Consider the following 54,607-nt stretch of genomic DNA (forward strand, 5'->3'; position numbering starts at 1 on the left):
GTATAAGGAAGGAAAGTCTCTCTTATCCTTATAAGTAAAGGAAGTCTCTAATATGTAAATGGGAAAAAAAGTCTCTCTAGCCTGTATAAGGAAGGAAAGTCTCTCTTATCCTTATAAGTAAAGGAAGTCTCTAATATGTAAATGGGAAGAAAGTCTCTCCAACCTGTATAAGGAAGGAAAGTCTCTCTTATCCTTATAAGTAAAGGAAGTCTCTAATATGTAAATGGGAAGAAAGTCTCTCTAGCCTGTATAAGGAAGGAAAGTCTCTCTTATCCTTATAAGTAAAGGAAGTCTCTAATATGTAAATGGGAAGAAAGTCTCTCCAACCTGTATAAGGAAGGAAAGTCTCTCTTATCCTTATAAGTAAAGGAAGTCTCTAATATGTAAATGGGAAGAAAGTCTCTCTAGCCTGTATAAGGAAGGAAAGTCTCTCTTATCATTATAAGTAAAGGAAGTCTCTAATATGTAAATGGGAAGAAAGTCTCTCTAGCCTGTATAAGGAAGGAAAGTCTCTCTTATCCTTATAAGTAAAGGAAGTCTCTAATATGTAAATGGGAAGAAAGTCTCTCCAACCTGTATAAGGAAGGAAAGTCTCTCTTATCCTTATAAGTAAAGGAAGTCTCTAATATGTAAATGGGAAGAAAGTCTCTCTAGCCTGTATAAGGAAGGAAAGTCTCTCTTATCATTATAAGTAAAGGAAGTCTCTAATATGTAAATGGGAAGAAAGTCTCTCCAACCTGTATAAGGAAGGAAAGTCTCTCTTATCCTTATAAGTAAAGGAAGTCTCTAATATGTAAATGGGAAGAAAGTCTCTCCAACCTGTATAAGGAAGGAAAGTCTCTCTTATCCTTATAAGTAAAGGAAGTCTCTAATATGTAAATGGGAAGAAAGTCTCTCCAACCTGTATAAGGAAGGAAAGTCTCTCTTATCCTTATATGTAAAGGAAGTCTCTGATATGTAAATGGGAAGAAAGTCTCTCCAACCTGTATAAGGAAGGAAAGTCTCTCTTATCCTTATAAGTAAAGGAAGTCTCTAATATGTAAATGGGAAGAAAGTCTCTCTAGCCTGTATAAGGAAGGAAAGTCTCTCTTATTCTTATAAGTAAAGGAAGTCTCTAATATGTAAATGGGAAGAAAGTCTCTCCAACCTGTATAAGGAAGGAAAGTCTCTCTTATCCTTATAAGTAAAGGATGTCTGTAATATATAAAAGGGAAAAAAGTCTCTCTAATTTGTATAAGGAAAGAAGTCTCTCTTATCTGTATAAGGAGCGGAAGTCTCTTATCTGTATAAGTAAAGGAAGTCCCTCTTATCTGTATAAGGAAAGAGAGTCTCTCTAATCTGTAAGAGGAAAGGAAGTTTCTCTTATCTGTATGAGGGAAGGAAGTCTCTTATCTGTATAAGGGAAAAAAGTCTCACTTATCTGTATAAGGAACAGAAGTCTCTTATCTGTATAAGTAAAGGAGGTCCCTCTTATCTGTATAAGGGAAAATAGTTTCTCTAATCTATATAAGGAAAGAAAGTCTTTTTATCTGTATCAGGAAAGGAAGACTCTCTTATCTGTATAAGGAAAGAAAGTCCCGCTTATCTGTACAAGGAAAGGAAGTATCTTTTATCTGTATAAGAAAAGAAAGTCTCACTTATCTGTATAAGGAAATGAAGTCTCTCTTATCTGTATAAGGAAGGAAAGTCTCTCTTATCTGTATATGGAAGGAAAGTCTCTCTTATCCTTATAAGTAAAGGAAGTCTCTAATATGTAAAAGGGAAGAAAGTCTCTCTAATATGTATAAGGAAAGGAAGTCTCTCTAATATAGGAAAGGAAGTCTCTCGATCTGTATATGTAAAGAAAGTCTCACTTATCTGTATATGTAAAGGAAGTCTCACTTATATGTATATGGAAAGGAAGTCTCACTTATATGTATAAGGAAAGGTAGTCTCACTTATCTGTATAAGAAAAGAAAACTTCTCTAATCTCTCAAGGGAAAGGAAGTGTCTCTTATCTGTATAAGGCAAGGAAGTCTCTCTAATCTGTAAAAGGAAAGAAAGTCTCTAATCTATGAAAGGAAAGAAAGTCTCTCTAATATTTAAAAGGAAAGGAGGTCTTCTTAATCTGTACATTAAAAAAAAGAATCTCTTATATTAAAAATCATAAGAAATGTCTCTAATTAACAATGAAAAGTCTCTTATATTGAAAATCATAACAAATGCCTCTTATTAACAATGAAAAGTCTCTAATACTTAAAATCATAAGAAATTTCTTTAATTAACAATGAAAAGTCTCTTAATATTTAAAAGGAAATTAACTGTTATCATATAAAGGGCAAGCAACTCTGTCCAATCTTTAAAAATAAATGGCAGTGTCTATAATCTTTGAAAGTAAAAGAAGTCTCACTAATCTGTTAAGGAAAAGTATTTCTGGTTTTTAATCAGTATCCTCTTTTCCTCTATAAAATATTATAGACAAAAAAGGAAAGCATTATAAGAAAAAAAACTGCTCCTAGTTTGTGTGAAACTTCTTTCCATTTTTAAAATCAAACTTGATCTTGGTATTAGGTTATTTAATGATACAAGTAAATTAAAAAGTTAAATAGTTTAAAGTACCTTATAAAAAAATGTATTCCAAATTTTATTTACACAATTCACAGCTATGTATCAAGAAAAACTAATATTTGCTCTGTGTGCAATTGTTAAATTCCATTCAAGAAATAAAGGCCAGTGATGATGACCCACTCAAAGATCTCCACAGCATTTGCAGAAATAGGACAATAGTTGACTTAATTAGAAGAACACACTGTTTATGGCCTAATTTGCTTAACCACCAGCCAATTCTTAAGAGATTTCAAGTTGTTTATGTTTGCATTCTTTTTTACAGTCAGTGAAGTTTTAGAATTTTAATGTCCTTAAAATTTTGTTGTGAATTGGCACTATGAAGGTGATTGTGAATATGTACTTGAAGGCGTTTCAGTATACATAAGTTTATTGTGAATGGGCAATCTGAAGGTGGTTATGAATATGTATTGTAAATCCATGTGTCATGTTTATAACTATTAACCATGAATAATTTCACCTGCCTGACTTTTGCTGTCATTGTGACTTTAGGGTCATGGTCAAGCACTACCACCATTAGTGTATTGTCAAGTCCATTATTCTATCTTTAAGTCAACTATGGTATTGTAAATTTCATTATAAGTCAACTATGGTATTGTAAATTTCATTATAAGTCAACTATGCTATTGTATATTTTGTAATTGTATTGTCAAGTCCATTATTGTATTGTTAAGTTGTATTGTAAATTCATTTATTGTATTCTCAGGTCAACTATTGTATTGTAAAGGGCACCATTGTATTGTAAAGTCCATTAGTGTGTTATAAAGGCCACTTTTGTATTGTAAAGGCCACCATTGTGTTGTAAAGTCCATTAGTGTGTTATAAAGGCCACTTTTGTATTGTAAAGGCCACCATTGTATTGTAAAGTCCATTAGTGTGTTATAAAGGCCACTTTTGTATTGTAAAGGCCACCATTGTGTTGTAAAGTCCATAAGTGTGTTATAAAGGCCACTTTTGTATTGTAAAGGCCACCATTGTATTGTAAAGTCCATTAGTGTGTTATAAAGGCCACTATTGTATTGTCAAGTCCATTAATGTGTTATAAAGGCCACTATTGTATTGTCAAGTCCATTAATGTGTTATAAAGGCCACTATTGTATTGTCAAGTCCATTAATGTGTTATAAAGTCCCCTATTGTATTGTAAAGTCCATTAATGTGTTATAAAGGCCACCATTGTATTGTAAAGTCCATTAGTGTGTTATAAAGGCCACTTTTGTATTGTAAAGGCCACCATTGTGTTGTAAAGTCCATTAGTGTGTCATAAAGGCCACTTTTGTATTGTAAAGGCCACCATTGTATTGTAAAGTCCATAAGTGTGTTATAAAGGCCACTTTTGTATTGTAAAGGCCACCATTGTATTGTAAAGTCCATTAGTGTGTTATAAAGGCCACTTTTGTATTGTAAAGGCCACCATTGTATTGTAAAGTCCATAAGTGTGTTATAAAGGCCACTTTTGTATTGTAAAGGCCACCATTGTATTGTAAAGTCCATAAATGTATTGTAAAGGCCACCATTGTATTGTAAAGTCCATAAGTGTGTTATAAAGGCCACTTTTGTATTGTAAAGGCCACCATTGTATTGTAAAGTCCATAAGTGTGTTATAAAGGCCACCATTGTATTGTAAAGGCCACCATTGTATTGTAAAGTCCATAAGTGTGTTATAAAGGCCACTTTTGTATTGTAAAGGCCACCATTGTGTTGTAAAGTCCATAAATGTGTTATAAAGGCCACCATTGTATTGTAAAGTCCATTAGTGTGTTATAAAGGCCACTTTTGTATTGTAAAGGCCACCATTGTATTGTAAAGTCCATTAGTGTGTTATAAAGGCCACTTTTGTATTGTTAAGGCCACCATTGTATTGTAAAGTCCATTAGTGTGTTATAAAGGCCACTTTTGTATTGTAAAGGCCACTATTGTGTTATAAAGTCCATAAATGTGTTATAAAGGCCACTATTGTATTGTCAAGTCCATTAATGTGTTATAAAGGCCACTATTGTATTGTCAAGTCCATTAATGTGTTATAAAGGCCACTATTGTATTTTCAAGTCCATTAATGTGTTATAAAGGCCACTATTGTATTGTCAAGTCCATTAATGTGTTATAAAGGCCACTATTGTATTGTTAAGTCCATTAATGTGTTATAAAGGCCACTATTGTATTGTCAAGTCCATTAATGTGTTATAAAGGCCACTTTTGTATTGTAAAATCGATTAATGTGTCATAATGGCAACTATTGCATTGTTTTGTTAAGTGTTATGTTGTCAAGTTTATTATTGTATTTTAAATACAACTATTGTATAATGAAGTTCAATGTTGTATTTTTAAGGCAACTGTTGTATTTTTAGTCAATTGCAAAGCCAATTATTGAATTCCCTGTTAATAAATGGCTTTTTTTCTTTTCTTCTTAAGTATCAAACTGATATAATGTACAATGTTAGATATTGAAAGTGTTTCAAAACTATGTTTCAGAAAAAGACCACTGGAAGGTTTCAAAATCTGTATCAGGAAGTTATCATAGAAGAAGGGGAAATTTGATTGTCAGAGAGAGTTCAGGGAGAAGCGAATATCTTTGACAGTATGTTTATTTCTTGATCAACTGTTTAGATTATTATCAAATAAACAGCTAAAGGAATGGTAAATGCTCAGACTATGAAATAATACCCATTTCCTGGTCAGCGATGAAAAGAGAAATTTCATTCACATAGAATTAGGTTAGATAACGTGAATTAATTGCTGTGTCATCAAAATTTGTGGAACAAATTTCATTATAATATGTGTGCTAAATATAGAACTGAGGAAATGTTTCTGTAATGTATACCAGTCTGAAGAAATGTGATAGCAGATTCCTAATGATGAAGTCATTTCCACTGATAATAGCTGTTGTTGTGGTTATTGCCAGTGTGATAATATGATATTGTCTGTAATACAGGGGCAGTTGATACAAGAGGGGGGTAAGCTGTAGGGCTCACTCGCAGCACCTTGAAGCGTGCCCCCACTTAATTAGGAAACCCCCCCTAAAAGGGTCTAAACATGGCAAAGGGAATTTGGGGGTCCTCCCCTAATGAACCAATCGGCTAATGATCGACAAAAAATGGTCAATTTTGGTGTAATTTATGCATACTTTTCTTGATCATATTTAGGTAGGATGGGGGGCTTGTGAAGGACTGTCTTGAGGGGAGTGCTCTTGATCGCAGCTCTAGTTTAGTATCATATGATATCATAGTATGATAATTGTATAATGAAATTTAAGTATATCTGTTATTATAGATCATTATATTGGGGTGAGTGTGGGCAGAAACTACTTTATATTATAGATGTGCAACATTAAGTGTGAGACAGGACAAAATTCCGATGACAAAACTGATAGTTATGGCGTTTGCTGCAGGAATTTTGCAGGTCATGTCGCCCTAACATGCATGATTCCAAGTTTATTTTCGTTAAGAGTGTACATTTCTTGTATAAACAAAAACATTCTTGCTAAATGCATCATTGTTGCTCTTTGCGCTGTAAAATCTTCAAATCCATGAGAACATTTGCAGATATTTCATCAGGTCTATTTTGTGGAGGGAGAAAATCATGAGAAATAGATTAGAAAACAATTTCTGTGGTGACATTGTTTGCCGATTCACAATGGGTGGCAATGGTTGTAGTTAACCTACCCCGGGAGGGGGTGGGGGCTTTGTCATACATATCATTTTTCTGGAAGGCTTCCAAAAGGATTTTGCTTGGAAAACCGGGGAATATCTCTTTGACTAAGGGGATTTTCAGTGGTTGTCATTTGTCATTAATCACTCTGTAGCGGTGCGGGACTTTTTTGCAATGTTGTACTTTTAAACACATTATTTAAACTAGCATTTCTTTTTCACCAAAAAACACTGTGCGTATGTATTGAGTATATACCTTTGTGTACGAAAACCTACTGCACAAAGTAATCTACTAAAAGTCTACATTTTATTTTATTTTTATTTTTGGGGGATATTGACACCTCCTGCCAGAGGACCAAGGATGGGGCGCTAGGGGATATGGCAAGTATGGGGGGGGGGGGGGGGGGGGAACACTTAAAACTTCATTTTGTATTTCTGTTTTTGCTGTGGAGCAGTTTTGAAAATGTGAGCTCAATTTACATCATTTCTTGGTAAAACAATGCAATAAATTCAAAATCAGGGATGAAGATTGGTTCAAGGATGGGATAACATTAAATTTATGCACTAAACAACGTATGTTTCACTTGCCAACATCCTGCATTCCCTTGCAGCACATGGAATGTATAAGGATGCTTCGTTGCATGAACACATAATGAGTTGAAAGTTCAAATTGTCTGACAGTATGGAGATAATAGCATGATTATCTGTAAGTACAGGATTTAATGAAAATAATATTTTATCATGCATGTTGGAAATCTAATTTTGACGTTATTACTGTTCACGAGGCGTTTTATGATATGTTAATCACTTTTAACGCAATTAATGTTCACATGTAAGTTTATCATGAATAATGAATATTTAAAGGCATCAAAATTAAGGCAGACTTGAAGTCAAGGTGAAAGCCGATTTCCAAGGATTTCCAGGGAAACGCCACCCTGGGGTTGTCATGGTTACCAAAGCATCATCCCAGCTGGTTTCTCAAGGTTTTTTTCCAGGATTTTAAAACATACTGTCATTGTTTATGCACATCTTTACACTACGTCTGTTCCTCGTTTTATCAAAACCGTGGGAAAACTTTGAGGCGAAAGTAATTTAGCATGTTGCGTAATTATCAACAGCATTTCTGGTGCATTGTTCTAGCCAGTTTTTACTTGTTCCACTGTTAATTACGAAGAATGATGATTAAGGAGAAAAGCAGGGTGAGCAAAGCAAATTAGTCAAGTTTCCTTCAGTTCCGAGTTTTCAACAAAATGTATTAAAAAGATTGAAACAGTTGGGGCTTGACATATTTTTACCAGTGCAAAATGCATTTGATGAAGACATTACTTTTGTAATATATAACCAAAAAATATTTCTGGAATGTGAAATCATATTTAGAATTTTTGTTTTTATTTCCAAAAAAACCCATATTTTTATATCCAGTCATAAATTTTGTTAAGATGCTTTACTTCTACCAAATGTTATGTTATATTTTAACACACACAAATGCCTGTAACAGTGAATTTTCTTGTAAATATTCAGTAATTGTTTTCTAAGCATTATAAAACTTGATTAATTTGAGTTCATTTGAAATTTCAGATATTTAAAATATATGGCATTACATGTTATGGGATCAAAGCAATATGATCTATCTTCTTCTACATTTAAAGTTACATAAAGCCTTATAGCTTTCAATCTGCGTATGTATTTGTAGCAACAGATTATGGCAAAAAAAGAATACCTAAAGTTTAAATGGGCCATAAAAAATACAAAGTATTCATTCCTCAAAAATAATTATCATTCAATGCACAGGTTCATTATACAAATTAGCTGTAAATAAAAAAAATACATTACCTTGAGTGAAAACTATAATGCTCTTGAAAAATCGGAAGAAAAAAAATATTGGCACGTTCAGACACTTCTTTAATTAGCTAAATTTTCATTTAATGTTTTACAAAGTGCTTTTCTCCAAAGTATAATTTGGAAACATGTGTTTTTAGTGGGGAGGTATGTGATCATTAACTTGGCCATTGATGAAGATTGTTCGTAGGTGAAATTTATGTATACATGTTAGTTTTTTTTATAGTGCGCGAATTGCAGAAAAACAGTTGATTCATATGTTAGGGAAATTTCATCAGAGGCTGCAAAAAATTAAGAAAAAAATTATGAATATTGTTAGAAGGTGAGATTTATGTATACTCAGTACATGATGTTTTTAAGCGCACAAAATGCAGAAAAAAGTTGCTTCGTATTTTTGGGAAATTTCATCTGAGGCTGGAAAGAATTAAGAAAAAAATAATGATTATCGTTCGAAGGTGAAATTTATGTATACATGCTGTTTTTAAGTGGGCAAATTGCAGAAAAATTGCTTCATATTTTAGAGAAATTTCATCCGAGGCTGCAAAAAATAAGGAAAAAATTGATGAATATCGTTCATAGATGAAATATATGTATACATGCTGGGTTTTTTAAGAGCACAAATTGGGGGAAATTGCTTCATATTCTAGAAAATTTCAACTAAGGCTGCAAAAAATAAAAATAACTTTCATATAACTAGATGATTTGAAGTAAAACAGCTACATGGCATTTAGATTGGTAAAGATTTGTGACAAAACACTTTTAATAAATTGTGTTTGATTTAAATTGAAAATGTTTTCTCAATCATTTGTTTCCATGTTTTGTATAAATTGTTTCTTAAATGGTCTTAAACTCACGAAATTTAGAAGTAAACTATAGTTTCTACATTGTTGCATTATCTGTTAAAACTTGCGGCTTAATGTCACTTACAGGCTAAGTTTGAAACCAAAATATTCTCATTATTTTCCAATTTTATTTGCAAAGTTAGATTTCATATCTCTTAATCAAGTCTGAATGTATAAATGTTTATTTGTAGTTATGGCAATAGTACCACAAACATTTAAATGTATACATGTCGATAATTTCATGTAAACCCATAGTTTCATTTAAGTGTCATTAAGGAATTAGTTCTGAAATTCATTTTTCATTCGAACAGTGGAATTTGGTTTCCATTTTTCCTGCTCTCTTTCTTCAAGGAATTGTGGAGGTAAATTTGAAAGCAGTAGTGTCCTCTGTTGGGACTCATGCAAACAAACCCTTGGCTGTTGCTAAAAAAAAAAAACAATTCTAAAAATTTAACAAAAAATGCACTTGCTACTTATGTTATTATGTGTTTCAAGATCAATAATAATAATAATTAAGTGCATATGTCACTTCACTATCAAATATGTTGTCCATATGTTCAATAGCTGGTTATCAAATACAAATAAAAAAAGATGGGCATTGCAATCTCATTTGCGGTGCACTTGTTCTGAAGGTGAGATTGGGAAACTTATGCATTTAATCAAACAAGGGTTCTAAGTTCTAACAGCTGATTATTGTCAATCCTGAAAAAATAGCCAGCATGTCTGTTTGAGTATAAGGAATCATGCCAAAAGAGGGTAAAGGGGCTTGAAGCTGCACCCTCACTGACACAGATTGACAGTTTTGACATATTTTAAAACTTCTGTTTCAGAGTCAGCTTATTTTGGCATCAATGCTTTCAATTCAGTCAAAGACAAAAGTACAAAACAATTGTTAAAATGGTCAATCTGTGAGAATGCAGCTTTATACCCCTTTAATACAATAGTCTAAAGTTATACGGTAAGTCCAATTTCATAACCTATCAGCTGTTTTATACGTCTTTATAGGCTTAAAAAACAGAAGAGCATTGGTCTCTTGTTATTTCATAATTATATATATACATCTATTTATTGTCATGGTTGTTTTTGACCATGTAAAGGGAGACAATCCATTCATTCTATCACCAGACTTATTCTTGTTGTTACATGCTTACCTTCCTTAGATCAGTTGATCACATGACATTTGCAGATGTTCAAAATAATTGAACGAGCATGAAATAAGGTTTACAAGTGTCAAATACGAGAAAAATATTGAATGAACTTGTCAGAGGGTCAAGCTGATTGCATCAAATAGGGATCATCGCTTTTAGTTATTCAAATTCCAACAATTTAGGGGGCACAACCGAAATGAGTCTTGTCAAAATAAACTAGGCTAAGTAATCCTCGGATCAGACTGATTTTCGATTGAGAAAATTTATCAGGTGTTGGAGAAATTTATCTCTAAAAGGATATTTTATTGACATAAGAGTGATAGAGATTTGAATGGAATTGCAATTTTGTAATAACAAAACACATTTTTTGCTCTAGAGCAGATTTTCAATCATTTATCACCAAGTTTTTATTTTATCATTGTCTATTTGCTACACAAATTGTTGTTAATAACTCCCAAACAGTTCAAGATGGCTGAAGACAGAATTCTAAATTTATTTTCAATTTCTAACTACATGCACAATGGTTACATTTAAAAGTCAATATTATTTTTTTAATAAATACCTGTTTGGTGGATTTCCCTGCGTATTATTCCATTTTATGTTCACGGAGAATTGAATGAAAATGATTCCATTCCAAATATGTCTGAGAACATTGTACCGCAAGAATTGTGGTGAAGTGCTTTACTTTGATTTCAATGTTTCCACTTTTAGATATGGATCTTTTTCACAATGAAATACCAATTAAGGACTGAATCACATACTGGGTGGTATGGCTTTATTTGTACGATTAACATCAGTACTTATTAAAGTTTGTAGTGCCATAGCTATATGGCGACTTCTTTCTAAAATGGGATGTGAGAATGAAAAGGGGCCTTTCAAGCGGGCTCTACTTTTCCTTAATGTTTTTTTCGCCTCCAATTTGTGCCTAGTTATTCTTGGAAAAGACCTACTATCCTTTCTTGTCAAAATACTTATGTAGAGTTCTAAAATAACCTCAGAATAATCCTCTCCCTACCCCCCAAGATGGCCATGAATAGGGGCTTTAAGGCAGGGCTCATTTTTTCCATATTTTTTTTTGTTAGCCTACTACTTGTCGACCCATTATCCTTTCTTGTAAAATAGTTTGGGAAATAAAAGCATTCTAGAATAATCTCTGTAAACATCGACCACCCAATTGGCCAGTTATTTTTAGAATTGGGCCAGTTCAACAAAATCGTATGAATTTCAACATACATTTCTTGAACTAGCTAGAAATCAACACTAGGCTGCTTTCAAGTGACCAATAACGTTAAAGGGACTGTACTACGTATGATGAAATAGCGAAAAAAATAAAAAAATGTTGAAAACTGACAAACTTGGTATCGATGTGTACAACGCATTGAAACTTACTAACTGAAGTACCACATAGTTTACAATCAATCTATTTTTCACAGTTTTTTTCATATTTTTCCATTAAAAAAGATTACTAGGAATGTCTACCTAGTAGAATTCATTCCTTATGTGTGATTGGCTAGTCAATGTTATCACGTGATATTACCAAGTTAGAAATATAGATTAAATATTCCAAACATTTAGAGTAAGCCTTCGTAGCACAGTGGATACAACACTGGACTGGAATTTTGGCTACACCGGTTTGAACATGGCCTTCGACTCGATTTTTTTTTTGTAAATGACAAATTGGACAAAATGTGCAAAAACTGCACAAGATGCATGTAAGCGATATGTTACATTGGTCAGTAAGATTTGATGTGTAATGCACCATAACAATTTTTTTGACAAATTTTTTTTTTTCTTGCAATTGTATCATCTGGTGTCTAGTCCCTTTAAATGGCAACTCATGAAGGGTCCTACATATCTTTTAGATAACTGAGTAAGTAGGTAATCCATGGAAGTTTATTTCAAGTATGTATTACATGTACATAGTACAATAATTATAATCAGAGGCAAAGGTACATGTATGAATAGCTACAGACATTATTCAAACAAAAAAGATTCTTTTTACATTTAATGACTGTCATAACTAGAGTAATTCTAATATAGGAAAAATAAAGTCCATAAAAAAGGTTTCAGTTAAAAATTTATGTGCATTTTAATTGTTATTTAATTGTTCAAATATATTTTGATACAAAACAACACAGGTTTATCTAATTGTTACACAATAAGAATTAGAAAACAAATCATTAACTTGAAGCATGATTAAAAAATCTGCAATAAGAATACTACAGAGTGGACAGAAAAGCTTGTCTACTTTTATTTACGAGTGAATGGGGAGTGGCTTATTGAAAATTCCCCCAGCTATGTACCTGTCTGTTAAGCAAGGGGTATAAAATGACAGCTATTAAATCAAGAGTTGTTGGTGCCTTACTTTATGTGTGCATATCTGGCATCAATTGAAAAACCAGTATATGCATTAAATCAGTATATGCATTTTGGAGCAAATGTTTTTTTGTTTTTTTTTAACTTTCTTGAATATGCTTATTTTCACACTATTTACGAGGAAACACCCTTTCAGATAGCCCATCAGTAAACAAAAAAAATCGCCAGGTGATAAAAGGATCTACATTAATCTACAGGCTTAGTGCAAGATGATTTTACTTCTGTATAAAATTGGTAAAAGAACATCAGTTTTGCACTAACCCTCTACATTGTGCAAAACAGTGCAGGTTCAGGATTTTAATTTTTTGGCTCTCCTGAAAACACCATTTCTGCATTAACTGGTTTTCCATTCGGTGCCCTCGATATTTTCTCTTGCAATGTGTGTACCAAGTTTCATTTGAATATGTTGTAAAGTTTTTTTAGTTATGGCCAAGATTACAGCATGCTGCTTGGAATGACACCGAGCCTTAGACAATACCTGTACATTCTTATTTATAAAACTAAACAAATTAGCTCACAACATAATTTTAACAAACACCATTTCAAATTGATCTTAGTGGTCTACACTATATCTTGACCAAAGAGAAGGCAGTATTTCTCAAGTTTCCATTATATTTATTTCAGTTTATTAGCAGAGATTTTAATCAGGTGAAGCACAAAATATATACAGTGGCTGGCCGAGTTAGTGGGTAGTTCACACAATATAATGTAGACCACTATTTTTTGTAAGTATGTACTTGAACCATTCATTAATGTAATGATAATATCTGTGCATGATAAAAAGTGTTAGCAAGCAGGAAAGATACATTTCATGATCACAGAACCACGACTTGCTAGTCAAAAACATGTTTTTAAATGAATCAATAATTGTTAGTAAAGTGGTTTACAGTCAATCACACTAATTGATTTTTTTGTTTTTAGGACTAGTTTGTGCAAACTTGTCACTAAAATAACTACTGAAAAACTAAAAATATTATAAGTTTCATTTCAGAATTGACAGAAAGCTTTTTCACGAAAGAATTTTATCACACATAAACAACCGCAACAGTAGTCAACCATGAAAACGGTTTCACTGAATTCTTTAGATGACATTCAAGTCTTTAAAGGAACACTCTCTGAGCTTCGTAACATGAAGGACCTTCATATCATCAACTAGTGGCCACAACTGTATAGAGCATTCCAGAATTCTAGAATTTGAACTTTGACGCAAATGAACTAGTGAAGTTTTTCTTTCCACGCTCGAAAGCCGCAAGCTTCTGTCTGTCTTGTTCTTCCTGAAATCAAACAGTCATAAAATAGTCTGGGATATCTTCCATTGAAACAGTTATTACACCTTCAATGTGTGACCTTGACCAGGACAGTAGTACGGTTCTTGATGGACACATTCAAGGCAAAAAATACAGTAACAGCGTTTAGATTTCAGGGGATCTAACAGCTGATAATTGTCAACCCTGAAGAATAATCGGGAACTGTTTGAGCATGATGGATTCATGTTAAAAAACTGAGAGTAGCTTACATATCTGGCCCCCGGATAGGCATTTTTCCATTGCCATTAAAGTGATATAAACTTACTAACCAGGTCAAAATATCCTTCTAAGACACCAAATACTTAAAATATCTGCCATTTGTTTTTGTTTTGTTTGACAATCAAATTATCAGCAGAGCTAAGGGCCTCACCATACATGTGCACATTGTGGGCCTCACCATACATGTGCACATCGTGGGCCTCGCCATACATGTGCACATTGTGGGTCTCACCATACATGTGCACGTGCACATCGTGGGCCTCACCATACATGTGCACATCGTGGGCCTCACCATACATGTGCACATTGTGGGCCTCACCATACATGTGCACATTGTGGGCCTCGCCATACATGTGCACATTGTGGGCCTCACCATACATGTGCACATTGTGGGCCTCACCATACATGTGCACATTGTGGGCCTCGCCATACATGTGCACATTGTGGGCCTCACCATACATGTGCACATGTTGGGCCTCACCATACATGTGCACATTGTGGGCCTCACCGTACATGTGCACATTGAGGCCCATACACGTGCACATTGTGGGCCTCGCCATACATGTGCACATTGTGGGCCTCGCCATACATGTGCACATTGTGGGCCTCGCCATACATGTGCACATTGTGGGCCTCGCCATACATGTGTACATTGTGGGCCTCGCCATACACGTGCACATTGTGGGCCTCGCCATACATGTGCACATTGTGGGCCTCGCCATAGACGTGCACATTGTGGGCCTCACCATACATGTGCACATTGTGGGCCTCGCCATACATGTGCACATTGTGGGCCTCACCATACATGTGCACATTGTGGGCCTCACCATACATGTGCACATTGTGGGCCTCACCGTACATGTGCACATTGTGGGCCTCACCATACATGTGCACATTGTGGGCCTAACCATACATGTGCACATTGTGGGCCTCACCATACATGTTCACATTGTGGGCCTCACCATACATGTGCACATTGTGGGCCTCACCATACATGTGCACATTGTGGGCCTCACCATACATGTGCACATGTGCACATTGTGGGCCTCACCATACATGTGCACATTGTGGGCCTCGCCATACATGTGCACATTGTGGGCCTCACCATACATGTGCACATGTTGGGCCTCGCCATACATGTGCACATTGTGGGCCTCACCGTACATGTGCACATTGTGGGCCTCGCCATACATGTGCACATTGTGGGCCTCACCGTACATGTGCACATTGTGGGCCTCACCGTACATGTGCACATTGTGGGCCTCACCGTACACGTGCACATTGTGGGCCTCACCGTACATGTGCACATTGTGGGCCTAACCGTACATGTGCACATTGTGGGCCTCACCGTACATGTGCACATTGTGGGCCTCACCGTACATGTGCACATTGTGGGCCTCACCATACACGTGCACATTGTGGGCCTCACCGTACATCTGCACATTGTGGGCCTCACCATACATGTGCACATTGTGGGCCTCACCATACATGTGCACATTGCCTCTTAGCAACATGTGTACCAAGTTTGCTTAAAATATCATGAAAAGTTTTCAAGTTGGGACCAAGGTTTAAGTTTTTTCAAAATAATGTCAATGACCCAACAAAGGCTTTGACAATAAGTTGACTTTTTTCTTTCTTTAAACAAGAGGGCCAAATGGCCCTGAATCGCTCACCTGTCATATATTGCACATTCTTCCATTATATACAAATATTGAAAACCTAAGCCTATGAACACGGGGCGTGGCCAATTTTGACCCCAGGGCTAAAGTTTGAACAATCTTAATAGTGGTCCGATAAACAATGCTTCATACCAAATATCTAAGGCCTTCGCCTTTTGGTTTCGGAGAAGAAGATTTTTTAAGTTTTCATCATATACATATATAAGGAAACCCATGACCGCCCGGGTGGGGCCATTTTTTGACCCCAGGGCCAAAGATTGAACAATATTGGTACAAGTCAACTAGATGATATATCACGCCAAATATCTAAGCTCTTGTCACTACTTGATTTTACGTGTGTATCTATATATGGCAGATTTCACAAAATAGGCAATTATGTGGCCCATTTTCTTTCATTTATTGTTATTGCATGTCAACGTCATTTATATAGCAATTGCCTTTCCCAACCCAATAAGAACACCTTATAGAAGTGATTTGTATTAACATATTGAAAATATTGTGTTAAATAAGGTAAAAAAATGTAAAAATATGCCGATAATTAGGACAAAAAAGACAGAAAATCTTCCCGGTACCAATATACCACTTTTTTGAGGATGCTTTTCAGTAACATCTGGTAAGTATTTTTTCTTGTCTGTTGAATAATGTTTGCAAGAAATGTTAATTAAAACAATAATATATCTAAAATGATTGCATTTCGTTCGTAATATACCTAAATTTTCGGTAATTGCGCATGGTGATAACGTTACGGTAATCTGTCCTCCAATTGTTGTGTAACATTAGCAGACATGATCCACTGCTTACTGTTTTAAGCCTAAACACACCTTTATTAAATCACTGAAAACAAAGACTACGTGTCGGATAAAAACAGTATTGCATATAACAAGAAATTGGTCATTCCCGATCATAAAGTTTTTTAGGTCTAAAAATGTGTTAATGTTACGCAAAATCGATTCTGTCCCATTTTAGCATGACGATAGCACCTTTTCTATTCGTGAATAATTTACACCGACTGAGGGTTAACATCCGGGTAGCGATTACTTTTATATTGGACTGGTTAACAGTTGACATTGAAATGATAAAAATAGTGGTGAATACCGTTGATAAAAACTTAATCCAAGTTTGGCTCATTCTGTCCTTCGATGTAACGTTAACATTATGTCACGCTAGCATTAAGACAAGCGCTTAATAAAGCGAGAAAATCGTTTTAATTTGATGACTTTCCCAGAGTCAATTATTCGAACATAACAATGTCGTCTGTAAACTATCGTTTGTAAGTATTCATTCATTAGGTACGTAGTTTATATTGAATTCATACCGCTTTTTTGTTTGATATCATTATTTATTGGACAGAATTAAGAATGTAAACGTTATAAAATGGACAGAAATATAGATGATAACGTGACAAATGGACATAACTGCAAATGTGACATTGGACAGAAACCTTCTTTTTTTTATAAAACACATATTTATGTTTTGTTTTTTGTGATCCATTGTATACTTTTGATACAAGCTTAACTGTTTAATACTTAATCTGAATTTGATTAAGTAAACTGAATGTTTATGTTATAATTGGGACTGAAATATGTTTGCTAATGTGACAAAAGGACTCTTCCCCTAATGTTACATAGGACAGAAGCAGAGTTTGACATCAACAAGAGAGAATGCTTGAGATGAAAGTCAATATTTGTATGCTCATTTTGTGATTCATTGTGTTTCTTATTTGACAAATCTTATTTTTGACACAAACTTGTGTTATATATTGTATCTTTACCTTATTTTAGTCACCTGAATGCTAGTGTTACATTTTGGACAGAACAATGTGTGCTATTGCATGACAATAGGACATCTCCCTTGGTGTTACTTTTGGAATCCTGTTTGAAACCCCCCCCCCCCCCCTTAGAGTATATAAAAGTTGAAGAACATTGTTTCTGTGCTTCTAAAACTGTTCAACCTAGTGATTGTTTTTTATTCAATTTCAAACTGTCCCAAATTAAATTAACTGAATGCCTATATATATATATACAATAACAAATTTAGTTAAAGGCCTAGTTTAGGTCCATTTTCATAATAAAACATTGAAAACTGCACAGCAGGTCTGATAAGATTGGAGATCTGATGAGACTATTTTCCCTGAACCCCACTCCTGGAGATCTGATAAGACCTGTTCTATTTTCCCTGAACCCCACCCCTGGACCTAGGGTGTGTTGTTACAATTGACTGGTGCATTATGACCAGTGGTATTGTGGCGCAAGTTGACGAACTAAATGTTGTTCTATGTGGAAGGAGTCTGATGAATAGATTTACAGATAATAAATTGACGTTGTATTCTTGTAGTATTTCAAACAAAACGGTTTTTTGAATGTAGCGAAACAATAAGAAGTGTTAGTAAAAGTAGTATCTAAAACGATCTGTTGCTAAAAATTTAAACCAAACCCACAACTTCTTGTGTTAGAGGCAGACATATATAACTTAGAACACTCTCATATCTCAACAGAAAGTATGTAATAATTTAATTTCTTTTTCAGAACCATACCCTTGAAGACAAGAAGATGATGTGTAAATCGTCTGAATTGTTTGACAGTTGCAATTTACTTACATTAAACATTATTTTATAAGAATTGTCTTTCGCTGTGTCGGGTTGGATTATATGCAAGGTTACTGCAGGTGGGGTGGTTATTGTTACAGGTTTTAAAGTTCTGGATGTTTGTTTGCTTTTTTATGATAAGATCTTTTGTTCAGTGTCCATGTCACTCTGTAGGCATATACAGTTCCGGGCAAAGATTTCTGATCAATCTCCTCTTATGACACTGTGTATTTGTACACAACCTCTGTAAATTGATCTTAATCTAATGCACCAGTCAATTGTAAACACCCCCCCCCCCCGGTCCAGGATATAGCGGGAGCTTTGACTTTTAGTCCAGCAAACCCCAGGTAAAATCTCCGCCCTGCGGTGACGAACTGTTGGTAAAACCCCGGCCAAATGCCCCCCGCACCCCAGAGACTCTATATAAGACAATATCTCCGCTAAATTTGACACTAAGACAAAACCACCGCACTCACACGGCCATGCAGGGCCACCTGGAAAGTAAAAACACAGCCCTTTTCCCCGGCTATCCCCAGTATACCCCCGGACCTGGGGGGCCGTGGTTACAATTGATTGTTGCATAATTGCCTAATTGTCTTATCAGATCTCAGATCTGAGTATCCTGCTGCGCAGTATGGGATATTTTAAGATAGAAATGGACCCTTAATGGCCCTGAGCCGATAAACCTACCGGTAAACACAAGAAATTGGCCCCTACTGTCAAGAATGTGATTAGAAGGAGATGCACAGCAGGGGATTATCATGCCAAATATTCCTTAAATCAGGCCTTAAAAGGGGGAGGGTCACTTTTAAAAGGCTTAAACTAGGCCTTTAAGACACACAACAGTCTGATCTTTAGTTCTATTGTTGGTTTTTCGTATTGGAAGTTATTCTATCCAGATTGGTATATTTTTTTTACGAGATTGTTTAATCAAACTGCTGCGGGAACAGTGTTTCCAGGCTTCGTCATTCAGTCTGACACCATATAAACTTAGGTCAACAGTGTATTTATAAATCAACATGAACAAAACTAGTAGGAACTATATGAGAAGAAATAGAATTATATTGTAACAACAGGTTATTAAAATCTCAAATGAGTAAAACATTATAACAATATATAAACTAAATGAAGAGTCAAAGAAACTATTTTCAACTGTAGAAGCTCATAAAATGTGTACGTCTGTCACACTGCATCTTCGTCAATCTTGTATGATTATTATGATTTTTATGTGATTATCAATTGACTGTGTTTATCAATCATTTATATAGTTTGTTTTATACTGTATCAAGCTCAAAGAGTCTGTGGTAGGTCTGTATTTTATTTTGTTGTGAAACATTCTGTCCAACTGCTAATGTGACATACTGCTAATGTTACTCATTCTGTCTTGTGGTAACACTAGCACATACTCGCAATTAGCAATTTATAATATATATGTTTAATATCAAAGGTAATGATAATTGCACCATACTAGAGACATTTATATCACCACAACAAAACATTTATGTTTATAGCTTATCTGATCTGATATAAAAAGAAAACCTATGTTTGCAGAAAATATTTTCTGTCTTGTTGTCCAATTTGGGTTTGGTTCAATGAATTTATTTGAGAAAAACAAAACAATCTTTAATTTTTGTCTGTACAATCTGTTTTATAAATAAATGAATCATTTAGTGCAAGACAAAATACTTCTTTGGATCAAAATATTTATAAAAAACAAGTTTTTACCGGCAATATTGTAACACTAGCACAAATGGTATGGTGATACAAAATTCTTTTTTTTATAAAAATGCATGAATAAATCATTGCAAATGTTCTAAAATATGATAGATAAGGAATTGCTGTAAAAGATTATGTTAAAATCACAAACCTGCAATAAATTTTAAAAATCAATATTCGCCGGGAACTTTTTGGTCACCAAAACGTGAAATCTGCCATATGTATATTTGTTATTAATTGTTGTATGTGGCCCATATTGAAAATTGGTATGTGTGCTAAATATGTTATCCAGTTGAAATTAAGACGTTACTTGTCTTTGTGAGTTCGGAGAAGATTTTTTAAGTTTTCACTATAACACATAGAGAAAACCCATCAGCCCTGGGGGGTGGCCAATTTTGACCCCAGGGCCATAATTTGAACAAACTTTGTAGAGTTCCACTAGACGATGAATCATGCCAAATATCTAAGCTCTAGGCAACGTAAGTTCAGAGGAGATGATTTTTGAAGTTTTCACTATAAACATATAGAGAAAACCCATGACCCCCCAAGGGGTGGGGCCAATTTTGACCCCAAGGCCATAATTTGAACAATCTTTGTAGAGGTCCACTAGACCATGAATCATGCCAAATATCTAAGCTCTAGTCCAAGTAAGTTCAAAGGAGAAGATTTTTGAAGTTTTCACTATAAACATATAGAGAAAACCCATGACCCCCCGGGGCGGGGCCAATTTTGACCCCAAGGCGATAATTTGAACAATCTTTGTAAAGGTCCACTAGACGATGAATCATGCCAAATATCTAAGCTCTAGTCCAAGTAAGTTCAGAGGAGAAGATTTTTGAAGTTTTAACTATAAACATATAGAGAATACCCATGACCCCCCGGGGCGGGGCCAATTTCGACCCCAGGGCCATAATTTGAACAAACTTTGTAGAGGTCCACTAGACGATGAATCATGCCAAATATCTAAGCTCTAGTCCAAGTAAGTTCAGAGGAGAGGATTTTTGAAGTTTTAACTATAAACATATAGAAAATACCCATGACCCCCCGGGGCGGGGCCAATTTTGACCCCAGGGCCATAATTTGAACAAACTTTGTAGAGGTCCACCAGACGATGAATCATGACAAATATCTAAGCTCTAGGCCAAGTAAGTTCAGAGGAGAAGATTTTTTAAGTTTTCACTATAAACATATAGAGAAAACCCATGACCCCACGAGGCGGGGCCAATTTTGACCCAAGGGCCATAATTTGAACAATCTTGGTAGAGGACCATTTGGTGATCCTACCTACCCTATATCAACGGCCTAAGCCTTGTGGTTTGGGAGAAAAAGATTTTTTAAGTTTTTCCTTTTGGTTGCTATGGCAACCAGAGTTCTGCATGGAATTGAATTCTTTGAACAACTTTGATAGAAGAACACCCAAGGAACATCCCTATGAGGTTTTATTAATATTGGCCCAGCGGTTAAGGAGGAGATGTCTTTTTAAGTAAATTGTTGACGGACGACGCACGCCGCACGACGGACGCCAGACAAAAGGCGATCACAAAAGCTCACCTTGTCACAAAGTGACAGGTGAGCTAAAAAACAGACTCATGATGAAAGAAAACAAGCATTTTATACTGAATTTTGAAAAATACCGAATAGCAGACACTTATCAGAGAGCTATACCCACCCTAAGTTTTGCCTGGTTTTTATGGAACTGGTCGATGGGGTCATCAAACTGTCTGTAGTACTGCAGCACTGGTCTCACATCTTCCACATTGCTCCCTGCCAATGCTAAAACACAGACAAACATGTGTATTTGGGTCATTATCTTAATGCATATATATTTATATATTAAAGATGGCAACAAGTACCCGAGTACTCGATCCTTCGGCTGATTACCCGAGCACTAATTCACTATTGGAGTACTCAAAAGTGTTTAATATTCACCAAATTCACGATGTACTGGCGCATTGCCAACAAAACAATGTACAGACCTATATTCCCTGCTATGTTCACAATAGACCCTAACAATTTAAATAACCGTTGATGACATGGAAGAACGTACAAAGTATATTATATTATAAATACAGGGATTTGATTAGGTAGATCTAATGGCTCCAGGGATAAAACAAATCAAATAAATTGGAGTTTAAGTTAATTGGTTGCTTTTGGTTGATACTTTATTTCTTGCTCGTATTGACACTCCAGTCTGCTTCAAATTTGAAGTCAAGAGAGACCTAAAAAGCCAGTTCTGCTTTTGTAGCAGGGTAATTCAACCCATTTGACTCCCATTTGGGGCTTAAAGTGGCCCTCAGAACCCAGCGCCAAAATGGTTTCAGTCCTTCAACTACGACGTCAGTCACATCCGTGATATAACAGTTGTGTTATTTTAAAGGAAAATAAAATGGCAATTGATAGGTGCGTACAACAGAGTAAATAAAACAGAGACTGCCTGCTTGACTTTTTCACTGCTTTAAACCAGAAGAACTAAGTAAACAAGAGGCACATCAGTGCCTGTGCTCCACTGGCCAAAAGGTTCAAGCAAAGACCACCTAACGAACATTTTCGTCAAGTTTCATAGAAATACAATCATCAATTTTGAGGAGAAGTTATTTAATTTATTTTTTTACTTTAATAGCTCTGGCTGCCATGTTGTGCAGTGGACCGAAATGATTTGGGCAATTTGAGTAAAGGAGCACCAAACAAACATTTCTGTCAAGTTTTATCGAAAAAAGGTCATCGGTTTCAACGACAAGTCGTATAAAGTTTTTTTTATTTTTTAGCTCTGGCAGCCATGGTGTGCAGTGGACTGGACCCATTTAACAAATTTTGGTTAATGACCACCCAAGGAACATTTATGTAAAGTTTCATCAAAATCTGATCATCGGTTTCTGAGAAGATGTAGTTTAACGTTTTTTTCTATTCTTAGCTCTGGCTGCCATGTTGTGCAGTGGACCAGAACTGTTTGGGCTATTTTGGTTAAGGACTACCCAAGTAACATTTCTGTCAAGTTTCATTGCAATACGATCATCGGTTTCTGAGGAGAAGTTGTTTAAAGGTTTTTCTATTTTTACCTCTGGGGGCCATCTTGTGCAGTGGACCGAAACCATTGAAGCAAATTTGATAAAGGACCATCCAAGGAACATTTCTGTTAAGTTTCATCAAAATCTGATCATCGGTTTCTGAGAAGATGTTCTTTAAAGGTTTTTCTATTTTTTTGCCCTGGCAGCCATGTTGTGCAGCGGACCGGAACCATTTGAGCAATTTTGGTTAAGGACCACCCAAGGAACAATTCTGTCAAGTTTCATCAAAATCTGCCTATCCGTTTCAGAGGAGATGTCGTTTAAAGATTTTGCTATTTTTAGCTGTGGCGGCCATATTGTGCAATGGACCAGAACCATTTGAGCAATTTTAATAAAGGACCACCCAAGGAACATTACTGTCAAGTTTCATCAAAATCTGCCGAACCGTTTCAAAGGAGATGTCGTTTAAAGATTTTGCTATTTTTAGCTCTGGCGGCCATATTGTGCAATGGACCGGAACCATTTGAGCAATTTTGGTAAAGGACCTACAAAGGAACATTCCTGTGAAGTTTTGTCAAAATCCGCTTATCAGTTTCAGAGGAGATGTCGTTTAAAGTAAAAGTTTACGCACGCACGCACGCACTCACGACGGACAATCTGTGACGACATAAGCTCCATGGCCTTCGGCCAGTGGAGCTAAAAAGTAAAAAAAAAGGGCCATCATTTGTATTACATGCATAACAATGATCTAACAACATAACTTAAGTTGGAAGGATGGTTGGGAACCCTTTTATCAAGTTTCAATGCAATACTTCAAGAAGTTAATGAAATATTGACTCATGTGTGCTAACATCCAAAGCCTTAACCAGAATTTCTATGAGGATTAATAAAGGCCCATAATTTGCAGTATATTCAAGATAGAGTTATGTCACTTGATTAATGAAGTTCGTCGGAGGGTTAGGAACACTTGTCTTCAGTTCCAATGCAATACTTGTAGTATTTGCTGAGATATTGACATACATGTGCTAACCTTAACCCTGACGCCTACGCTAGAGTGAGTAGTATAGCTCTCCTTATTCTTTGAATAGTCAAGCTATTGAGAATAGTCTGTCTGAGCACAACAATATCACAGTTACTTAATAAATTGACTGTCAGAATGAAAATGGTACATAGAAAAATTCTAAAGGGTTCAGCAGTAATCTTGTGTGCAGATTTTTGAGGATTTATGATGGAACTAAACATGATATTTATGTTACTGTACCTGGTTTGAAATAACTTTCATTTACACATTTCCTCCCATGTTGGAACGGTTTCAAGAAAAATGGGCAAAACTGTTCTATAACTACAGTGGGTATAAACTACAATTGTTATTTATTGAATACTGTCCTTGAAAACAAAAAAAAACGAAACAGTTACGCTACCGTTATTATAACTTCTTCAGAATTAAACTAATATAAAAGTGATATCATAAGTTTATCTTTGACTCCTACAACAAACCTCTCAGAAATTCAGCCAATTCTCCGAGAACAACGTCATCGTCTTCTCCCTTCCATGGTTTCACACAGAACATGTTATCAGAGTTGTACTTGACCGCGTTGGAATCCCAGTCAATGATTATGACCTTGGAAAGGTCACGGTTCAGGCAATTCAGATCCTGGTAAAATAAAAGTTCATATACATCATCAATGATATCACTGATCAGTTGTCTAGTGTTAAAGCTGCACTCTCACAGATTGTCAGTTTTGACACTTTTAAAAACATTTGTCCCAGAATCAGCTGATTTTGGCATCAGTCATATCAGATAACTCGCAATAGAACAGACCTCAATTGTTTTGTAAACTGCAGAAAAATTCATTTTTTCATGAAAGATCAATTCTTGTACGTTAATATGAGACTTAGATCTGACCTTTTTTCAGCAGTCTTATATTACAGGTTTCCAGACATTTATGCAAAAATTTGCTTACACAAAGACAAAAATTTAAAAAGGCGTCAAAATGATAAATCTGAGTGCAGCTTTTAAGTTAATTGACTCTAAACTCAGAGATTTCAAGTTTGATTCTCTGCCTCACTAAAAATCCTAACAGCCTTCTGGTAGGGACATTAAACAGGTCTCCCCTGAAAGTGCTGTACAGTGGCGCATGATAAAGAGCCATGCTTCAGTAAACATGTTTGCGGCGAACATTTGCTGTTTGGTTCCCCGCTTGCAGTATATATGAAGCATTGCAACAGGGATACATAACAAAACAGTTTGCTTACATTAGGCAAACGCTCGCCTTTCTGAACAAACTGCAGGGTAGCTCTAATCAGGATGATCTTCTGTCTGTGCACTATGCCCGTAACATTCACTGATACGCTCGACCCATGCAGTGATCGAAATTAGACTTTTGGATGGGCAAGACTGAACTCTGAGCTTGCAAGCTCGTGCTTATTTCAACCACTGCCCGTGGATAGGCAAGTGGCGTTGTATAATAAAGTACGCCCCTATATCAACTGACAATCTGCTTGAGATAATGGAGAAACTACAATGAAAACTGAATAACCACAGAAATCCAAGATTTTAGGTCAAATATACCTTTGGCTTCTACTCTTTCAAACCTGCTCTTCCTTTTGATAACACTCCTAAATATTGATGTCAACCACGCCAATATGGTGGATAATATTGATGTCAACCATGCCAATAAGGTGGATAATATTGATGTCAACCACGCCAATAAGGTGGATAATATTGATGTCAACCACGCCAATATGGTGGATAATATTGATGTCAACCACGCCAATATGGTGGATAATATTGATGTCAACCACGCCAATATGGTGGATAATATTGATGTCAACCACGCCAATATGGTGGATAATATTGATGTCAACCACGCCAATATGGTGGATAATATTGATGTCAACCACGCCAATATGGTGGATAATATTGATGTCAACCACGCCAATAAGGTGGATAATATTGATGTCAACCACGCCAATATGGTGGATAATATTGATGTCAACCACGCCAATATGGTGGATAATATTGATGTCAACCACGCCAATATGGTGGATAATATTGATGTCAACCACCCCCATATGGTGGATAATATTGATGTCAACCACGCCAATATGGTGGATAATATTGATGTCAACCACGCCCATATGGTGGATAATATTGATGTCAACCACGCCAATATGGTGGATAATATTGATGTCAACCACGCCCATATGGTGGATAATATTGATGTCAACCACGCCAATACGGTGGATAACAGAAGTAAATTTCACCATATCTTGAAACCAACATGTATTACTAGCAAAACTCTAGTTTTGGACTTTGAATATTGGCCTTGTTCTTGCTCTTTGTATTTAAAGTTGCACTCTCACACATGGCCAGTTTTCACATTAATTTTATTTTTTGCTCAGAATCAGCTGATTTTGCACCAATGCTTTCTATTCAGACATATAACATAACACACAATACAACAGATCTCATTTTTTTGGGAAAAATGCTGAAAACATGTTTAAGTAACCCTTTTAGCCATAAAACATTAATTTTCGAATCTAAATATGAAAAATTGTGATCTGATATTTTGTCAGCAGTCTTACCACACTTGTTTTAAGACAATTATGCAAAAAATTGGCTCATTCCAAGACAAAACATAAAATAGTTGTCAAAACAGTCAGTCTATGAGAGTGGAGCTTTAAGGAACTTGATTATTTCTTACAAAGGTCTGCAGCACAGATTCAGCCTGATATAACATGGTACTACAAGCAGAAACAAATGCTTGACCACTTCTCATCCATCAAGGAACAATACATCAATATATCAGAGTTATAGTTAACATTTGAACAAAGTGTTTTGTTAAATCTTTAAATAATGCTTTTTCAAATCATGGCCTTCTAGGGCAAAATTAGAATTTTCCACAACAAAAAGATGTCAATTAAACCATGCAAGGCTATGAAAATAATCCAGACATTTATTTCTTCTAAAAGGACAAACTTAAATGTCAACCTCATTGTAAATTTTGATACTGAGCTCACTTCAGCTAATATGTCTGGCGAGTGCCAATTAAATTAGCTATTGTTCTTAATTAAGCCATTTCTTGTACTATATTGGAAAGAATTTTCATTCATTAATTCTCATAATATCAGAACCGTAATCGCTAGGTAGAACTTTTATCACGCAGTAACTAGCACAGGAATAAATTGCTATTCAATTATACGCATGTTACTTATTGAATGCTTTACTTGAATAGGCTTAAAAAAAATTATGTCTGTTTCGGGTAACCCGACCCTACCTATAAAAATGCGCCGACCCTAACTATTTTTTTCCGTTTCAAAGCAAAAAAAATATTCGTTAGCGAATAGAGAGTTACGAAGGGCAGATAAATGCAGATTTTAATCAGAATTATTGTTTATATGATAAAACAAAGTCAGGCAATGACAGTAATGAAGGAAAGACTGCCATGTGCAAGAAAACACTCTGAACTTACGACAGATTTTGAAAAAAAAAAAAAAAAAAAAAAAACCCAACCTACCCTACCTAGAAATTTTGGGAAGGTTACCCTAAACAAACAAATTGTTTTTGGCCCCTTTAAGGTTTAGAACAATTATTACATCCACTATCCTCATGATTAATACAGGGAAGTGATAGACCTGGCGGCTGAAGTCCTGAAACCATTTCGGCAATGGGTTTGAGACCCCAATAGGGGTCAATGAGGGTGAAGCACCCCACCCTGCTGGAGAAGCAAAACTGGCTTTTAAGAATCCCTTGCCAGGGTTCTCCTGACCTCAAATTTGAAGCAAACTTGAGTTTCAATACTAACAACAAATAAAGTAGCAACCAAAAGCAACAAGTGACCTTTTTTAATCAGTTCTTATTCCTGGAGTCATTAGATCCACAGATATTCGCAAATCCGAAGACAAATCACATCCCTGTTAAAATCGTACAAGTTGTGCTTTGAGCTCAAGATTAATTTTAGTAACTCAAGTAGTGGATGCAGTAACTGTTATATATTAATAAAGATCTCTCCATATTTAACCAACCTTAATGTGTTTGCCATCTTCATAACGTGTCGCATCCTTGTAGAGTCTATACATGATGTAGTTTTCTGGATCTACCTTGGTGATTAATGGGTCTGCGGTCTGAAATAATGATATGTGTTGTTACACATACTGAAAAAAATAAGGCTTATATGAAAATGTTTATGAAAGAACATGTTTATGAAAGAACAGTCATGATTTTTTCTTAATTTGTTAAGTGTCTCAACTTCACCATTAAGTGAACAGTTGAAGCAAGGTTTTACAAATTTCCAAAGTAATACATACATAACAAATAGTGATTTTTGTACTCTGAACAGAATACTTCATTAACCGTTTGATGACTTAAGGATGCAAAACTTTTAAAATTTGATTTTTTTTTCAATCAACAAATTATATATTTTAAAGGGACTGTACTCCGTATGATGAAATAGCGAAAAAAAGAAAGAAAATTGTCAAAAACTGAGATAATCTTGGTAGCTATTGTAATGTTGTGAGCATAGAAGCTCCGCCTCTATATGCAAATTAGTAACCGCCCTGCTAAGGCACCAAGGTGGAACCCCTAGAAGTATCAGAGAGGCAGTATGATTCAGACTATTGATGTACTCACATGTTATAAACTTGTAGAATAAATGTAGTAAATATTTAAGTGTCTTTATTACATACCTACATTAAAACACAACAATGGCGACGAGGATAAAAGTGTAAAACACATGAAAAGCGGATTTACTGTAAAAAAAACTGTGCTGTGTAATTAATTAGTAGGACTGATTATTTACCAAAAAATGGCTCAAGGATTACCAGTATTCCCATCATTCAATGTCACTGAAACAGCAGTGGACAGTCGCTGGAAAAAGTGGTTAGGTCGACTAGAAATCATGCTAGTTGGTATGGATGTCAAAGACGCTAAACGCAAAAGAGCGTTACTTTTGCACTAGGCTGGTGAAGATGTTTATGACATTTTTACAACACTTCCAGACGTCGAGGAAACTTTGACGCTGCCAAGCAAGCACTAACCCAGTATTTTGCACCCAAGAAAAGTATTGAGTTCGAAGTGTACAAGTTTCGACAGGCAAAGCAAGAACCTCACGAAAACTTGGACAGTTTCCACACACGACTCAGAAAGCTTGGAGAACACTGCGAGTTTGCAAATACAGACAAGGAAATTAAGTCACAAATAATACAAGGCTGTACGTCAACAAGACTAAGCACAAAGCGCTCAGATCAGAAATGTCTTTAGACGAAATAATCAAAGAAGCGCGATCTCTAGAACTATCTGACAACAACGCAAGCGAGATAGAACAATCAGCCAACCACAACAACAGTTACAACACCTGTGTAATCAGGCAAAAGCGAAAACCAAATCATCGTCAACAACGACAGTCTACCAACACTTACCGTCAGTCACAACAGAAAACACGAAACTGCAGAAACTGTGGTATGGAGTATCCGCACATGAATGGCCAATGTCCCGCTGCCGGCAAAATATGTAATTTTGCAAGAAAATGAATCATTTTGTGATTGTTTGTCGTTCAAAGCACAAACAGTCAAAGCCAGTGCATACATTGGGTACCGATAATTGTTCAGACAGTGAAATTTCGGACAATGATAAAAGCAGTAACGAATTTGCATTTGGACTTGCAATAAATTCAAACAAGCCAGACATATCCTGCAAGCGACCTACAATCAAAGTCAAAGTCGAAGGTCATGCCCTAAAAATGCTCGTAGACACAGGGTCATCAATAAATGTCATTGATGAAAAAGCATCCAAGCCATGAAACCGAAGCCAAAATTAAACAAAACGGATACGAAAGTATACGCATACGGTTCAATTGAAGCTGTCAAAATTATGGGCCAGTTTCAAGCAATGATAGAAACCAAAGTTTACGACAGCCATGATATACGTAACGAAAGGAAACAGTGGCAATCTGTTATCATACTCTACATCAGTGTCACTGCAAGTCGTTCCAGAAATATATTCAATGACAAGCAAAAGTGAAATATGCGATAAATTCCCGAAGGTATTCACAGAAATTGGGAAATTGAAAAACACACAAATTGAGTTATTTGTAGACAATACAGTTCAACCCGTTGTGCAACCACATAGAAGAATACCATTTCACCTTTGAAAACAGGTGGAAATTGAACTCAAAAGGCTCGAAGACATGGATATAATCGAAAAGGTAGATGGACCAACAGACTGGGTATCACCGATTGTCGTAGCACCAAAACCGAAGAGCAAAAACAATGAAATACGCATCTGTGTAGACATGCGCCTTCCTAACGAAGCCATTAAAAGGACTCGACACATTATACCGACAATAGACGATCTTATTGTGGACTTAAATGGTTAAAAAATATTCTCAAAATTAGATTTAAATCAGGGATACCATCAACTTGAAATCTCAAAGAAATCACGCAACATAACCACATTCACTACACATGTTGGTCTAAGAGGATACAAAAGACTAAACTTTGGATTAACATGTGCATCAGAAGTTTTCCAAAATGCAATACGAACCTCGCTTGAAGGACTTGAAGGTGTACAAAACATCAGCGATGACATAATCGTGTATGGCAATTCGCAGGAGCAACACGACAGTAGACTGGCAGCCGCCCTACGACGTCTACAGGAAAAAGGCTTCACACTGAACAAACAGAAATGTGAATTCAACAAGAAAACGCTTGAATTCTTCGGCTATATTTTCAGTGAAAACGGATTTTCTGCTGACAAGAAAAAGTGTGAAATAATCAAAAACACACCTGCTCCACAAAACGCATCAGAAGTACGAAGCTTCCTCGCAATGACAAACTATGTCTCCAGATTCATACCAAACTACTCCACAACGACAGAACCTTTGCGAATGCTCGTGAAGAAAGATGTCAAATTCGTTTGGGAAGAAAGACAGCAAAATGCTTTTGATAAACTCAAATCGGATATCTAAGCAGTGAAACTGTAATGACATATTTCGATCCAAAATTGACAACACAAATTGTTGCAGATGCAAGCCCCGTAGGCATAGCAGCAATCATGCTGCAAGGAGGGAAAGTAGTTAGCTATGCAAGCAAATCATTAACAGATACCGAGAAAAGGTACTCTCAGACCGAGAAAGAAAACTTAGCTATCGTATGGGCAATTGAACACTGGCATATATACCTCTTTGGACACAAATTCACCGTCATAACAGACGCAAAAGCGCTTGAACACATATACAAAAACCCGAAGTCCAAGCCGACAGCCAGACTGGAACGGTGGCAAATGAAAATGCAAGCCTATGATTTTGATGTCATATACAAGCCAGGTGAATTAAACATGTCAGACTACCTAAGTAGGCACCCTGATGTCACAAAGACGCAAGCAAGCAACGCAGGAAAAATCGCAGAAGAATACCTGTCATTCATTACATACCATGATGTTCCAAAAGCGATGACGTTGCATGACATAATCAATGAGACAAGCAGTGACAATGACCTTCAACAGGTGATGCAAAACGTCAGACAATCCTCGTGGAAATCAAATTACAAAACAAATACGGTACTAGATACACTTGCACGTGTGAAAAATGAACTGACAGTTGTGACGTTCAAAAACGGCGAAGTTCTCTTGCATGGAAATAGAATCGTGTTACCTAAACAGTTGCAACAGAAGGCTATTTCAATAGCACACGAAGGACACCCAGGAATAGTTAGGACAAAACAACTTTTGCGCGAAAAGGTGTACTTTCCAAAAATGGACAAAATGGTTGAGGACTTGTGTAACAGTTGTATTCCCTGTCTCGCAGCAACTGATAAAAACTCCAGGGAACCACTTCAAAGGACTGAAATGCCAAAACAGGCATGGGATTCAGTGAGCATGGATTTCTGTGGACCATTTCCTCATGGAAAATATCTTCTTGTTTTGATTGATGACTTTTCAAGATTCCCAATTGTTGAAATAATAACATCTCTTAATGCAAAATCAGTTATTGAGAAGCTTGACAAAATATTCTCAGAATATGGAATACCTGAAGTACTGAGAACTGACAATGGACCGCCGATGAATAGTGCAGTCTTTCAAAACTTTTCAAAACAATTTGGTTTCAAACACAGAAAAATAACCCCTATCTGGCCTCAAGCAAACGGAGAATGCGAGCGTTTCATGAAAACAATAGGAAAAGTAATTCGTGCAGCAAAAACTCAAAAAGCAGATTGGCGCACAGACATGTTTGCATTCGTACGCAACTATAGAGCTACAAAACATGCGACTACAAAATACAGTCCAGCAGAACTATTATTTGGAAGACAGATTAGAATAAAATTACCATTTGCACCATCGAAACCTTCAAAGAAAAATGTGCAAGTCAAAGCTCGTGAAAATGACGCATATCAAAAAGCTAAAATGAAATCGTACGCGGACGCAAAACGGCATGCAAAGCCGGCATTATTTAACGTTGGCGACTCTGTACTTGTCAAACAACACAAAACAAACAAGTTCTCCACACCTTTCGACAGTCAGCCATATAAAATTACAAAGATAAACGGTTCGATGATAACAGCGAAAAGAGGAGACAAGTCAATCACCCGCAATTCGTCCTTTTTCAAGCTGATAAGGCTACAAGACTCCGACAGCGAGGACGACTTCGACGACTTCTACCGTCCTGGCACTGTACGTACGGACGAACAAGAGCCTTCACAACCGAGACGTTCATCGCGAAATCGAAACCCCCCAGAACGTTTGTGCAAACGTGATTTATTGTGAAAAGGGCATAATAACCCCTTTAGGGATTTAGATTAATTTACCAATATGTTTGCGCATTCTTTGTATGTTTAAGAAATGGAATAATTGTTTACTATGTTTATACTTGTGTACATATCATTTTAATTCAGGACATTTCGATGCTAGTGCAAATTTCTTTATATGTGACCAGTCTAAATTTATTGAACAGACTCAACTTTCTATTGAAAACTGAGTTACCTGGAATTCTTTGGAATTTACATTCCTCCCAGAGACATGCTATTAATCTCAGAAAACGACCAGTGTAATAACAAACAGACAATTTGTTTTCAAAAACTTTGTGGTGAATCAAGCAATTAGTGCTCGCCGCTGCCATAAATCTGACACCGTTAGACATTAGCTCTATCTGACACTGGCCACAATGCCACATTTCGTGAACTGCCAGAACATTAACTACTCTCCTAATGAATTGACTATCATGTTAATGATTGAAATTGTTTTAATATTAAACTAATCTTTGGCAGATGCTGAAAGTTTAAATCTGAGAAAAGATGGGATGTAATGTTGTGAGCATAGAAGCTCCGCCTCTATATGCAAATTAGTAACCGCCCTGCTAAGGCACCAAGGTGGAACCCCTAGAAGTATCAGAGAGGCAGTATGATTCAGACTATTGATGTACTCACATGTTATAAACTTGTAGAATAAATGTAGTAAATATTTAAGTGTCTTTATTACATACCTACATTAAAACACAACAGCTACGTGTACAGTGCATTGAAACTAAGTAACTTAAGTACCACATATTTTACAATTTATTTATTGTTCGCAGTGTTTTCGTATTTTTCAATTATAAAATATTACTGGGTATGTCTACCTAGTAGAATTCATTCCTTATGCCTGATTGGCTAGTCGATGTTATCACATAATATTACCGAGTTAGGCGTATAGCTTAATTATATCACCCGTTTAGGGTAAGCCTTCGTAGCTCAATGGATACGACGCTGGACTACAATTTTGGCGACACCGGTTCGAACCCAGCCTTCGCCACAATTTTTTTTTAAATTTTGGTAATCTTCTTTACAGTTATGGTATCAACGAGTAAAACATTTTATTAAATAATTGTCCTGAGTGTTGTTACAGAAATGTTTTTTTTTGGTGCCAATCTTGTGTACAGTCCCTTTAAATACCACATTTCAAGCCACGGGTACAGCATATAAACAACTAGAGATTGCTTTTTTAAAAAAGCACTTGTCTCCCCTTTTGTGTGGTCGTAGCTGAAAAAACATAAATGATGGACATGAAATTTGTAATTTTGGACTGGAGACGAACCAACAGTGAAGTTTGGTTTATTCACCTGTATTAAATAATGAAGAGAAAAAAGAGTTGTTGATTAATCTTGGAAAATGTAAACAAAGTTTATATTGTATGAAGTTCCTGGGCGCAAGCGTTATTCAATTATTGATCGGAAACCATTTTTCAGTTTAAGGTCATCGTGACCTTGACCTTTGACCTACTGATCACAAAATCATTAGGGATCATCTACATGACCAACTTGCATACCAAGTATGAAGTTCCTGGGTGCAAGCGTTCTGTAGTTACTGAGCAGTAGCCGTTTCTTCACCTCAAGGTCATGGCGACCTTGACCTTTGACCTTATGATCTCAAAATCAATAGTTGTCATCTACTAGCCATGACTAACCAGCATACCAAGTATGAAGTTCCCGGGTGCAAGCGTTCTTTAGTGATTGAGCGGAAAACGTTTCTTCACCTCTAGGTCATGGCGACCTTGACCTTGGACCTAGTAATCTCAAAATCAATAGGGGTCATGCACTAGTCACGACCAACTAGCATACCAAGTATTTAGTTCCTGGGTCTAAGCGTTCTATAGTTATTGAGTGGAAACGAAGTGTGACATACAGACTGACGGACTGACTGACGGACAGGGCAAAAACAATATGTCTCCCCATGAATGGGGGAGACATAATTCAGCTGACTCATCATGTAACAAGTATTACCATTCCAGACTCTTTGGTGTAGATAACCACCTCAAACAGCGGTGGACCAATGGCTCGTAGAAAGTGGTCTATTCCTGGCCGCTTCTTAAATCTCCATCCATTCACCATCTATAACAATATTGCAATCAGTATAATCCAACTACTGGTATTAAAAATGCACTCTTACTCCCAAATAAGATTTACAACAATTAATAATATTGTTTTTATATTCTAAAAAGGATGAAATAATGTCGAAAACAATGGTACCGAGTTTTATTTGAAAGAAATGAGCATAAACAAGGGTATACCATGTGGTAAATCTTTCTGCATTCACCAATCATTTAATATTTTAGTACTTTCTGCTATTAAATACACGATTACAATCTTGTTATCAGTAATTAATATTTTTCATATATGCTGCTTTGCATTATTTAGTAAGTAGTTATAGGTTTATCATTCAAAATTGATGTTTGTTATCAATACATGTGTATGATTTGACTTTGAAAAAGAGTGCCACTTTAAGGTAAAATCTATGAAGTGTGACATACAGGTGAGCATAAGAGTGGCCATTTTATCAACTAGCATTAAATAATATCTGCCGTGTGTTTCCAGTCACGATAGAAAAATTTGAGGGCATCTGTGTTGCCAGGTAACAAGGCTTGCTCATTTACAGGTTTCACAGCGTGCCCGAGGTTGAATTTTTTCTATCCAAAGCGAACACACTTGATTGATATTTTTTCGAGCATACCTTAAATCATTTTTTTGTGAAATAATGACATAGAAAAACACACTTTTATACATTTCACCAAAAGAAGTGTGCAAATATATAACGACTTTTAAGGTTAATTTTGTTTTGTTTTGCATCTAGAGTTTTCCAGCACGGCTGAATTCACAGGCAATGCCTATCCAGGGAAATGTTAGAACAAAATATCAAGGGCAGAGTCTGAAATTCCAATACTTCCCAATTGAACAAAAATATATATTTAAAAATTTATAGGCACTTCAATCTTCCATTACTTCTAATACTGTATATGAAAATGAAGCATTTTAAATGAAACAAAGGTCAATCTATGCCGCTTATGGAGTCCCGCCTTCGTTTTACTGCCCAAGTTTGATAAGGAGGTTTTCTCAAACATTTCGACAAACTTGTTTCCAAAATAATGTTTTGACAATGCTCCATCAGGTGGCAGTTTTGTCAAAAGATTTGATAAAGTGTTTTAAGAAACTAAACCCTCAAAACTCCTGTAAAAGATCATAGGCCGGGCTCCATAAGTGGTGCAGACTGCGCTATGTTTCATTTACAATGGTAAAGAAATAGTTGTTATCTTTGATTAATGTCTTTATTCAAAGCAAAATGTTGCCTTTCGACATAATGTTTATGATCTAATTTACCACGTGGTATACACACAATGAATATAGGCAAAAGTGTAATATTCAATATCAAGGGGGATGTAACTATTAGGACCACACTCGCGAAAAAATACACTCTGCACTACATACATGTATCATGGAGATTACGTGTACCAAGTATCAGAATGGTCATCTTAAACTGAGAAAGATGTTTGCTGCTTTTTATTTTTCCAACAGACCAATCAACTGTTTTTGGATTCCAATATTATATGCCTTAAACATTGATTACAGGGATGTACATTTGTTAAAAGCATTCAATTTGGGGAGGTTTTAAAAAGGGGCAGAAGGGGAGGTTTTAAAAAGGGGCAGAAGGGGAGGTTTTAAAAAGGGGCAGAAGGGGAGGTTTTAAAAAGGGGCAGAAGGGGAGGTTTTGAAGGGGGGGTGGAAGGGGGGATGGGTTGAAAAGGAGCGGAAGAGGAGGTTTTGAAAAAAGGCAGAAAGGGAGGTTTTGAAAAGGGGCAGAAGTTGAGGTTTTGAAAAGCGGCAGAAGGGGAGGTTTTGAAAAGGGACAGAAGGGGAGGTTTTGAAAAGGGGCAGAAGTTGAGGTTTTGAAAAGGGGCAGAAGGGGAGGTTTTGAAAAGGGGCAGAAGTTGAGGTTTTGAAAAGCGGCAGAAGGGGAGGTTTTGAAAAGGGGCAGAAGTTGAGGTTTTGAAAAGCGGCAGAAGGGGAGGTTTTGAAAAGGGGCAGAAGTTGAGGTTTTGAAAAGCGGCAGAAGGGGAGGTTTTGAAAAGGGGCAGAAGGGGAGGTTTTGAAAACAGGGGGAAGGTGATGTTTTGAAAAGGGGGAAAGGGAAGGCTTTGAAAAGTGGCAAAAGGGGATGCATTTTCTCTAGCTTGAGAACAGTAACTACACATACTGTCCACTCTGGGTGTACGAGGATGTCTGTCATCTCCAGTACAAGGGTGTACGGGGGCTGCATGTATGGGTACGAGAGTGGCTCAGGTAACAACTTCTGGCGGGATGGCTCCTGAGTCACCTAGAGGGGAAAACAATGAATGATTTATTACCGGGGTATGCCAATCTCCTAACACAAGAGTAAAGGGTGATCGCAATTACATCATGAGTAGAGTGACATTTTGACTTTTTTGTAATCTATATTTAATATGTGTGGATTAATAAAATCTGTTTTCTAATTCCATTTCATCAATTGAAAAAACAGCACGTATGCTTAGACATATTTATCTACTTCTTACCTTGACTTGTACAAATATTTCTCTGTATGTTCTTCTCATATAGGCTAAAGGCAATGGATCTGTTGAGGGAAAATGGCTATTTAAAAGGGGCTTTCTCTGCCATGGCTAACTTATGTGTTCAAATTCACAAATAAATGTATAACCAGGGCCAAAAAATATTTTTTTTATTAAGGTAACATCTTTTTCAAAATAAAGCAGGGTAGGTAAGCTTTTTAGACTTTATGTCATCTTTATGGAATGGTATTAAAGTTACATTCAATATAAAGTTTAAAACTACATACTAAAACATACACTTAATTATTAAAACAAGAGGCCCATGAGGGCCTATACTCTACTGGCATGGCTCTTGTGGTCATTTTCAATCCAGAGCATGTATGTATGGGTAAAAGGCAACAAACATATAGTTCATGTTTTTTTGTTTGGGTTACCTGAAAACGTTGCACATTCAACATCTGAGGACAGAAAGTGTTGTAAGCAGATTAGTTGCATGAACTATTTTAATATGTGCCACGTAAAGGTCATTTGACAAAAAAAAAATGCTTTCAAAACTGTACTCATGGTGAAAATTTTATTTCAGTAGCTTTAAAAATAAAAAAAAATTGGTCAAAAGGTCAAGGTCATCTGAGGACAACATTGATGCTCGTTTGAAAAACTGTACACATGGTCAACATTTAATTGCTGTAGCTTTAAAAATAAAAAAGAAGGTCAAAAGGGGTGGGGCCAGCTTTGGCCCCAGGGGCATAATTTCAACTGTTTTGCTTGAGAGTCATCATATGATGCTCCACAAAAAAATATATCAAAGGTATGAGCCTTGTGGTTTGAAACAAGAAGATTTTGAAAATATTTCTTAAACTTGTGACCCCTGGGGCAGTGTCAGTTTTGACCCTAGGGGCATAATTTGAACAACCATGGTAGCAGACCACTTAATTATGCCTTATTTAAAATAGCAAGTCAGGGTTGCCAGCACTTTGGTGAAATAAAATTCCCTGACTTTTCCCTGACTTTTCACTGACCAATTCATGTTTTTCACTGACCAAAATCGTCAAACACATAAACGGCCTCCTGACCTCCCCTATAGCCGTCCAATCCTCCCATTATATTTTTGCATGTAAACTTGTATTTATTTTCCAAAATATAAAACATTTACATTGTACATCAAAGTAATGATTCAAACATAGTGTTCTACTATTCTTAACTATTTCTATTCAAACACAGTGTGACTGTTGGTCAGTGAAACATGTGAAACATTAGCATGAAAACAAGAACATAGGGCTCATTTTGGCATATCATGAAATAATCACTATAAAATTAAAGACTTTGAATGAGTATGGTAAGTAAGTGTGAAAAAAAGTTAGTGTGAAAAACATAGCATTGCATAATTTAACCAGTTTCCATCATGTTTGCAAGACAAATCCTCTTGTACAATTTCTTAGTGTCAAAGCAAAAAGCAAAGCAGGTTATATGCCAATATGGTAGTTTGGTATACATGTATACTGACTAGATTTTGTTAGTAATTAAAAGCCCTTCTAGTGATCATGCACAGAAATAGCTAGACCAATACAGAATATAATGAGAGGCATGACTGTAACATTACATTTGTTTCAGTTTCTTCTCTAGATGTTCAGCTGTCTTAATTTCACACTCCATCTCCTTTCTCTTTCCATGGGACTTTTCCCGCAGGGCATTAGATTTGACCAGTAACTGCAGATTGTTTTTGGTTTCAGCTTGTTTGGCCAGTTCATCAGCTTCAACAACCAATTTATCTGCCATCTTCCTCAGACTTGCCGTTTTCTTCTTTGCATCATCCAGTTGCCTTTGAGTTTCTTCCCTTTCTTTGTCTTTCTGCTTCTTTTCATCCTCTACCTTTGTTTCCTGTGCATGAGTCCTGTACCTATGGTAAGCATGCCTACAGCTCTGAAGTAACTCCTTGCTGACACACTCGGAGAGTGGCTTGTCCTGGGATTTGAGGCCATCATAAGCCTGTCTGTACGTAATAAGGGTATGCTTATTCATGTTCCCTTTCAATAGCTCCTTATTGTCAGAGAACCCCCTCTCAACAGATGACTGGCCATGGGACAGAATAAGCATGTCTTTCACCACTGTGAAAAGTTCTTGGTATTCAGCCTTCCCACCAATATCCTTGTAGAATAGTATTATAATCACTAAGTTAACATATAATGCTTCTTAATATCACAGTTTACTGTTATTTGAATTTAATGCTTAACTGTGAGAGTGATAAAGTCAAATATTAAATGCCTAAAGACTGCCATAGCCAAGAAAGACCTTCAATGCGTATATTTTTCGACCTTTGAAATAATTTTTCCCTGACTTTTCCCTGACTTTTCAGGATTTTCATTTTTCACTGACCAAATTTCAAAATTCCCTGACAATTCCCTGACCTTGAAAAAATACCCAATTTCCCTGACTTTTCAAGTCCGCTGGCAACCCTGCAAGTGTCTGCATAGCTGGTTCAGACAAAAAAAAATCCAAACATTCGCAATTTAAGTATAGCAAACCTGTGGACCCGGGGGATGGCCAGTAATGTCCCCAGGGGCATAATTTGAACAAACATTCACACACAATTGTGCTTAGATGGATGCTCGAACACACGAAAAGATTTTCAAACTTTCCCAATTTAAGTATACCAAACCTGTGAACCCTTGGGCGTGGCCAGTAATGACCCTGGGGGCATAATTTGAACAAACATTCCCAACCATACAGACACAAACTACAGACACTTTGGCCAATAGAGCTAAAAAATTGGCCTTTGGCCTTTCAACAAGAACAAGGCAGAGTAATTCACAAAATCAACTGCAGAACCAAAAAGCAAGTTGTCTCCCTTTAATCCTAGACTTGACTTTAAGTGTAAACTTGGCTAAAAATAGACAATTCGCTCATGCAGACTTGGCTAAATATAGGTTAGCTAAAACTAGCATTTTTCAAGGCCCATAATTTAGGCATGCATGGGCGGATCTGGCTGGTTTTCGAAAGGAACCAAGCTATGATGGATATCTAAATACTGTACAAGTTTTATCGAGATACAATCAAAACTAAAGACTGTATCGTGTTCACAAGCAATTGTTTACAGACGCACTGACGCATGCAGGGACGCACATACGACGTACACATTACCATTGCATAAGCTCTTCTGGCCTTTGGCAGGTAGAGCTAAAAGAAACTAATCCAAAATAAAGCTAATGCACTTAACCAAAAAACAATCTTGTAAAAAACTTCTATATACTGAAACATTAAACCTTGGAATTCCGAATAATGAAACCACTTCATTTTTACACTCACCTTGCGAAAATTCATCCTCAATCTACAATGAAAAGACAACTTAAATCAATTAAGAAAAGAAGCACTGAACAACGTAGAAAAGGCCTATCAACTGAACAATGTAGAAAAGGCCTATCAGGACATGACAAAAACCAACAAATGATCCATTACCAAACTAAACATAGAAAATATTCAGTCATACAGTACACTCCTTGTGAAACTACCACTTTTCGTTTTACACAGTGGATTTTTGGCTTCACAGACAAGAAATGTAATGTTACTCTATCCGCTTTCCATGGCGTTTTCAATCTTTCACCCTCCAATCTGATCAGTGGACCGAAGAATTACCATCACCGCGTAACTCGGAGGTGAAACACTGCTAAACTCCAAGGAAAGAATATCCTACTGTATCTAATAGTGATTAATTTATTTTGAATACTTTTCTCTCATTGTTTTGTTTCAACAGTGCATGTAATATAGGTAATAATATGTACATTCAATTAATTTCTTTAAACATTTTTGACATGTTCAACCTTCAGTTCGAAAAAAAAATGCATTTCTCGCAATAACAAACATACCACAAAACTGAAAGTAGTCTAAATTTAGCGTGCAATATGTGACTACAAAATTTGCATGTCATGTGACTTCCACACTGCCCTAAATACAATGCTGTATATACTAATAATTTCCATTTATTTACTAAGAAGTAAAGGTATAAATCTTTTTTAAACAAAATATTCATACTTACACTGTGACTTTCATAAAAATTTTCAATTGAAAGCTAAATTATATTCATTAAGAAGGGGAAGGTATTACAACAATATATTCACCGTTTAAATCAGCGATTTTTAAACCGCTGAACAGGATTTACTAACAATGCAATGAAACTATTATTTTGAATGTGGAAAAAACAAATGATATGTATCACAACCTAAGAAATAATGACAGGAAAAATATTCAAACTTTATATTGTTAAAACTACAAATATGAGTTTAAAGGTAAATTAATAGCAGAACGAAATAAAGATGTACTTTCATGAAATATGTTTTCTTTCTATTTTTACAAGGAAAAACAAACAAATCTAAGGATGACTGACTGATCTTTATGTAAGAAATAACTGCAAATGGAAAAATTTAATTTCAACAGTAGCAATGTAGTAGCAAAGACCAGATTCATTATGAGGTCAATAAAACGACACGATCAACCAGCAACAAAACCCTCTGTGGAAAATGAGAAACTTGGCAAAACTTGGTGGATTTTAGCGCGGAAAGCGGGTTATGTACTCAGTGATGTCTGCAATGTTTTGTAAAACCCTTGGAGTAACCAATGAAAGTGGTAGTTCCGTGTGGAATGTACTGTACATACCAATATTAAATTACCCAAGTCCATGTGATATTTTTTCTGTTTTATATATATGTTTAAATGCTGTAATTCTAAACAAACATATTATCTACCTTTAACTATTTTAATACACAAAGAAACAACAATTTACTGTTAAAAATGTATACTTACAGGATTATTATCAATGTCTCTTTCAGGTGGGCCTGGAATAAAACAAATCATAAATGGAAAAACGGATATTGCAAGGAGTTCAAAATTGGATTTTGTTTCGTTATATGTTTTACTGCCGCAACACTGACCATAAATGGGCAGTTGTTCTACAGGAAGCCCATCTTACTCTAAACCACATTTTGGCTATGATTACTAGAGGCTGTTCCAGGATATTACATAAGAAAATTGCTAATATTTGATGATATTAAGATTGAAAAATAAGGTGTATAATGTAGTGTCACTATTTAAAACAGCTTATTACCCCATGTCCCAATTAGAAGGATAAAGCCAGATACCAGACTGGACAAAAACATTCCAGAACCAAAAGCCGTCCACGACACATGTTTCCCAAACATTGTAAAACCCTTCGACTTGTCCGATTTAGAATCTCCATCCTTTTGATCTTCTTTATTCTCTGAATTTGTCTTTACAGTGTCCTCTGCATTTTTATCCTGTTCTTCTCTACTTAAACGGCTGTGCAATATTGAGTCCGTGATACTACCGGTACCCTGACCCTGATTTGCGTTCGATATTTGTGAAGAAAATTGCTTTTTACAAATCAACAGTTTGTCAATGTTAAATTTTTGATGGATTGGCGAAGAGGCCAAGTTTGTAGTTTTTGTTCTTAAAAAATATGCACTAGGTGATATCCTGTGACAGTCACTTAAAAGTCGACAAAGTGTTTTGACATTCATCGCACATGAATTCATGGACGCGGCCATCTTGTTTTTTACTCTGCCCTAATGGACAAAGGTTACAGTAAACCATTAATTAGATGTCGAAATTTGATGCGACAAACGAAAATATAGGCAATAGGTTAGAACTCATGCAATAGAAAATATATATATTTGAGTTTTAAACTTTTTGGATTTTGGCTAAGATTATTTCTATACCTCCTATTTGGATACTTATCATGGGCTAAATCCAAAGACGCGTATTAATCAAATTATACACGCATTTTACCTCAAATAGTATGTTTATATATCTATGATTACATATATGCATTAGGCAGGTCGTAGAGTCGCCCATACCAATCATAATCAATTAAACAAAACAAAACAACTGATTTGGACCCGCGATACTAACTCAACATAAAACCTTTGCATTTTGTCATAAATCATTTGAACGAAATAGCTGAAATTAAGTGATTCTGTTCACTGACACCCTGAGTAGCCCAAAATCCGATTTTCGTAATGATGTCTTGTTGGGTAAGGCTTGTAGAAAAGAAGGGATTCGTTCACCTTTTATGGGTAAGACAACCAACAAAAAATAATTGAAATACGGACAAACTTCTTGTAACAATAATTGCACATATTCAAAAGTTATATTAGATATGTATTCGGCTAAAATTATCTTGCACTTTCACGGGTTATCCTTGATCGCAAGGTCTAAAGAAATATATACATACATCTTTAATCATATAACAGAGAATGCTTTATTTTGCCGAAAAGAGTTAGTAACCCATCAGAAGATTAATTATTTTAGGCTTAGATTAACAAAATGTTCATTGTTTATTATTTTATGTTTAAGCGAGTGTCTGCAAGTTGCTGTTTGGAGTTTGGTCATAAATATATGTTATATTACTCAGTTCGAACCAGCTTCAAGAAAGATAAATTTTCCCATAAAATCTGTGAGCGACACCCTTTCAAATAATGACAGGGATTAAACTTCTTAGGCATTTTTTGTTTCCACTTAATCTCCCCCAAAAAGGGTAGGTTGGTAGGCAAAACTTTTTTCTAGCTAATTTTTGAGTACCGGGATTCTGTACCAAACCGACCCATATCAAGGTGTATCACTATTGTAGAAAATGTTAATTATGAAATGGCCAATCTTTAACATACTCACTCAAAAAAATGCGGAAAACAATCAACACTAGGGCAACACATATCGTTTACCCCTAACTAAACTCACTTGTTACAGATTTCATGCTTTTGACATGTTTTCTTTTCATAATCCAGGTTAAAGGAATTATTGTGCAAACGGCGTCTAATACCATACCAAAACTGATTTTATGTTAATGGTAACGTTTAGTATACACATTTGCTAGCTCATATATGCCAAAATAAATAATAAAAAAAATCATAGCATGTTATACTGTCAATTTAATATCATTTTTATTTGAGAGCTAATGAAAAGGCTTATTTTGGCTCCATTTTGAATTGCTGCTTTATACGACCCAAAGGCCGAGGGCGGTAAACAGCATCAAATTATTATAACATTATAATACTAACGTATACTTTACTATTGATATAGCCCCTCGTTTTCTATTCATAAATTTACAACAAAACAGGTACGGGTTCGAATCTGCTCGAAGTAACATATTTTACCCAGCATTTAAAGGTTTTATATCCGGCCGTAATAAATCATAATTATGAAAATATTATTTAGGGAATGTTAGGACCTGGCTACCATGACTTGAACCGATTTTCTTGGTACGTGTACTATCTGTCTAAAAGTGGTCGTAAAATAATTTAATATTACTTTTTATAAGAGTTAAGCGTCAAACTCCATGGGCGCTTAACGTAAAGAAATCCTTGTTAGCTCTTTGTGCGCCGATGATTCATTTGCGTAATGGAACGAACTTAAATTTCGAAACAATTGATACTTTCATTGTTTGTAACATTGAAATATAATATTACTTCAACGATAAACCTCTATTACCAACGAAACGCATACAATAAATTGCCTGAATCCATATAAAATGTATTATTTGAAAGGTTTGCTGGGAAGAATCCCCTCTTTTGTCATTAACGGCACATGCTTACTCGAACATTACACAAATATTATCTTATGGAACTACTAATTATAATAGAATATTTTGAAAAAAGTTTAGTTGTTTATACAATAATCTGAGCCGTAATCTTAAACAGGTGGCTGGATATTTCTTTTCTCTAAACCTTAAAACATATATTCAATACCATAGAAATATCTTAAATCAGGTACTGTCGAGTATCGACTAATATTATCAGTTAATATACGCAATAATGATTGTGAAATATTGGGTGAGCCGTAGCGTTGTGGATTTCTACTGATCTATCATATGAGCCTAAAGCATCTGATTCCCGGCGTTGGTTCAACTCGTTGTTCCGGCGTCGGACCCGCTTCGCTAACTCGATACTCACCCTTTTTTCTTCTATTTGTATTTTAGGAATTTCTTTTTATAGAAATTTTAGAATATCTAATATTATTTGCATGTATTCTTTTGATGTCACTTATAACACCACAGGTTATGCACACTTCTGACTGGAAAGTCTGCCTTTTCTAGCGTTGTTTTACAATGAAAATCATACAATTCCTTAAAGGTCTGTTCAAATCCCGTCGACTTACGGAGTGAAAAAGGAATGTCATCTTTCTCCTACGATATACACTCACTTTGAAGTTAATTGCCGTTAATTGTTTCATGTAATCCATTTGTAGAAGACCGAAACTTAGCAAAGTTGTAATCCAGCAGAATAAAATATCAATCTCAATGATATCCACGTCGTTTTGTTCTTTCTTACTGGTACTGGACCACATCCAGGCACTTGGTAGTTAGATGTTACGTACCTGAAAGATAATTTTATAAAGACAAAAGAAACATATGAGGTGTAATAATTTACAAAGTCACAATGTTTTGTTGTTGTTGTTTTTTTTGTATTAATTATATGCCTTAAAGTGGAATTAAACGACATTGTATTTCATCTTATTAAACTGATGAGACAAATTGCAACGTCCAAAAATCGTGGCTCAGCCCATTGCGCGCTGATGTTAGATTTTCATAACAAAACGGGCTAAAGGTCAAAGCAGTTATTATTTTCACTTTCTGAAACAGTTAAATATATATTTTTTATTTGACTGACTTATCTCTTTGAGCCAAAATCATATATCCAAAATCATATTTAATATATGCATTGGAAAGGTGGAATGACTCTCCTCTGTCATCGTTTACACTACTATACGGTCAATAAAGGCGGTACAACTTGGACCCCAGGGGAATTGGACAAAGTTTAATGTACCTGAGGGAAAGATCAAATGGCAGGAGCTGTGGAGGAATGAGGAATTTCAACTGAGTTTCCTTCTAAGATCCGTGTATGACATGTTACCCACTCCAAACAGTTTGAAGGAGTGGAAGTTATCAGAAGACACTACCTGCTCGCTGTGTGGGAATACAGGATCGCTGCGGCATATAATATCTATTATCAACCATAGTTATTTGGTCCAGGTCTCCAGAGCTGATTGAATTGGTGGAGCTAACTGTACCTCGGGAAGAGAGGTAGTATAGGATCTGAAGAAAGGGAAATATCAAGACTTTGTATACACATGAAGAGAGAGTTGGAAGGGGATCTTCCCAGTGAAAGTTGAATGTCGAGGCTTTCCATCTAAGTCAGGGTGGAAAATGCTGGGAGCTGTGGACATTTAGGGACGAGACTGAAAGACCGCCGTCCACGCTCTTGGGAGAGCTGCAGAGAGAGGGTCCAGTTGATTCAATCTACAACGCAGTGAACCAACTTGGATGTCAACGTAGACGAGGTAGTGACTGATCACCACTACATGCCCCGCCATCTAGAGGGTGTACCGAGATAAGGGGAAAACACCCAGTGACAGAAGGGTACTCGGCTTAGGACGTTTATGTTCGCAGTACATCAGGTTTTTTTTACAATATAGCCAACCTCTAGAGTACTACTATCATATGATTCTACTTATATTACGTATAAGATGAGCAGGGTCTTCAGTCTACAGAAAGTTCGCTAACTCGATACTCATCATTTGGCATCTATTTGATTTCAGTAATAGAAGAAAATTCAATAATATTTGGATGTAGACATATTGATGTCATATATAACAACACAGGTGCGAGTTTCAATGTAAGGAGGCAACCTTCTGACTGCAAGTTATGTAATTTGCAGCGTTTGTCTTACCATATATCTACTTAAAAAGGTATGCCATATTTTTCCTCAGAAAATCCCCCCACTTTGAAGTTAAACACCATTAAATGTTCAAGTACTGCATTTGTATTTTGCCGGAAATTAGAGAAAAAATAATCAAGGAGAAATAAAGGGATCTCGGATATATCCAATTATATATTTTTTTATTTTTTTTTATTGCAGGTACGTGTCTGAATTTAAAATATTTGAACTGTTGATAATTTTCGTTACTCAGACTTAAGCAAAATATTTACCGTGGGCTAGTATATTATCCTCAATCTTAGATTGAAGACGATACATCCTGGACGACATCAGGGCATTTGGCATTTAGTTTTTAACTTAATTAAAAGGTAATTGTATAAACGCTGAGTCAAATGAGGTATAATAAATTCATATCACAAATATCACATTTTTATCCTTTTTTTGTATTGAATATATGCTAAGAAGTGGTATTAAACGATATTATGTATTTCATTTTATTCAAATGAAGCGACGAATTGTATCGTCAAAAATCTTGGCCCAGCCCTGTGTGCGCTGATGTTTGATTTTGTTAACAGAACGGGCAGTGGCAGTGATTTAAACACAGTTGTTATTTTCAATGATTGAAACAGTGATTATTTTACTGATTTATCGTTTTAAGCCACAGGAAAAGATGCAATAATTTGCTAAAATCCTTAAATCAATATTTATTTGAAGGTTTACTGGGAAGACTCTCCTCTGTCATAGTACACACTGCATAATTAAATAGCCATCATATGTATCTACATATTTTAAGTATAAGATGAGCAACGTCATCAGTTAACAAAGATTTCATTTTTTGTTTTATGTTTTGTCCTTTTCTATAATCAGGTGGCTGCATGTTTTTCTACTGTAGACCTTATTACGTATAATATAAATACTTTGTATAGAGTGCGTCATTTTCTAATTATATTTTAAACTATGTATTTATCGACTAACATGATAGGTTTATATACGCAATAATTATTGTGAAATATTGGGTGAGCCGTAGCGTTGCAGATTTTTACTGACTTATCATATGAGACTAAAGCATCTGATTCCTGGCGTTGGTTCAACTCGTTGTTCCGGCGTCGGACCCGCTTCGCTAACTCGATACTCATCATTTTGTTTTCTTTTGCATTTGAGGAATAGAAACCTAGATCATTCAATAGTATTTGGATGTAGACATATTGATGTCATATATAACAACACACGTACGAGTTCCAATCTGATTGCAACTGATCTTTTTTCTTAGGTCCCTTAGCTAATATATTTTGCTCACAAATGTTTCGGCCTGAAATGAAATCAGGCGCATTATTTTGTTTCAGACGACATGCTTACAACCATGTACACTGTCTACGGGCAGAATATGTTATTAAAAAGATACGCATTTTTGCATGCCTTCAAATGTAGCTCCATATAATATGATTGACAGAAAAAAGGGATAAAAAACCTATATTTCGAAAAGAAATCAAAGCTATATTAATGATTATATCTTACTTATATTAAAGGATTAACTGTTTTTCAGATTACAGGTACAGCACTGAATTCAAAGTATTAGAACTGTTTATAGTTTGCATAACACAGATTCAAGCGAAATATAAACCTTAAGTAGCATCCACAATTTTGAATTAAATAGAGTACGTCCTGGACCACATCCGAGCCCCTGGCATTTAGTTGTTACGTGTCTGAGGGATAATTTTATAAAGGCAAAGTCACGTGAGGTATAATAGACTTCGATATCATATTGTTGTTTGTTGTTGTTATATTTTGTACTTATTAAATATGCCTAGAAGTGGTATTAGACGACACTGTATATTTCATGATATTAGAATGATTAGACAAATTATAACGTCAAAAGTTCATGGCCCAGACCTGTGCGCGCTGATTTTTTATTTTGATTACATAAAACCAGCATTTTTTTTTAAACCAATTGCAATATTGACTGTTTTAATATTGACGTATCTTTTTTATTTCACTGATTAATCTGTTTAATCCAAAGGTAACCATGCCATAAATTACTTAAATCCATATATAATATATCTGTTTGAAAGGTGGGATTACTCCCCTTTGTCATCGTACAAACTACCTATACAGCTAACCAAATCATGAATATCATCCTAATTTCTACTAACAATAATTATAATATGAACAATGTCACAAGTTTACAAAGCTTTTAAAAAAGGTTATATATTGTTTTGGAGTTTGTCCATTTGTATAAACAGATGGCTGAATGTTTCTCTGCTTTAGACCTTATAACGTATAATAAACACTTAATGTAGAGTGCGTCATTTTCTAATTATATCTTTAACCATGTATTATCAAGTATCGACTAACATGATAGGTTTATATATGCAATAATGGTTGTGAACTATTGGGTGAATATACGTAAAGCAGCATTTACCATTAAAAACCCACTTAATGATAAGGTAATATAGATTTGCCAGCCCATAGTTCACGAAAAGGTTAATATTTCATTGTATATTTTATTTTCATTGGCTCATTGCATCATTTCCGGGTAAAATAAACGACCATTTTTGTTCAATTTTTAATTTCTGTTTTATACGATCCAAAGGACGATGACGGTAACATAACCAATTTTGAATGACCTTATAAAACTGACGTATACTATACTATTGATAGAGCGCGTCATTTCTATTTATAGCTTTAACTATGTTCATTAAACGCGTTCTTTCGGTTTAAGTATGCAATAGTGATTGTGAAATATTGGGTGAGCCGTAGCGGTGCGGAATACTGGTATTGACCTATCTATCATATGAGACTAAAGCATCTGATCCCCGGCGTCGGTTCAATTCGTTGTTCCGACCTCGGACCCGCATCGCTAATTCGACACTCATCCTTTTTTTCATATCAGGAGAAGAAAAGTTGAAAATTCATATAAACATTTTTTTATGTAGACGCATTGATTTAACATATAGCAAAGCATTTACAATTCTCGAATAAGCTCGAAGTAACTGATATTTTTCAATTATTTAAAGGTACTTGTTAAAACTAGTTGCTCATATAACGAAACCTTGTTATTAAAATAATGTACGTCGTTGTTCAGGCCGCCGTGCGGGCGGACGGACGGAGTCAAACTCATCATTGAAACTCATTAACTTTAGTTATGGTTTACGTATTATTACCAAACCTTTTAAAGAAGAGTTTATGAATATCTTCCATTTGATTGGCTTTGGGGCCCCTAGGGTTTGTGTTGACATATTGTGACCAAACTTGGTATATGGGAATAGTTTATAGAGACCTTTGAAGGGATTGCGTTTGGGGATCCTAGGGTAAAGGTAAAGGTCACTGATACTAAAATAGAATAATAAACGTTTGAAACTGGATATCTTTTTTTTGTGTTGATATATTGTTACCAAACTTGTAGATTGGAAGAACTTATGTGATCTTAAATGGGATTACGTTTCGATTTCTTCTTTTTATAATCTGCCTTAAATGCTATTAAAAGACGAAGTGTTTCTTCTAGTTAATTGTATAAGATTAGCAAGGTCATCAGTTTATAAGGATTTTTAAAAAAGGTTAGAATTTTAATATTTTGTCTCTTTGCATGAGCAGGTTGATGGATGTTTCTCTACATCGTACTGTGTTTTATAATAGTGTAAAGGTTCAAACTTTATGCGCACGAAATGTCAAAACATCTTTGCGTGCCTATGTTCCATTTGGATAACAACACGAGCTAAAAATTTAAAGCCATTGTTATTTTCACTGGTTGATAGAGTGAATTATCTTCTTTCTTAATTTCACTGCTTTAGCTCTTTAAGGAACAGGAAAGCATGCAATTATTTACTTAAACTCATAGATGATATATCTATTTAAAAGGTGGGATGAATCCCCTCTGTTATCGTTAACACTACCTATTATATATGTATATGAGCTTTCAGGCCGAAAGATTTGTGAGCAAAGTATATAAAATAAGGGCCCTTAGGAAAACGATCAGTTGCATCAGATTAAAACTAGTACGTGTGTTGTTATATATGATATTAATATGTCTACATCCAAATACTAGAATGTTCTAGGTTTCTATATTAGATATTCAACAGAAGACAAAAGGATGAGTATCGAGTTAGCGAAGCGGGTCCGACGCCAGAACAACGAGTTGAACCAACGCCGGGAATCAGATGCTTTAGGCTCATATGATAGATCAGTAGAAATCCGCAACGCTACGGCTCACCCAATATTTCACAATCATTATTGAGTATTTAAATCTTTAATGTTAGTCGATACTCGATGGTACATGGGTAAAGATATAATTAGAAAATGACGCACTCTACATAAAGTATTTATTATACGTTATAAGGTCTAAAGCAGAGAAACATTTATCTGTTTATACAAAGGGACAAAATCCAAAAAAATATAACCTTTTTTAAAAGCTTTGTAAACAGGTGACATTTTTCATATTATAAGTATTGTTAGTAGAAATTTGGATGATATTCATGATTAGGTTAGCTGTATAGGTAGTATGTACGATGATAAAGGGGAGTAATCCCACCTTTCAAACAGATATATTATATATGGATTTAAGTAATTTATGGCATGGTTACCTTTGGATTAATGAGATTAATCAGTGAAATAAAAAAGATACTTCACTGTTAAAACAGTGAAATTTGCAATTGGTTTGTTTATTTTTTTGCCGGTTATATGTTATAAAAATATAAAAATCAGCGCGCACAGGTCTGGACCACGATTTTTTTTACATTATAATTTGTCTAATCATTCTAATATCATGAAATATACAGTGTCGTCTAATACCACTTCTAGGCATATTTAATTAGTACAAAATATAAGAACAACAACAAACAACAAAGTGATATCGAGGTTAATAATACCTCACGTGACTTTGCCTTTATAAAATTATCCCTCAGGCACGTTACAACTAAATGCCAGGGGCTCGGATGTGGTCCAGGTTGTACTCTCTTTAATTCAAGATAGAGGATGCTTCTTAAGGTTTATAGTTTGCTTGAATCTGTGTTATGCAAACTATAACAGTTTTAATAATGAATCAGGCACATTATTTTGTCTCATAACACATGCATACAACCACACTATCAATATACAGAACATGTTATTAAATGGTTACGCCTCTTTTCATGCCTTTAAATGTAGCTTCATATAATATGCATGACAGAAGAAAAGGGGTAAACACCTATGTTTCGAAAATAACTCAAAACTAATAATTATCATGACTGACTTATCTTGAAAGATTGACTCTTTTTCTGATTGCGGGTACTGGGCTGAATTCAAAGTATTTGACTTGTTTATTTTTTGCATTGCTCATATTTAAGCAAAATATTAATATAACGTAGCATTCTCAATCTTGAATTAAAGAGAGTACATCCTGGACCACACCCGAGCACTTTGTATTTATTTGCAACGTACCTGAAAGGTATTTTTATAACCGCATATTCACTTAAGGTATAATAAATTGTTGACCCAGACCTGTGCCCGATAATGTTTGATTTTGATAACAGAACGGGCTGAAACTTCAAAGCACTTGTAATTTGTACTGGCTGTAACAGTAAAATATATATTTCACTGATAAATTTCTTACAGCAACAAGAAAGCATGCGATAACTTGTTTAATTCCAACTATGATATATTCATTTGAAAATGTCATCGTGCGCACTACATATACAGCCAGCTACAACCTTGATCCCATGTCTCTACTTATTTTTAGCAAGGTCATCGAATACTAAATAATATAAATATATAGAGTGCGTCATTTTCTAATTATATTTTAAACCATGTACTATCAAGTATCGACTAAAATAAAAGATTTAAATACTCAATAATGATTGTGAAATATTGGGTGAGCCGTAGCGTTGCGGATTTCTACTGATCTTTCACATGAGCCTAAAGCATTTGATTCCCGACGTTGGTTCAACTCGTTGTTCCGGCGTCGGACCCGCTTCGCTGACTCGATACTTATCCTTTTTTCTTCTTTTGCTTTTGAAGAATAGAAATCTAGATTATTCATTAGTGTTTTGTTGTAGACATATTGATGTCATATATAACAACACACGTACGAGTTTCAATCTCATTGCAACTGATCTTTTTTTCTTAGGTCCCTTAGTTTATATAATTTATTTTGCTCACAAATGTTTCGGCCTGAAATGAAATCAGGCGCATTATTTTGTTATGTACACATGCATACAACCATGTACACTTTCTACGGGTTATTAAAAAGATACGCCTTTTTGCATGCCTTCAATTGTAGCTCCATATAATATGTTTGACAGGAAAAAGGGGTAAAAACCTATGTTTCGAAAAGAAATCAAAGCTATTCGAGATTAATGATCATAACTGACTTATATTAATGGATTAACTGTTTTCCAGATTACAGGTACAGCACTGAATTCAAAGTATTTGAACTGTTTATAGTCTGCATAACACAGATTCAAGCAAAATATAAACCTAAAGTAGCATCCTCAATCTTGAATTAAAGAGAGTCCATCCTGGACCACATCTGAGCCCCTGGCATTTAGTGGTAACGTGCCTGAGGGATATTTTTATAAAGGCAAAGTCACGTGAGGTATAATAGACTTCGATATCACTTTGTTGTTTGTTGTTGTTATATTTTGTACTTATTGTATATGCCTAGAAGTGGTGTTAGACGACACTGTATATTTCATGATATTAGAATGATTAGACAAGGCTTTTAAAAAGGGTTATATTTTTTTGGATTTTGTCCCTTTGTATAAACAGTTGGCTGAATGTTTCTCTGCTTTAGACCTTATAACGTATAATAAATACTTTATGTAGAGTGCGTCATTTTCTAATTATATCTTTAACCATGTACTATCGAGTATCGACAAACATTAAAGATTTAAATACTCAATAATGATTGTGAAATATTGGGTGAGCCGTAGCGTTGCGGATTTCTACTGATCTTTCACATGAGCCTAAAGCATTTGATTCCCGGCGTTGGTTCAACTCGTTGTTCCGGCGTCGGACCCGCTTCGCTAACTCGATACTCATCCTTTTTTCTTCTTTTGCATTTGAGGAATAGAAATCTAGATTATTAAATAGTGTTTTGTTGTAGACATATTGATGTCATGTATAACAACACATGCACTAGTTTCAATCTCGTTGCAACTGATCAATTTTCTTAGGTCCCTTATTATATATACATTGTATTTTGTTCACAAATGTTTCGGCCTGAAATGAAATCAGGCGCATTATTTTGTTTCAGAGCACATGCATACAACCATGTACACTGTCTACGGGCAGAACATGTTATTAAAAAGATACGCCTTTTCGTATGCCTTTAGATGTAGCTCCATGTAATACGTTTGACAGTAAAAATGAGTAAAAAATTATGATTCAAAAATAACTCGAAGCTATTAATTATCATGACTGACTTATCTAGAAGGATTGACTATTTTTTTTCTTATTGCAGGAACTAGACTGAATTCAAAGTATTTGAACTGTTTATAGTTTGCATTGCACATAGTTAAGCAAAATATTAACCTAATGTAGCATCCTCAATCTTGAATTAAAGATGGTACATCCTGGACAACATCCGAGCACTTGGTATTTATGTGCAGCGTACCTGAAAGGCAACT

General features: G+C 35.5%; 1 protein-coding gene across 1 annotated transcript; it reads right to left on the minus strand.

Moving 5' to 3' along the window:
- Positions 1-11,963: 11,963 nt before the first annotated feature.
- On the minus strand, positions 11,964-42,851 carry LOC128209184 (mitochondrial import inner membrane translocase subunit TIM50-C-like). The gene is made up of 10 exons (XM_052913106.1): positions 42,386-42,851; positions 42,085-42,116; positions 40,594-40,615; positions 37,297-37,355; positions 36,960-37,079; positions 34,715-34,822; positions 27,993-28,091; positions 24,462-24,618; positions 21,629-21,732; positions 11,964-13,728 (listed from the first exon to the last, which is right to left on the minus strand). The coding sequence occupies exons 1-10, from the start codon at positions 42,843-42,845 to the stop codon at positions 13,642-13,644; spliced, it is 1,248 nt and encodes a 415-aa protein (XP_052769066.1). The 5' UTR covers positions 42,846-42,851; the 3' UTR covers positions 11,964-13,641.
- Between the last annotated feature and the right edge of the window lie 11,756 nt (positions 42,852-54,607).

Source organism: Mya arenaria, chromosome 11, assembly GCF_026914265.1.
Source record: "Mya arenaria isolate MELC-2E11 chromosome 11, ASM2691426v1".
NCBI lineage: Eukaryota > Metazoa > Mollusca > Bivalvia > Myida > Myidae > Mya > Mya arenaria.

What these genes read in the sequence shown, in the direction of transcription:
- LOC128209184 (XM_052913106.1), bottom strand. Translation starts at nt 42,845, where the DNA reads ATGGCCGCGTCCATGAATTCATGTGCGATGAATGTCAAAACACTTTGT. An exon ending in GAGACATTGATAATAATCCT is followed by an intron (nt 40,616 to 42,084) that starts GTAAGTATACAT and finishes TTTTCATTGTAG; the next exon opens with ATTGAGGATGAATTTTCGCA. An exon ending in ATTGGCTGAATTTCTGAGAG is followed by an intron (nt 21,733 to 24,461) that starts GTTTGTTGTAGG and finishes TCTGTGTTTTAG; the next exon opens with CATTGGCAGGGAGCAATGTG.